Source organism: Hyperoodon ampullatus (genome assembly GCF_949752795.1).
Source record: "Hyperoodon ampullatus genome assembly, chromosome: 15".
Taxonomy (NCBI): Eukaryota; Metazoa; Chordata; class Mammalia; order Artiodactyla; family Ziphiidae; genus Hyperoodon; species Hyperoodon ampullatus.
The window spans coordinates 79,643,212-79,715,300 of NC_136928.1; the positions used below are offsets into that span (position 1 = coordinate 79,643,212).

Consider the following 72,089-nt stretch of genomic DNA (forward strand, 5'->3'; position numbering starts at 1 on the left):
GCTGTGTCCAGTTGCAGACACAGTAAGGAAGCTGGAAGTAAGTTTTCAGACTCAGACCTATTGGCATTTAAGGGAGCTGGTTTCTCAGGAGAGAGGGCCCTGCGGCGGCAAAACAAGTGTATATTAACAGGCAGACCTTGTTTCTTCGCTCTTTGCTTTCTTATGCTTCACAGATACTATGTCTTTTTATAAATTGAATTTTTGTGGCAGCCCTGGGTCAAGCAAGTCTATCAGAGCATTTGCTCACTTCATATCTCTGTGTCACATTTTGGTAATTCTCAAAATATTTCAATTTTTTAAAATTATTATTATATGTTCTATGGTGACTTGTGATCAGTGATCTTTGATATTACTACTACAACTCACTGAAGGCTCAGATGATCCTTAGCATATTTTAGGAATGAAGTCTTTTTTTTTTTTTTTTTTTCGGTACGCGGCCCTTTCACTGTTATGGCCTCTCCCGCTGCGGAGCACAGGCTCCAGACGCGCAGGCTCAGTGGCCATGGCTCACAGGCCCAGCTGCTCCGCGGCATGTGGGATCTTCCCGGACCGGGGCACGAACCCACGTCCCCCCCATCGGCAGGCAGACTCTCAACCACTGCACCACCAGGGAAGCTCCCAAATGAGTCTTCTGAAACTGGTTACCCACCTACCCCACACAAGTCTGGAAAGTAAATAACAAAAACATCACACCCTCAGGCAGATCGTGGTAATTAGTGCTACCCAAAAGAGTCTAAAGAATGAAGGAGTGATGCTTCCTCTCACATTTCCATTTAATATGGAAGTTTACTTCTTACAGAACCAGAGGGACACTGGAGAACGTCTATAGACCACCACAAGCTCAACCAATCATTAGCCTCAGTCAAAGATGCTTTACCAGATGTGGTATCACTGTGAGAGCAGATTCAAACGGCCTCAGGTACATACTATGTGGCCATTGCTTTGATAAATGCATTCTTTTTTTTTTTTTTTTGCGGTACGCGGGCCTCTCACTGTTGTGGCCTCTCCCATTGCGGAGCACAGGCTCCGGACACGCAGGCTCAGCGGCCATGGCTCACGGGCCCAGCCGCTCCGCGGCATATGGGATCTTCCCGGACCGGGGCAAGAACCTGTGTCCCCTGCATCGGCAGGCGGACTCTCAACCACTGCGCCACCAGGGAAGCCCAATGCATTCTTTTTTATCCAAATCATGGCACTGACATGAAATGGACAACAAAAAGTATTCACAGTTGGCCCAGAGCCATAGTAATGCTACTGCTCTCTTTCATAGCATAGTCTGAAGACAGCTGGGCCACCATGACACCCCCACAGAGCATCACATTCACCCATTACCTGGATAACATTATGCTGATCAGGAAGGCTAGCCTTATTAAGATGACTGTAATTGCAAAGAGCGGGAGATAAACCTTATGAAGATTCAGGGCCCTGCCACATCACCAAAGTTTTCAAAGGTCCAATGGTCAGGAACATCATCTTCAAAGTAAAATATCAATGGCTGCATCATTCATATCGTACTTAGGAGAAGAAAGCACAGTGTTTACTAGGTCTCTATGTAGAGGTAAACTGTTGACAATTCATCACAGGATGAATGAAGAAAGGCTATGATTATGTCTTGGAGGATCTTGGAGATATAGATAGATAGATAGATAGATAGATAGATAGATAGATAGATAGATATGTAGATATATATATATATTCTTTTTCAGATTCTTTTCCATTACAGGGTATTACAAGATATTGAATATAGTTCCCTGTGCTATGCAGTAGGTCCTTGTTGTTTATCTATTTTATGCATAGTAGTGTGTATCTGTTAATCCAACCTCTTACTTTATCCCTTCCCACCCCCCCCCAAAGTTTCTCTTTGAGGAAGGAAAGATATTCCTTCCCACAGCTTCTGTCCACATCCAGTTGAATTGTGATTAAGTTCAGGAAAAGGTGAAAACTTCATTTAGCCTCAGTGATACTCTCAACTCCTCTCTAGTCCCTTACCTCCGGGAGCTGCAAGAAAACATTCTCGAATGGGTGGGACAGGGGAGAGGGGGCATTGGTCACAGCTCCCAAATTTTAATATTCAGGTCTCTGAGCTGAAAGGCATCAGGGTTTCCTCTGACAGCACTGAGTGGCTTTGGAGATTGTGAAACCACGGTTCAAACAGAAGATTCGACATTAGCTGGATGGCATCCTTCAATTAATATCTTAGAGGCTCACTTTATTCATTTGTAAAACTTCTTGCCTAACTTGAAAGGCTTATCAATAGACTGAATAGGAGGTGTGGGTTCCTAGTTCCTCCTTCCCCTCATCTCTCATTTCAAAGTTTGGTTTCCTGTAGTATACACACACCCAGGGACTCAAATGCACAGAAATAACACAGACACAACAAGGATTGTCCATGGGCTCAGCAAGGGGCTCCATCTCCAAAGCTGAGTTACCTGGCCTTTATCTGTTGTTACAACACTGGACAATTATCTGACTTGTATAAATGGGATCACCTAAAGGCATAGATAATGAATAAGAAAACTTTGGCTTAGACATTTGATATGTTGATATATATATATATAATTCATAATTATTTCTGATGATCATCTGATACCCATTAAATATTGTTCACTGGGTTAATCACAGAGGAGAATGGACCGAGTCAGAGAAAAAGGCCACTGGGAAGGACCTAAGATCAAAGTGAGAGGAGATGGGTGAATAACAAATCCCCTGAGGTTTGTAAGGCACAATCCACCGACAGAGCTCGTGCACACCTTCGTCCTCCAGTTCAGGGTCCATTACTTAGTCTTGGGGTGGCCTCTGGTAATGCCCTTGACTTCTCTGGACCTTGGTTGCTTTATCAAAGCTGCTTTGTCAACTCTTAATCAGGAGTTAGACTTGATCAATCATTTTCAAGCATATCTAGTGGCTGAACCTTCATCTTCCTCCTTATAGGTCTACATTTGAACTACACACATGTAAAACTGTAAAAGTGGAGCTGCTTTGGCTGTGGCAGGGGAGAGGTCTCAGTGGCACTCTCCTTGATGGCACTTGATAAATTCTCAACTCCAGGGCCATTCCCCAGTTGTAAGAGCTCTGCCCTATTATGCCCTCAGCAGCTATTACCAACACTCACCATGTCAGCCTGGCTCAGGACTAAGCCCTTGACACGCCCTACCTCATCTCAGTTAATCCTCACAACACCCTTGGTCCTAATAAAAATGTGATGATTTGCCTGGTCACAGCTAATATGAGGGTGAGGATTCAGAGCACAAGTCCTCTACCTTCCCAGCCCCTGCCTTCACTCCCAGAGGCCCAGGCCCCTGGCCCTGCCCCAGGACCAGATTAAGTAGCAATGGGGTGAAGTACCTATCCCCAAAGGCATGATCAAATCAAAGATTTCTGCTGGCTAAGACTTGAGACATTAAGAGAAAGGGGGCTTGCTGATTCTGGGTCCCCATCAAGGTGCAAGCTTTCATATAGAAGCTGGAAGTGTGTGTGTGTGTCAGCAACCCCCTCCCCGCAGTAACCACACATGGGAAGGTTTGACAGAACACAATTCCAACAGGCACTCATTAGGCAGCAGGCCCACTTCTGCTTAATCACAGGCAGTGAAAGAGCAAAGAAACGGGATCAGCCTATCTGTGCCCTAGCAAAAGCCACTGCTGGTAGGCTTCCGTCCTCGCAAAGGCTGTTTTCTAATGATGCACCCCTTAGAAGGGTTGGAAGGAAATTTAGCAGTATATAGAGCCCCCAGCACAAATTAAACATCCATGAACAGTTGTTTACTGAATGCCCCCATGAGCCAGGCATGGGGTCAGATGCTGCTGGGGATACAGAGGTGATGTCACTGGATGATAAGCATTCTATGAATTTAGAAGATGGGTGCAGTTGATTAGAAATCCTCCGCTTCAGCCATGTCCTCCCAAACCCACTTCTTTGCAAGGACTTTGATGAGCACCATCCACAGCTTGGCACTGAGGAACGTTCACTTGGGCAAGTCTTAGATTCTTTTCTCTCACAGTTCCCTCAGCTTAGAGGACTGCTGTTTCTCTTCCTTCACTACCCAAAGCCATTTCTTTCTGGACTGATTCAGCAGCCACCCCTTCCAGGATACCACCTGACCGATTTAGACAGGTGGGGCACTCATCTATGGGCTGCCATGAACCTGTGTTTACCCACCACTGTCTTTGTCTGTTTCCATGTCCGTTTCCCCAGCCTGCATTGAGATGACAGAGGAGGCACGTACTGAACGTTTCAGGATTGAATTGACCCTCTCTGGGCTGGAGGTACGTCTCTTAAATGAGGTGTACGGTAGATGGGACTGCTGACAGAGCCCACCTAGCTCTGATACTCCCTGGATCTCTGACTGAGAGAAGGGATGCTGGGTGGACATTTGTTTCTGGGAGCTGGGTGGTCTCCACCTTGGAGATTGCCAGTCAGGTTTGCAGCAGATGCTTTCTCTGGGGAATCATGTGGAATCCTGCACTGAGTCCCAGGTAAGCCTGGCTACTCCAGAGCTATTATTACACTCGCTCTGAGAAACTCTGGGCTTTAAAATCTTAGAAAGAGTAACCAGCTTGGGATTCAATGGACCTGGGGTTCATTCTCCACTCACCTAAAGGTGGTTTCACATCGGGCAAGTTATACAACTTTCTGGGCTGATTTTCTAATCTGTAATAGGAACATAATTCACACCTCTGAAAGTGTGAATTCAGTGAGATATTACATCTAATTTGGCCAGCATATGCCCGAACACGACGGAAGGTAGTTTTGCTTTGTATAAATAATAATAGTGGTTCCCTCGTAAAAAAGTGGCAACCTAAGAGAACGGATGAGTTCCTGGCTGTTGTGAGGTGGCCTCAAACCCCAAAGAGCAGAAAATCATCATTTGCCAGACCCCAGGGGTTTAGTTAAATACGCACAAGTTTATTGATTGAAGAGATTAGGACAAAAACATGAAACCAAATACAGGACAAAGCACCAGAGGCCATAGATTCCCACCATGCATGTCACCAATCTTTCCTCCTACAGGGGACTTAAAAAATAAGGGAGAGGGAAGAAAAATAGGTCCTTCTTGACGCAGCCCCATCTTCAGAATGTAAAAAGCCCTCTCTCCTTTTTATCTTCCATTTACCAAATAGAATCAAGAGCAAATCCATGGCCTCCTTGTCTCCCAACAACGAACGGATAAGCCGCCCTCCTGGGAACGTGAGGCCGGGATCCTGCTAAGTAGGAATAAAGCATCCAAGGTCTGAACATACATGCCACATACTATAATGAAGCACAGATTCAAGTAACATTTACATACTAGAGTCCACGTGTCACCTACCCAAAAACATGACCATTTCACAAAACGTATACAGGCAGTAAAATCCAAATAACTGAGGTACTGGAAACACAAATATTGATGCCAAAAGAGTTCTGTATCATACAGCAATAGAAAAGCCATAAAAAAAAATTTTGCCACTCGAAATCAAATAAAGCTATCTAGAAAAGCCAAATAAAAGGTTATTTCAGGGACAGAAATACTCAGAGAAAAAAATATATATAAATGTTAACTACAGCATGTAACATGTTACCCAAGTTAACCCGTAATTGAAGTACTGGCTTAATACATCACAATGTGACATTTTCCTTAATAAATAGAAGAGTTCTTGAAAATACAAAGGTGCGTATGGGGATAGAGAGCTTGTTTTATTTATATCATCCTAGCTTTCAGCTTATTTTTTCCTTCCCGCGTGTCTCGACTGAGGTTTTTTGTCCTAACCAGAGGGCCTTCCAAGCCAAAACAGATCATACTCCGTAAAGAAAACTCAATAGCTGCCCTGTATTTTATACATGTGGGACAACCTGCTTCGTCTCACTAGTTGCCGATAAAACAAAGACAAAATGTTTAGTTGAGATCAGAGTATTACAAAAGCTTCAGACTCCGAGAGTATCCAGGATCTCACATTATCATCTCAGGAAAGAGGCATGCCTGCAACGCAGCCCTCATCATTCACCAAAAAAAAAAAAAAAAAAAAAAGGAGTTGAATTTCTCTTTTCCTTTCGTCTTCCTTTCTTTTTTCTTTCTTTAAACTATGATAGCCGTAATTCATCTGGAAGTTTGACTTCTAATAGCTTCCTGCCATAAACCAATTGACACAAAACAGAATAGTGGGTTAAAGGAGAGATTTTTTTTCCTCCTTCAGGGAGCAAAGTATTAACATGTCATTTCCTGATCAGGATATTCAATAGTTTATTTAGAAGAAATGAGTTGAAGAACGCAATTAAGAGACACAAAATGGATTTTTATTTTCTTTTAGTTTTAGCACCCAGGTTTCATGTCAGTCTGTGTGCACCGAATTTTTTAAAAATGAACCCCGTGAATTATCAGATAGGTGGTTGGCTTGTTTAAAAAGAAAAAAGAAAAAAAAAACCCTTGGCCAATGGTACCTTCCCTGAATCATGACAAGAAGTTAAATGCTAACAGTGCGATGCCAAGATGTATGTTTGAGGCAGAGAGTTTTGATTCTATCAGGATCTGCAACTATTTTGGAACAAAATGGAAAGTGGGGTAGGCAGAAGCAGCCTAACTGACAGGGGTAGTCTCCAGGGGGCTCCATTAGGCAAGAGAAGCTCCAGGGGGCTCCCGCCCATCCGACAGGACCCCGGAGCCCGCCCCCATCCCGCATCTCTGGTCCCCATGCTACATGTTCAGTCAGCTCCTTGACGGTTTTCCTTCTTTGAACCAAGAAGCCTGTGAGTGTCAGTGTCTTTCTTGCTACCAAACCAGGCGATACATGTTCCCTGGAAGAAGTCCTCTCCACTGCCCTCTCTTGCTCCTGGTACCTGCTGAGTCACTGTGGGGCATGAGCTCAGTTAAAGAAAGGGTCCAAGTTCTCTTCCATGTTGACATCCGGCACCAGCTGATCAGACACTTCCTTAGCACCATATCCTGAATTCGAGACGCTAAAATCTGTAGAAAACCAAGGATGGTCCAGAATTTCCTGCGAGGTCAGCCGCTCTGAGGGTTCCCGCCGCAGGATGCTTCGGATGAGGCACTTGGCCTTGGGCGACAGAGTCTCTGGAATGTTGAACTGGCCACGCCGGATCTTGCTGAAGAGGGAACTGGGCTCAATGTCATGGAAAGGGTACCGCCCAACCAACATGGTGTAGAGCATCACTCCCAGGCTCCACACATCAGCTGCTTTGCCCGAGTAGCTGCCATTGGTGTTCAAGATCTCTGGGCTGACGTACGCTGGGCAGCCGTGCTTGTCAGAGAGGGAGTCATCATCTCCCCGCAGAATGTAGGCATCTTCCAGGCTTTCCAGCTTGACCCGAGTCCTGCAAGAAAGGAAGGAAAATATGAGCTCATAAGGGTGCTCTGAGACCCACGAATCCCATCATTACATCTTATGTTTCCGATGACCATTCATTCATTGGCCCAGCCAAACGTTACCTACTGAGCACCTTCTAGGTGCCAGACCCTATTCCAGGGCTGGGGGCCCAGGAGGCAAAGACTTTGCATGAAACTTATGATCTACTGGGGGACTGTGACCTTCAGCAAGTAAACAAACCACAAACAGCACTATTATCGCCCCATCTTAGTGATGAGGAAGCAAAAGATGGAGTCATACTCTCAAAGTAACACCTGGGTCATGATGGGGAGACAGAAGATTTGAACTCAGATCCAACCAGCTGGGAAACTCATAGAAGCTCTGTCCACAGCCTCTGGCAAACTTGTGGCGAACATGATAAAACACAGGAGCAGGACTTTTCACTCAACGGCATTTTGGCTTCGCAACAGCCCTTTACTTAGACGTAAAGGATTTTATTACTCCATTTTACAGAAAAGAACATGGAAGCTCAGAGAGTTTGAGTAACCTGCCCAGAGCCTTCTAGCTGGAAAATAGAGAAAACCTGACCTCACATATTCCTAAGTCAACCTGGATGCTCCTTCCACTGCACCAAGCTGCCTCTCTTCGGACACAGGCAGGGCCAGGGAACATTCAATCAGGAGTGCATCCCATTACCTAGGCCTTCCAAAGCCAACCTCCTCATCTTCTTTCCAAGATTTCCTGTTGAAGTTGCCTCCTGTCCTGCCCATCACACTCCTAGGGTCTGGTCCTTGACCTGGTACATATGTGGCTCAGGTTACCTAGATAGTCCACTTGCGCCAGCACATATGTGATTCTGTCTCACATGGGTACATGGGTGTGTGTGTGAATCTTTCCCCCACCAGTTAAGGACCACTGAGCTTGCTGATGGATGCAGGACTCTCCTGGGTACGATGGGGAAGAACAGAGGTGGAGAAATCCTGCATTAAACTCTGAGTCCCTGAAACCGACCACTCACCTTTATGCAGAGGGACTTGATATCATCACCAAGTACAAAATAAGTATGTGTTCAGTGCCCCCAAGCTCCTAGCCTAGCATCCCTTCCTTAGCCCGGGTGCCTCCCAAGAATTCCTGTGTCCCTGCCCTGCTGTTCTCTGAGTGGAAAGTTAGGCATTATTAACCTTTCAGTGCTTAAAACGGACACCCTCCTCTCACTCTCCTGGCCAGAACACCTCCACTGCCAAGTCCCCATAGTTCTCAGGCCCTGTAAACTCAGTTAATCCCATCCCATCACACTGCTGATGGCCTGCCACGAAGGGGACATGGGACGGGGAAGAGGGGCTAGAGTTAGTGGTTGGGACCGCATGGGTAGTGCCAACGAGGTCCTACAAGGTCAGTATCATTTCTATCCGTTGGTTCCTTCATCTCAAAAGGGCCCATCAAAGCATCTACCCTGCTGCCCTGAGGTGTCAGGAGGCTCAGATGAGCAGAGAATAGCAAACTGCTCGGAGAAACCACAGTAAGGCTTTATTCCTAAATCAGAGCCCGTGACTCAGGTCCATCCACTGCTACTTCTCTGTCTTTCTCCAACTGCAGGTCTTAGCCTTTCCAGGCAGTCACCACAGCTCCCCTAAGGGCCACTGAAGGGAGGCGAGGCTCAAGTTATTCCAAGGAGAACTGCTCGGAGCTCTCTCGAGCAAAAGGTCGGATGAAACCCTGGGCTGATTCTAAGATCCTATATTTGGATTACAGGACTTTCCAAGATCAAAGGGTGACTACTTCCTGGTCCTAATTTCCATCCATGAGCAAGAAATAGTTGTGGTCACTGGAAAAGGTGCTGGGCTAGGAAGTAGGAGGCAGATTCCAGGCCAGACTACATCTCTTATCTGCTTGTGGCTGTGGGTGAGTCATTAAACCTCTCTGTTCTCAGCCTTAAAGCAGAGTACTGAACAAGACAGTCTTTTTTTTTTTTAACTTTATTTTTTTTTATTGTGGTACAATATACATAAGATACAATTTACCATTTTAACCATTTTTAAGTGTACAGTTCAGTAGCATTAAGTACATGCACACAGCTGTGCATCCATCTGGACAAGACAGTCTTAAAGTCTCTGCCAGTTTTAACATTCTGGGCTTCTGTCATATATAGCAACACATCTTCTTTATCTGCTCACCCATATTCTATTATAGTCTGTAGTGCACATGCCCTCCTCCTCCCCCTTCAGTAATCTGTAGAAATAGGAAGGGTCTAGATGTGCTAATCTGGAATTGAGCGGATTAGAAACAAATCTCTTCTTCCTTTTCCTTCTTCTAATCTAAGGTGGCAGGTGGAGCTGACTCACACCAGCCTCACCAGATGTTCAGAAACTGGAGTGAGTCGGTGAAACCCACAGGGCAGAGGGGAAGGGCCGCAAACCACAGGCCGCAGGGGGTTCTCTCTGCAGCTTCCCCGCCCCCCCACCCCCCCACCAGCAGCAGCTGCTGCCCGGCTTCGGGACCAGCCAGGCTCCCTCACCTCCAGGTTCACCGTGTTGGTAGCAGAGCAGCTATGGGAAGAATTATTGCAGGGCAAATAACAATAATAAGCCCTCGCCTCTGTGTGACGAGGGGCTATCGTCCGGTGGAATGAGACTTGGAACCAGGGGATTCGTGTTTGGAGCCGGGTGTCTCTGCCGAAACCCTCCGCCGCTGTCTCAGCTCGTCCGAGCGGGGGCGACCATCTTCACCCACACGGCCCCCTCCCTTCCAGACCCTGCACCGGTCCTCACATACGCCGACCAAGCCCAGTCCTTCCTGGGGCCTCTGCACACGATCCTCCCCACCCCACCCAGGCCCCTGCCCGGAATGTTCTTCTTCCAGATACATGCACCGCTCAGTGTTTTCAGGTCTCTGGTCAAATAAATGCACTTGATTAAAGAGACCTTGCCTGACCCTTCTATACAAAGTAGCGCCCCATCCCAGAATCCAGCATCCCCCTCATCACCGCCGGGAATACTACGCATTTACACATCCACGGTTCTGCACTGATACTCTGTATTATGCTGTCAGTGGTCGCTTCAGGGTCATCGCCTCATTCCCCACCTCCAGGGGCTCCTGGGCAGGTGGCTACGGTCACTTTGAACGTGGAGAAAACCACCTGTGTTCCCTGCGGTATCTCCGGCCCCTAGACTAGTAGCCGGCACACAGTAGACACTCAATCCCTCGATCCAAGAGTGAAAGGGACAGTCACGCTGCTGAGCCCCGGGAGCGCCCGTGAGCTCACCTGGAAAGGAACAACGGCCCCTGCTCCGGGTAAAGGAGTTACACCTTCCCAGGACTATGTGGAATTCAGGTGAAGGCTCTACGGGGGGCGGGCTTTGTAAATTACAACAGCTCAGGTGCCTGGCAGGGTGAGGGCAGGAGGGAGACGTGGCGTCCAAGACCTTTCAGGGGACGGGCTTCCCCACCTCAAGCTCTTCGCGCTAAGCCAATTCTACAGCCCTTTTTTCATTCTTATCTCCTTCCGGGTCACACCCCTAGATTCCCACTTTCTCCTTCGCCCCGTAACCCCACCCCCTCCCTCCCATGGGCAGCAGGGACCCCACTTTCATCCTCACCGCTCTACGGAACCCCCCCTCCAGATCATGGACAAGGGCCTTCGAAAACGGTTAAGGTCTCCCTCTTGTCAATCAAGCCCCTCCCCGAGTTCACCTCTCTCCTCCCCCAACTCAAGACTCAGGACTCAGGAGCTATGCAAATACCTAAGGAATCTGAGGGCGGTAAAAAAATAAATTCATCAAAAAGCACTCCATGCGCCGCTGGCCTCCGCTGCCCCTAAGCTGATCCTTCGGCCCCTGCCTCCTCCTCCCTTCAGAGGCCGAGCCTCCGGCTGGGAGCATCCGGATCTGTGGTCACACGGCGTTCGGTGCGGCTGGTAGCGACACAGCCACACAGAAGCCAGGCCAGTTCCGAGTCTCGAGGTCAGAGGCCGGGGTTCAAATGCTGCCTCTGACAATTAGTAAGTGCCAAATAGCAAACACCGTCTCTGCATTTAAGCATGAGTAGGTATCTACATCTATTTTCTTTTTTAAGATGTATAAAGTCAACTTCCAAGGCAAGAATTATTATTCCTTTACGGGGACACCGTGTCTAATACTCAGAGAGGATAAGTCAGCTCACTTGTGGGGAAGACTAGTTAGCGGCTGAGCGCTCGCCTTTCTCCGGGCGGGGAGCTGAGGCCAGACCCGCGCCACCGCAGCTCCGGGCGGAGGAACGCAACCCAGGCTGGCGGGGCTGCGAAGCCATCCTCTCACGAGGCGCAGCACGCATGCGCCCCAGGGTCAGGGAGCCGGCTTCTTCTGCGCAGGCGTGCAGGCATCCCCCCCGGGGTGGGCTGAGAGAAGCCTAGAAGAGCATGGGGAGGAAATGCGGCGCTCCAGGCATTCTTCTGACCTTGCCTCTCTGGGAACATCCTGAACTTGTTTACATCACTCCCAGGCAAGGGTCGAGGCAAGAAGTCTGGATTACGTCTTTAAACAAGGACCTTCCGGGACCTTCCGGGGTGCCCATAGGTCGCGGGCCCAAGCCCGGCTGGAGTTCCAGCTCTGGTCCCCACGGACGTGCCACACAACTGCAGGGCCCTTCAGAAGGTCTCTGGGGCTCAGCTTACCCCCGGGGATGGGGGGGCCTCGCCCTCTCCTCTCAGGAGTGTTGCAGGGAGTGCCCGGCGGAGCGCCTGCACCCGCCAGAGTGGGAGGAAATGAATGAACAGTCTTCCAGCTTCTGAGGGCTCCTGATCAGTCTGGGGATTAGGAATTTCCAGGCAGAGAAATGGATTTTCATAAAAATCAACGGGAGCATCAGATGGCCCTAGTCATTCAAATAAACTACTCACGGGAGACACAGACAGGACAAGTCACACCCATCGTCTCGGTTTTTGTGAAGATTAAATGAAACGATGCAAGTACAGCATCTATCAAGGAGCGTAGCACAGTAAATCGGCAAAAAGTGGTGGAAACTCTAACTAACCTTCTATTACGATAAGGAACCCACCTTCGGCCCCAAAGCCTAGAGGGGAAGACAGATGAACAAGCCTCAGGCAGACTGAAATGGACATGAATTCTGTGCCCCGGTACCTTCCTGGGCCCTTTGCACTTGTTTTTTTTTTTTTTCTTTCCCTTGCCTAGAATGTTCTTCCCCCAAATATGTGCCCAGTTCACTCCTGCTCACATTATTCAGTACTGACTAAGGTGATCAGGATGGGCTTCATGGAGGCGATGAGACCAGAGATGGTACATGAAGAATAGAGACTCCTGAAAGTGACAAGGAAGGATGGTGGGGATTTGTGCGGCCAAAGAGCTGTAAATGACAGTGGTTATCTCCTGCAGCTTCTTGGAGGAGAGAGCCCTGAGCCCTGAGCCCCAGGCAGGGTTGATTTGGCCTGCAAGCTGCATCCCTGTGTGCATTCTGCAACCTGTCCCTGGCACAGGCGGGGAACAGCCTGCTTTGCTTTCAACCTCTGAATGAACAAGGCTTACACGGGGGCAGCCTGTGTCTCAGGTGCAGGCCCAGCCCAGCGCCAGGCCTCCTGTCCTCGGATCCTGAGCCAGGTGAGGAAGCCAGAACCAGCAGGATGCAGTTCCACTCCCCACCCGCACAGAGCATCCGCACCCGCCTTGAAAGCCCTGACCTGATGTCCTACCCACTCTCAGCAGAGGCTTGAGTGGCTCCCTGTGGGTCACGAAATCGACCTCAGCCTCAGTTTCCCTTCTGTAAAATGAGAACCAATGGTACATGGCCTGAAAAGAGCTCTTCTAGCTTCAGATTTCCCGATTTTACCTTTCCTTTAACTCTTAAGCTATAGGGACTGCAACCCTTCCTATATAACATCCTGATATTGATATAATAATTGTAGTAACAACAATAGGAAACCACGAATTAAACATCTATAAAATGCTGGGATTTTTTTCAGTCTACATATCTTATTTCCCATAACAAAACTGAAAGGCAAATATTATATGTGCCACTTCCTAAAAAATAAGGAAAGCAAGGCACAGAGAATGAAATGTTTTAGGTCATACGTAGAGTAACTGAAAAAACTGAGCTCTAATCCACGTCAGGAGGATTCTAATGCCAGTGTCCTCTCCAAAAGACATGCTGGCACCAACATCACAGATTTACTTGGTGTCCAAGACAGAGAAACTTCTTAAGGGAGACCCTGGGTTTATGGAGACAAATATGGCCCCGGGTTTATTCAACACCAGAGCACCTACAAAACCATCACACACATGATCTAAGTGCTGTAGTTTATGAGGTGGATGGTGGTAGCTGGACCTGCCCGTTCACTAGATGAAGAAACTGAGCTACAGAAAGCAGATGTGACTTGTCCAAGGCCACCTGGAACGTGAGTGACAGAGCCTGGATTTCCATGTTCAATGCTCCATCCAAAATAGAAAAAAGGTATGCACAAGCAAATCATCCTTTGCTTTTAAACCTCAAAACCCACCCTGGGCTCCTATCAGGAAGAGATCAGGACAGGGTCGGCCAGGGAGGGGCCGGGCTGGGAGTTCAGCCAGACCAAGTGGGCTTGGCCTGGACAGGAAGTCCGGAAGTCACTGAAGGCCGTTCCGTGGGGTGGGTCCAAGCAGGCAAAGGGTCGAGGGAGAAAGGTCAGCCGCAGTCAGCCACAGCCGCTACTGCAAAGCCACCCTTGGCTGCCGGTCCAGTTGTCAAGCAAGGGTCCCAGCTGGGGCTACTGCTGGGGGGCTCAAGGAAGGCCTCTGAGCTCCATGGGCTGCATTTTGCTAGCCTGGCGGCCACCACTGGGACTCCCCAGGTCGCTAAACTGCCCGATAAATCATTACTCCTTTGAGCCTCTGTTTCTTGTGTGTATAGATTTTTCCAGCAGTCACCTCAGAGCCACCGACATGCCAGCTCCTGGAGATTCAGTGAACAGACCTAGCACTTAGATCAAGCTGCTCACAAATTAGCAAGAGAGCAGCAAGTAAGCCAGTAAGCGAACAACTTGGGGGTAGCGGGGGGAGAAGTCTAAGGGGAGGGGGACCTAGGGAGGGCTGGTAAGTTCTAGAAGGCAGTATATCTTCTGACTGCCCTACAACACCACCCCGCAATCTGGGACGTGGTGGTTCCTGCACCGCTTTGATTCAGAGAAATTTGCAGCTTGGAAAGATGAAGTCACTTGCTGGGAAACAGCACAGTTGGGAGGAGAAACCCAAGCGGACTCAAGCACCTAGGTGTTTCCACGGCACCGGCTGCCCAGCCAGGATGTAAAAGCCTGTGTAGCTGGCGTGCAGACGCACGTTCGTGTCTGACTCATCAGGGCCGTGGTGGGATTGGGGAAGCCATACCCCGCCTCCCCTCCCCATGCAGCCTGCCTGCCGTTGTCATAGGAACAGCCAGGAAATCCAAGGGAGGCGACGCAGCTCGGACTCCTCATGGATACTCCATCCACCTCTCGCTCCCCTGCATTGAGACCTGGGTCCCCGAGGTTCCCCCAACCCCAGATCAGTCGATTCAGCCTCTCAGGAAGGCTTCCCAGGCAATCATCCCTGCTCCATGCTGGACAGCGCTGCCCCAAGGGGCCACCAGCCCAGTTTCTTCCAGGAAGAGGCAGGCACATCCTGAGGTGCTGTTTCGGTTGATTTGGGGCCCAGAACATTCCTATCCATGCCCCATTGGTGGGGTGAGGGCAGGGCTCAGGCCAGTCCCTCCAGCCCCGCCACCCCCAGCAGCGCTGTGAGCGGCTGGTCCACACACTGGGCCGGACGGGGATGCTTCCCTTGGCAGGGTCCTAAACTGGGGCTTCCCCAGGTGGCCTGAGCAGAGACGGAACAAGTTCAGGGAGTCAGAAAACCGGGTTCTGCTCTTGGTCGTGTCACTAACACGTTATAGGACTTTGGGGAAGGACCTTCCCCTCCTGATTTCTTTATCTGCAAAGATAAAAGGGTTGGATTTAAAGCCCCCTCCCCACCCCACCCCCACTGCCCGAGTCCTGGTTCAGCATCCTGAAGTGGATGTCCATCCACAGTCCATCCCTCACACACACTTCTGGAATCTCAACGTGCCCCCGTCCCAGCCCTGACTAGAAAACAACTTCAATGGCTCCTCCTGAATTTCAGATCAAGTTCAAGGTCCCAGGCATGAGGCCAAGGCCCTAGACCTCTTCAGCCTCATCTCCGCCCCCACCCCGCCCCAGAGCCCCCTCCCCCAGCAGTCCCTCCCCACCTACTGCTGGCACTTTCGGGACCCCTCCCCGTCCCTCCTCCATCACCCGGAACAGCCCTGTGAAGGAGCCCATGTCCTCCCTGACATAACCCTTCTCTACACTCCGCTCCATTGTTGGAATATCCTCTTCCTGCTCGCAGACAGCTCGCTAACGCACACCCTTCCTCTCTGACGTGGTGGTAAAAATAACCATTGCGCTGTGTCTTCCATGAGGTGAGGACTCTGGTATTGAGTCTTGTATCCCCAATACCTAGCAGGGCAAGTAGTGCATAATAGGTGCTTAATAAACGTTTGCAAGAGAGTGTGATTCTCATGTCTGTGAGATGCCCCCAGCTCTAACCTGCTGTCTAGAGCTCAGGGCATCTTGGCGTGACTGCTCAAGAACTGCAATGTCTAGAATCCAAAGAAATTTCCAGTAGACTGGATTCTGTCCATGGTTTAGAGAAATTGCCAAGAGGGCTGGATAAAGGACGTTTAAAATTTGTTTCCATCCACTGTCTTCTTCCATCAGTATATTTAGGGGATTTTTCTTATAATATTTATGCCTCCAGGGTGTATGGGGCTATTCATACCCCCATTGAGTCAAATGTCATACATTCACTCAGCACTTATAATGCTAAGTCCTGTGCTAGGCATGAGGGTCCAAATGATAAATGGACCCCAGCTTATAGTTCTGCAGAGGAAACCAAACCCACTCCGTAAAGTGGAACAACAGGACATATTAGGATTGCCCGTGGGGTTAGTTAACTGGTGGCCGAGTCTATGTCTGCCAAGACTGCTCAGAGGAAACCGAGTCCTGAGCTTCACGTAGACTCCAGCCGGCCAGGTCCTTGTGGTGTTCATTTGTTGCCTAATTGCATACGAAAATTCCTTCTACGACTTGAGGTCAAGGGTGTATTTTACGTGGCATCTATCTCTGCAGCTAATGTGGCATTTGAGGACCTACCCTTGGGAGCCAGGTCTCCTGGGTACAACCCCCAGGTCTGTGCTGACTGGCTGTACGACCCTGAGCCTCGGTTTCCTCATCTGTAAAATGCTGATAACCATAGCAGGAACTCACTTATTGGGTTTAAATGGCTTAACTTAAATATAGTAATTAATTCAGATGAAATTCATTTAAGTGTTGTAGTTAGAACAGGGCCTGGTACATGGTGGACCCCAGATATTATTTCACTAAAATGTAAGTCCCGTGAGAGCGGGGCTTCTGTCTCACGCGGCATTGCGGTATCTCCAGCACCTAGAATAGTGCCAGGCACATACCACGTGCTCCATAAATATCTGTTGAACAAATAAATGAATCTACAGGTTGCTGGGGTATGAGGCTCACAGCCATAGCGGATGACGGACAGCAGTCATGACACGTATCTTTTTAAGTCCCTGCAGTGCACCAGGCTCTGTGCTGAATACTCTAAGTTTATTATCTCCAACCCATGTCAGAGAAGGCAGGCCAAGGTCAAACGGTCAAGTGCAGGAATCAAAAATCTCACCGCCGTGCCCTCTGCCCCATTTGCCTGAGGGGTCCCAGTCGAGCCCATGAGCTAATTTATTAAGCCCCAATAGTAAAGAGCCCAGCCAGAAATCCTGCTGGGACTTCCCACTATTTAGTCTGTCTCTAAGCACAGGACCTTGAGGAAGCCCTCCCCTCTAACTGTGACCTGAAGCCCTTCATAAATAAAATGACACCCACCACAGACCTGGATAATGGTATCTCACATAAATGTCACTTTTGCATAACTCATTAAATCAAGATGGGAATGATTTGTTACTTGATGTGGAACTCTGTAAACAGTTCTCTTGAAAAAACGTGTCTACGTGGGAGATCCTAAGTTTTGGTCATTCTGGGCTCCCATCTGGGCAATGACCGAAACGACCATTAGATCAGTACATTCCCTGCCCCTCTCACTCTGTCATTAGAATCCAATCTGAGCGGCTCCTACTCAGTAAAAGGCATTTCCAGTCATTCAGTGCCCACCATGTTCCAGAACAGTGCGCATGACACAGCCTCTGACCCCGAGGAGCTCCCAGGCCAGCAGGAGATGAGGACAGTCTGCAGATGCACACAGACAATAACGACAGAGCGGGAGACGCTATGACAGAGGCAAGTGTGGGCGCTACCAGAGGGCGTCACCGACACATCCTGAGAAGAAGGATCTGGGGAGAGGAGCTTTCCCTAAAGATGGGCCTGATGTACATCAACATGGTCAACATGAAGAAGAGAATTCCAGGAGTTCTGGCTCCTTCAAAGCAAAAAGGCAAGGTGTTTCCCTAAAACCCAGTGAGCCTACAACTTAACGTAAATCACTATTAATGAAAGAAAGCAGAGTCTGGTCTCCAGGGCTCCAGTGCCTGCCCTCTGTGCTTTGTTAGATACTGAGCCCCAAGAGAGGTGAGAAAAACCTGGAAGATCGAAAGGGAGGACTACTATAGATACTAACACCTGGGAAAGAGAGCACTGGCCTCGGCTGGTGTGGGAGGGAAGAGGCCTTCACCCCACAGGGAGGTGCAGGTCCTCTGGTGCCTGGGCAGAGGGCTTTTGTTCTACCGAAAACCCCAGGCCGCTGGGTTCCTACAAAGAGTCCCCTCTGGCAGAAGCAGGCAGGCACTGATCGGCTTCCACAAAGCAGAGGAAATGAGACCCGTGACGTCAAGAGATAACAATCTTCAAACCAAAGAAGAAACACGTACAGAAGCCGTCTTCTCCTTCACATGGGGTATTTCTGGGCAAAGAAATGTCAACACTGAACTGTGGTTGGGGGCAGGGAGCTGGGGTGAGGGGTGGAAGGGAGAGGAGAAATCCAGCTGGCAAACGGGGACTGCTGTAGGCACAAGCCCTGCCCCTGCCGCTTTCTTCAGGTGGCCCCGCTGCAGCCCCAGGATGCACCAGCTTAAAGGGCTCTTTACGTCCTGAGTCAGCAGACTGGCCCCGTGTCACCCAGAGGGCCACACAGCAAGTGCAGAAGAGGCTAAGGACAGCAGCGGGATCTCGTGCTGATGGCCAGCTGTGCACCCAGCATCAGGTTCACTGCCATTAATTCACTTAATTTCAGGAGCAAAGTCCTCTCGTTATGATGCGGCAATGGGGCAGAAGAGGTTAAGTAACTTGTCAAAGTTAAGGTTATGAATAAGTGCAAGAGGAGAGACTGGAATCCAGACAGCAACTCACTCTCCACGGGCATAACTGGCCTTGTCCCTTAGAGGCTGGGATTGAGCCATGGGCCTCGAGGAGCAGACTGACCGAGCAGACCCCTCTGATCCCAGAGCAGGGCCAGAGGGGCTGGAGGACGCAGGCACGGCCTCTGGGAATTTGAGCACTGCTCTTTCTCAGGTTCAGGGCCCCAACCAACAGGGGGCCCCACCTACTCACACAGACCATCTCAGATTTTACGACAGGAACCGGGGATGCAAAGGGTGTGTCCAGGGCGAATTCAATCAGGATAGGGGTTTAACTTCCTCAAAACACAAACAAAATGACTGAGGCTCAGCCCTGCAGAAACGTCTCGGCATGGAGGAGAGGCAGCGGCACAGGGGCAGACGCACAGTGGCCGGCCCAGGCCTGCTGGGGCAGGATCCCTCATTCCCTGCCTGTGCTTTTGTCCACTTTGCCTGTGGTACATCTCGTCAAACTTCTAGCCCTTCTGAGCATCAGGTTCCACACCACATGTACTTGACCTGTCAGGCGCCCTCCTAATACGGATCCAGTGATTATAGTTAAAGAAAAGAAAGAGGAGGATGTGGCTTAAATCCGAACCCTTCCATCACAAAGGCTCCACCTTCATGGAAATGGTTACTGCGTTCTCCACTCTCTGGGACCTGCTCCCCCAAAACGGTACCATTTTATCAATGACTCTAGGAGCAGCTGTTGATTAGTAAGTACCTGCCTGCCCTGTGAGTCACAGAATCATCTCATTGAACTCTCACAACCACCCTACAGAGATGCAATTATTATTTCTGCTTTGAGGAAAGAAAGTGCAGCTCAGAAGCATGAAATGACTTAATCAGGTAGCTAATAAGTGGTAGAGCCAGAATTTGAATCTAGCTCAAATAAAACAGAATAGATAAAAGTAAACAAATAAAACAGGAGCAGAAGAATCTGAGGTGCTGCTGATTCAACACAGAGGCAGAAGGCACCCTAGCATCAGGGTCAATAGAACATTGGGTGTCATTTGTATATGATGTCTGCAAAGCCACCTGTGGGAAACTGGACTTGCGGTGATGACAGTGCCATTAAGAATGTTCCCATGGATGGCCATGGACTCAAGAGTTACCGATGGTCCAGAATGGAAAATCTGTGCATAAGACTTCAGCAAAAAAAAAAAAAAAAAAAAAAAAAGACTTCAGCCCAGAGGCAGGTCTCTTTCTGAACCACGTGGGGCACAGCCAATTTCACTACGTAATGCTTTCACCTTCTATCACTTTCAAGATCATCAAGGAACAAGAAGCACATCCTTGAGAGAGAGAAGACTTATGCAAAAGAGGGGCTTCCCTGGTGGCGCAGTGGTTAAGAATCCACCTGCCAATGCAGGGGACATGGGTTCGAGCCCTGGTCCAGGAAGATCCCACATGCCGCGGAGCAACTCAAGCCTGTGCGCCACAACTACTGAGCCTGAGCTCTAGAGCCCACGAGCCACAACTACTGAGCCCTCGAGCCACAACTACTGAGCCCGCAAGCCACAACTACTGAGCCTGCGTGCCACACTACTGAAGCCTGTGCGCCTACAGCCTGTTCTCTGCAACAAGAGAAGCCACAGCAATGAGAAGCCTGCGCACTGCAACGAAGAGTAGCCCCCGCTCACCGCAACTAGAGAAAGCCCGCACGCAGCAATGAAGACCCAACACAGCCAAAAATAAATAAATTAGTTAATTAATTTAAAAAAAAATAGAGTGCAAAAGAGGTGTCTGGTGATTTGAAGCTTAATAAAGCAGTGCTTCCTAAGGTCTCTTCTATGCCCCGCCCCCCCATCATAGAACCAAGGCATTAAGGATCAGAAAACAGACACAGACGCCATCGCCTAACTTTTCAAGAGTCTTTCAAATTCAACCCATTGTTTCTAACTCTTCGATGCTGTCAAGAGAGGAAGAAGCTTTAGTCCTATTGAAATACCTATGGATTAGGTCCTATTGATTAGGACCAAAAGTGAAGGCTGCCAGCAGCATGGCCCCAAAGAGATCCCAGGGCCCCTGACTCCTATTCTTCTCAGGAAATACAGGCGAGGTTGCCACACAGCCACCGTGCAGACCAACAAAGAGACTCTACCATGAAACTCGGTGGCCCGTGGGAACTAGAATATGCTGAGTGACAAAACCTGTCTCACAGTCCCAAGTCGAGAGGTTAAAAACCAAACAAGATGGGGCTTCCCTGGTGGCGCGGTGGTTGAGAATCTGCCTGCTAATGCAGGGGACACGGGTTCGAGTCCTGGTCTGGGAGGATCCCACATGCCGCGGAGCAACTGGGCCCGTGAGCCACAAGTACTGAGCCTGAGCATCTGGAGCCTGTGCTCCCCAACAAGAGAGGCCGTGATAGTGAGAGGCCCGTGCACCGCGATGAAGAGTAGCCCCCGCTTGCCACAACTAGAGAAAGCCCTCACACAGAAACGAAGACCCAACACAGCAAAATAAATAAATTAATTTAAAAAAAAAAAAAAAAACAAGATGAAAGAAGGCCACTAAGCATTATTCATCTTTTACAAAAAGTTGATGGTTGGGTGAAAATTAAAAAGGTCCTGTCAGCTACTGATGAAAACATTTAGAATGTCCTTGAAAAGGAAAGCAGCAACCTTCTCAGAGCTGCCCAGACAGATACATGTCGTGTTCAGCACAGCAAGTTTGCTGGTACCTCAGCATGGTTCGGGAAGGAAGGAAGGAAATGGAAGGAAATGGAAGGAAATGATAGGATTTCTAGGCTAGCTCCATCATCGAACTGGTTGTGAGACCCTGAGCAAGGTCACCTAGCTCCTGTGTGGCCCAGTTGCCTCACCTGTGGCATGGGGAGTTCTCCTTCCCCCCAGTGCTCCTTCGGGAGGCTGGGCTGCTCGGGCTCAGGTGCTCAGACATGTTGGAAACAGATGAAGACCAGCTTCCTACCTGTCACTTAGGTTGTCTTTTTCAGAAGGAAAATGCTCTTTGCAGTTAAAAAGGACTGAGCTTTGACACGCCTGCTCCAGTGGTGTCCTGGTTTCACATTCACATGAGATGCCTCTTTCTAGTTCTTTCTAGAAAGGGTCTGCTCTTCTGCATAAGTCAAACATAACTCCAGACTGAGCATCAGAGCCCCACAGTTCTCGTGTTGGAAGCGTCTTACCCGTGGGTATTTCTTCCCCAGCCCCTGCGACATTGAAGACTCTGGCTTTGCCACAATGCACTGATCCGCCGTCTTACACATCTACTCGTAAAGGACAAGCAGGCCTGGGGGAGAATCCCTGCCCCAGCAAATGTGAGGTCGGACTCAGCCCTTATCTGCTTCCAGACAGCTGTGGGCTCTGTGGTGAGCACCCTCACCTCTGGGGCTCTGCTTCTTGGTGGCAAAACAAAAGGGCTGAAGCATGGAACCTCTAGCGTCTGCTTCTGCTCCCATATCCTGTGACCTGGGAACATCCAGCCTACTGTGACTCACCTCACCAATCTGTGTCTACCACGGCTATGCTAATAAGCCTGGATGGGTCACCCACCCCTCGTCCTTGCTGATGCCTGAAATTCCTCTCTAAAGAGACAGAATCAAAGATGATGTTTAAAAATGCAGATCCCCATGACAGGGAGCACTGATTGTCCTGACTTCTGGTGGCGGCCAAATGAATTTCTTGAGAGCTGACTTAACAGGATAACATGTCCTTATTTCTGCTCTTTCGTGTCTGTAACTTTGAGACTTCGCCATGCTACACTTCGGAGCCCTCATCTACCCGATGGACATGCTAATACTCACCTCTCCAATTTGCAGAGAGAATTAAGTGGTTAAATGATAACCTTACGGTAGGAGCTTATAGAGGTCACCAAATTTTACCTCTTATTTTTGTAGTTAGAGTTATTAGATCTTCAAGGATGGTGAAACATGGAAGGGCAAAGAGGATACCTCTGTCAGTATTCTGCTGGGGTCAGATGTATATTTATCTTCCCATATGAGAATATTCAAAGCAGCACATGCCTGAGTATGGGAACTCAGGAAGACCTTAGAGCCAGTAGAACTGAGCCAGGACAATAAAAGGATGAGGAACTTGAGGCCAAGGGGAAGGGACCAATATAAGGTCACAGAGTGGAGTAAAGGCAAAAACAGGATAAGAACCTGGGTCTCCAGGCTCCAAGGGCAGACACACCTGAGCTGAAAGAAAAGTAACCATCGCCCCACACTCTAGATCTTCGAATAGTGCCCCCCGACCTTCTTTAGTTTGTTAATAAAGGTAAATGCCATCCACTGTCAGAGACCGGGATATTGGCCACCACGGATTCCTATGATACTCCTTTATGGGTAAAAATATGAAACAAGAATCAACTTCTGTGGGTCCAGGAAATCCAGGGGCCCTCTGCACTTTGTATACTCAGCTGGATTATAAAAGTTCATGAAATTTTTCCATTTGGGTTAAGTAACCACAGGCCCTTTGACCTGTGCTTCCCAGACATTTACTGCCCGATTAGCTCAGACCATGAAGATGGAAAAACCAAAGCACACACCACGAGGTCTCTCTCATTTGGATGCCATGAGACTTCTATAAGCAATCGCCTAAATATACCACAGGCCACTGGGATAGATGGCCAACTAAATGGAAGATGGAAAGGTGTGATAGTAAATCTGTTCCCGACAGATAAAAGGTAGCCCCGAAATGTTCACTGAGTGAATGAATGAATGATGTGCACTAGCCTTGTATTCAGATGGTCCTTAATAGCTTTGTGACAGTGGAACCTTCACTTCACTAAACACTTTGCTAACGGGAGCTGAGGATGCCCAAGGCAGTCACGAGAATTCCATGACATCATGTATGCAGAGCCCCTGGAACAATCCTTGGAATAGTCAACAATGGACGTAAATCAGCTGCTTCCACTTCTCTAAAAAAGCACATTATTAAAAAGAAAAAAAGTAACTTGAAAGACTTTTTACAATCAAAGTCAGCTGGAGGAGAAAGCAGGGCCCCAGTGGGGCCTGCTAAATAGAATGTAATGAGTTAACGGAAGAACCATGAATGAAGCCCAGATGCCTAGCATCCTGTCTGGCCGTCTCCTAAAATAACCGAGACCTTCACATTGCCAGGCATGTGCACAGACAGCTTCCTCACCTGGAACATTGGTCCTTCCCACATTGTCTACAACATATTCGTCTTTCAAGTCTTGGCTCCACAATCACCTCTCCTATAAAAACTTTCTTGACTCCCCAATTCCTAGTTAGAACTGACATCCCAGCCCCCAGTTCCCATCTGACCCAGTACATAAGAGTAAGTAGGGTCTGTAACATTTCCTTTATAGGTCATTGACTAGCTAACGCAACTTGATAGTCACAGTACTGAGACTTGTAATTCATACTGAGGAACAAACTTAGGAAATATCTATCGAATGAGTGATGAATGAATCACAAACAACTGATGCCAGGCACGGAGCTTTCCGAAGGCAAAAAGCTTCTCAAAATCTTGCCTTATTCACACTGAAAATGCCACACAGGCTGGCAGCCACCTTCAGAGTTCAAGACACCAAGACAAAAATAACTACTGGGTCACAGAATAATCTGGCACTTGTGAGCATCTGATAACATCTCTTAGAGGAGCGGCAATTTGCTTTCCAAGGGCACTTCAAACACTGCGATATCCACCTCCCTTTGTCTTTCCACGCTCCCTCCTCCTCACCTGGATGGCAGGCAGCAAAACACAATGTCCACTCCAACCTCTCTGAGCAGCCTGCTGTAGTACACAGGCCTGGACAGGAACGAGACTCACCTTTCTTCGTCCTTAAAGATAAATTTCCGCAGCTTGAGGTCCCGCAGCACCAGCCCCCCGTCGTGGCAGTGGGCCACCGCTGAGGCGATCTGGTAGAACAGCCTGGCCGCCTCCTCCTCCTTCAGCTTCTTGCAGGTGCGAACAAAGGAATGCATGTCCCCATAGCTGCGCTCAAAGAACACATAAGCTTTCGTCTCCCCCAGGATAATTTCGGTGATTTGGTTGATGTTGCTGTGGGCAGACAGGCAAAAGCAGGGGGCCAGGGACTCCTGATAGCAGCTGATATCAAACACCTAGGGCAGGATGAACAACAAGACCAAGAGTCAAGAGTACAACCAAATCCTGTACAACCGAGTCACAGAATGTGGATGCCTCCCATAGACATGGGCCAAACTTGGACCCAGACCACACTGGCCTTGCCTCCTACCAGCTGTGTGGCATTGAATAACTGGCTTGACCTCTCTGAGCCTCCGAGTCCTCATGTGCAAAAGGGCAAGTGATTGACTCACCGTGTCGGGAGGATTATATGAGAAAACGAAGGTCAGAATGCTCAGCCAGATGTAATACAATACACAAGTTGTGTATCACAATTTGTGTATCGTATTACACAAACTGTATACACAAAACAAATCACGAATAAGTTTATGATTTTTTTTTCTCTATCCTCATCCCCTCTGTTTATAGAAAAATTAAGGCAAAATTTGAAAGGGACCCATCCCAAAGCTGCACAGATAACACCTCATTTACCTTCAAAAAAAAAGTACACCGACACTATACAGCTACAGCAACTGTATACAACATATTTTGTGCTGCATAATTGGGTTGTACAGCAGTATACAACAGAATAGCAATTAATAGATTAAATGCGTAGACTGAAGGTTACCTAATTCAATACCTTCATTTTGCAGATGTGGAAATTGAGGCTCAGATAACAAGTCAAATCAAGCCCCCAGTGGCAGAGCTAGGAAAGGACACAGTCCTTCTTATTAAGAAAGCAGACACGCTCCTTTCTCTCTTCCCTCCACAGATATCTAGCTCAATGAATCAGTTATGCAATGATTTTCTATGAATCAGAATAAGCCTGTGAAATGCCACCTCATTGTGGGGTTATTTAGAAAGAAAATCCATCCTTGGTACCTTTTGGAGACAGATCTAAGAGGAATTAACACTACAGGGATTTTCCTGAGGTTACAAGAAAACGCCTTCATTCATTTCAAGAGCTCCACTAAATCAGGGATACAAATCTCTGGGTTTGGAATATGGCTTTCCTACCCGCCTGGGAATGTGAGTATGATGAGTCTATCTGGTGCAGCAGAAGTGAGGGGCAAGCTCCAGGGTTCCTTGCTGGGAAGCATGGGAGGCCGGGATTGCTCTAACAATACACTGAATGTTATCGGTTCACCATCACTTAGCTTCTTAAATGTCTTTTTCATTAGCTAGACCATACTCTCCTTGATCATCATTTTGCAGTGTGTGTGGGAAACGCTGGCCTAGAAATCATCAAATTTGAGAATCTAATCCTGGCTTGGCCACCAATAACCTGCACGAGGTGGATAAAGCACTCAGAATCACTGGGCCTCCCTCCTCTTCAGAAACCGGAGACATTGATTTAGAACATGGTTGACCTTCTGGGGGTCCAGATCCCACATGAGAATCCGATAAAAGCTCCGTCCCCTTAGCTGACAATGACCACTCAAAAGCATGTATAATATTGGATTTGTCTTAAGGGGATTCACGGGCTTTCCAAAACCCAGCCAGGGACACAGGCTGCTACTTAAGAATCCATGAGTTAAGTCTCTCTTAGCTGCAAAAAACAAACCCCCAAAATCTGTGAGTCAAACCGGCCTCCTAAGAGCCTCGGGAGGGCTGGTGCGAACCCCGGCGAGGAAGCAAAGTAACGTTGTGAATGAACCATAATAAGGCATCTCAGGAAAGTGGCACAGCTGCTGCCACTATAACCTAGAATTTAAGAATGAATACTTCAGTGTCTCCAGAGACCACAAATCACACCCTGATACTGTCAAATGATGACCTGCGAGCGGTGACCTCAGAGGTCCGTTCAATTAGGAATCTGAAATGCTTGAGTCAACTTTAACACCCAGACTGCAGGCAGCAGAAACCCAGGAAAGCCTCAAAAATTTCCCAGAGAGTAATAAAGGCTTTGCAGTGGCTAATGTAAACACGGCGTTATATAAGGATGCTGGGATCTGAAGCACCAGGCTTCAGGCTGTGTCGCCAGTACTCATGGAGTTATGATTATTTATAACATACTTCCTGCTTCGAGCTGCATGTTAAAAAATAAAAGGTGATTTTTTTTTTTTTTTTTTTTGCTCAGTACCTTTAGTCTATTATCCTGTCCTGCTGCTGAAAAACTGGATGGACATTAAAATTAAAAAAAAAAAATCAAACAATTCATGGCAGCTTCAAAATGCAGCCATACCCTTTGTAGAAGAGACTAAATTAAATTCCAAGATGGTGGACAGAGTATGAAAAATAAAGCAAGTACTTACGTTTTCCCAAATGGGTAGGAACCAAACTTTTATTAGTAGCTATAACAGGCATTTATGGGCTTGGATTGGTATTTAAACCATCACCTGCAAGTGCAAAATCAAGCCATAAGCCTGGTCGCCAGCTTCTTTTAAATGTTTAATTTGGAGCCTTAGTTATATAATGTGACAGTTCAGATAAGGCAGAGATTAACCCATCATTCATAGCCTTTGCAAAAAAAAAAAAAAGTGCCCATTTTGTCAAGATAGTAATTATGTCAATCTGCACAGTAGCTACAAGCATTTCCATGAAAACAGTAAGCTAAGAACCCCCTAAAGTCCCCTTCCTTCGTCTGCCTAGCTTAAAGTAGGCACAGGGAGACAATAAACAGGCATGATTATTTTGGTTAAATGACCCTCCAGTCTCTCTCTTCCAAATTATGTCCTACAGAATTCTACAGAGTTCTCTGTAAGTGGCATTTTACATTGGATCTGTTTTTGCAAAGACTTTTTTCTTGGGTCAACACAGAGCTAGGAGATACGAACTCTATATTCTAAGATGTCAAAAGGAACTGGAATGCAGTGTGTAGATTTCACTGAGCCTTGCAGTAAGCCAAGAGTCCACAGTGCATACGTGAGGGTAGTTCATAGAAGCAGCCTTATAAAACCACTTGGAGCTTCCTAGGTTATATACAACTATGCTTGCATAAGAAGTCACCCACATCACCTCTGGTAAAAAGGCAGGCAAACAGAAGCTGCTGTGTCTTAAAGGGATGACCTCTGTCAAGCAGAACAATGATACTGCACTTAAATCCACTTGCAGCCGCACAGTAATTGGTGAGGGGCTGATTCAATCTTTGCAAGAACTGAACCAGCCGATTAAGTATAGTTTCAGGCCAGAGAGCAAGTCTACAAATGACACTATAAGGTCAGCCCAAAGTGAAATATGTCTTGAAAAATCTGAAGGGAGAAAGAAACAGCAGGGGCCAGAGTCACCTCTGCCTTTAAACAAAGAAATAGCGGGCAAGATGCTTCTGCAGAATTTGGCGGCAGAGTCCCTTGACTTAAACGCATCTCCAGCCTTTGAAAAATATTAAAATGCTCTACTGAAGTTTAGCAAAAGGAGTGAAAACACTCACTGCTGGGTGATTGTGCATATTTCATATGAGAGTGGCAGCTCTGTGGAATTCATTCATTTCAAAGGATGACTACCCCATTGTACAATGTTGTAGGTCTTCTGAGAATTCAATCCAGCTCTGAATAGCCTACTGAATTTTGGTTAACTGGGAATAGCTGCTCTGAGTCTCGGTAGCTTGGAGAAGGTGCAAAATATCCAAATGCTCAGTACAAGCAGAGAGCAATATTTAAAGAGTCTCTCAGTCCCCTTTGGTCTGAACTGAACAATTGCAAAACAGACTGGAGACCCTTCACAAAACCCATGTTTCACAATGAAATACTCCAGTCCCCTATGAAAGAAAGCAAGTTCACAAAGCAGCCTGTGGTTGATGGTAAAAGTGTGATGCATTATTTTTGTAGCACAGCTGTGCCGAATGCCCATTTCAAAGACATCAGGGGTCCCCACTCCTTACTACATCCTTACCTCCCTCCCCCCAAAAAACAACAGTGAGCAAATCTAAAATTAAGCAACAGTGAATTCTTGATCTATGTCCAATTCCTGGGTAGCCTGCTCTACCGTCTTCATTTTTTGTTTGTTTGTTTGTTTTGCAACTAGTCTCCTGCTCATCCCCTTGTCTGGAGCCCTGTGGGCGCACACAAAGACACACAGACACACTCAACACAGACACCAACCAGTTCAGGGTCAAAGACGAAAAGGAAAGGAAAGTGCCCATCTCTGCATTAGCACTGTGAATCCCCGAGGCTCCAAATGCTGGCCTCTAAACCATACAGGCAATGGTGTGTGCTGGGGGGTGGAGTAGCGGGGTCGAGGGGGGCTCCGGCTCGGAGAGCTGGAGACGAGAAGGAACGGAGACAAGAGGAAACGACCCAAAGGATTCACAATTTCCTGCACCCAAAGGTGCGCTGGCGGCTTTGATTTCCACCCCCAACCCTCCTTTCAAGGCTCCTGGCAGAAGCAAGCTCTTTGTGAACTCCTTCCCCGCGCTGGGCCCCTGGGCTCAGCCAGAGGGGACACCTTTGTGTGTCTCTTTGAAGGGGCACCTACGGAACAAAGGTTCAACACCTGCACGCTGCTGAGAACAATGGCTGCGAAAGGAACCAAGTCATCAGCGCCTTAAAATTAGCGGGGGATTCCCTCCTCGGTGCTGGAAAGGGGAGGGGGCTGGACCCAGGGAGCAACCCCCGGGCAGCGGGACCCGGCGTCGCGCGGAGGAGCTCCACGAGCCTTTGGGAGCACGCGTGGCCGTGGCCCCCGCACAGTCACACCGCGGGCTCTCCCCAAAACGCCCCCGCCGCAGCCCGCCGCATTGCCCGCAACGCTCTAAAAACTTCGCAACTAGTCGAACAGGAACAAATAAATACATAACCGCAGTTAACGAGACCACGGATAATTATCCCGCGAATCTCCCTCCCCCACCCCCCCGGACTGCACGGCTCGGCAACCTTCCGCCCGCTCCGGCCCCCTCCAAAAGGCCGGGGGCATCTTCTTAAAAGACCAAAAAAAAAGGCAAAAGCAAACCCCGGGCTCTTTACCTTGCACACCAGCTCCTCTCCGCTGTGCAGATGCACGGCACGAAAAACGTGGTCTCCCTCCAGAGGTTCCAACAATAAGTATTTCCCGATGCAAGAAACGCAATGCGACAAGTTCGGAGTCTCAGGCGGGCTCGGGGAGCCGAGGTTCGGGCTGAAACTCTGGCTGGGTTCGGCGGACCTTATAGACGACAACTCCTCGAAATCCTGGGTTTTGTTCCGCGATCTCCCATATCTTGCTATTGTGATGGGGGTAGACCTGTGTATGTTCATGAGTGTGGGGGTCGCACTCGACAAACAAAAAAACCCGCTGGAGAGACGAGTCGCTGGCGAGCGCGTCTGCAGGCGCCTCGGTGCCACGGATTTTAAAAGGGAACGAGAGGGGAGGGGACGGGAAGGGGGCTACGTGGAGAAAAGAGTTAGAAGCCCCCAAATGGGCGCCGCCGGGCACCTTGTCTTTTCCGAGCCCGGCTCCCGGGGGTCCTCGGTCGGCAGCAACTCGGGTCCTTTTGTTACCCCACAGCCGCCAGCGATTTGCAGAATCTTCGCACTTTTAGTTTCTCTCTCTCTCTCTCTCTCTTCTTCCAGCGTGGGTCTAGACGAGTAACCAGATCGCTAAGGTGGGGAGCTGCAGCGCCGGGTCTCCCGAAGCGATCCCCACGCAGGCTTCCGAACCGCAGACGGGGCGGAGGAGCCCGGCTGTAGTTTGTGCAATCTTCGGGGAGCGCACGGCCGCTGCTTGGTCTCAGCGCGTTAGAAACCAAACAAAAAGAAAAAGGAAATAAGCACGGGTACCGGCTCGCGCTGCACCGCAGCCAGAATCCGCGCTGCACCCCCTTTTTTGGTGGAAAGGGTGGGGGGCGTGGAAGGGGGGGGTGCCGGAGAGGGTAGTTACCTACGTTTTAACTGTAGATGGCGTCTGAGGCTTTTCCAAGACCGCAAGAGCTCTCCAAAATTTAAACAAACAGACAAAAAAAATAGCAAGGGAGCATTTAACTTAGAGCGGTCAGCGCTGCCAACAAAAGATTGCAAAAGCTGGGCACAGAGTTGTGGTCCGGGCACAGGTACCGCGGCAAAGCCCAGGGCTTGGCCCGCCGGGCGGAGGTCAGCACCGGCTCATGCTGTCGCCGCTCCCTCGCGCTCCAGATCGTCCTCCGAATAAAGCGAGAAGTGCGGGCAGGGACAAGGGTAGATCAGTGGTCTCCGATTTCCCCGGCACGAGCTTCCGGGGGTCCTCCCGGCCCTGGAAGGGGATGCACCCCCAGCCCGGTCAACCCGCGCTGTTCCTTTCTCGTTCGGTAACTGGATCTCGCCTTGGAATAATTTGCAACCACTCCGTCTCCCCCTACCCTCAACCCAAATTGCCTGGTGGGGTTTGTTTTGGAGAAAATTGACGGCTTTTCTTCTTCTTTTATTTTGTTCTTCCCCCAACCGGAGGTAAGAGGAATGTGTACTTAAAATTGAAGGGGACGGCCGACGGTGCCCGAGGCCAATCCCCGAGCTCAGCACGCCCGCATCTCTCGGCGAGGCGGTATTAATAGTTACTTACGTGGCCGGGGATCTCGGAGCGAGCGGGGCCGTGTGTGCGCGTGTGTGCGCGCGCGCGCCTCGCTCGCGCTCAGTCTCCCCATTCAATGTCACCGACACATTTCTACGGCGCCTCCGCCCCTCCACCCCCAGCGGCACCGGCGACTGGCTCAGCCCAGAGCGGGCCCCGCCCCGTCCCCGCCCGGGCCACCCTCATTGAGCCGGGTGCCCATCAATCAGCCTCGCAGCTGCCAGTCCCCGGGCGGCTTCCCGCGGCTGCCACTGCCATTGCAGCTCCCGGCCCCGGGCGCGGGCGCTTGCCTCCCAGTTGGATGACTCGGCCCGGGCGAGGTAAACAAAGTGCATTATCCAACCGCGGCCCGGGGCTGCGGAGGTAGAGCACCGGACCGGGGCGTGAGGGTCCCGGCGCCTCCACAGGCTGAGTGCGCGCGCGGCTGGGCAGGCGTCGCCCGGTCACAAGTACCCAAGCAGCTCCAGCAGTGGCTAGTGGACTTTCTAACCCGTTCGTCTTCCCGACGCTTCTCCCCAGAAAGCCGGGCATCCTCTGAGCATCAGGACACCGCTGCTCAGATGTAGCTTTTCTCCGTGGAGAATGTGCTTGCATCGGTGGTGCCGCACGGAGTTTCAAAAATTGGTTTCGTTACCTTTTTCCAACACTCTTCTCCCCATTTAAAAAGAAATCGATTGCTTACTTTTAGTTGGTGTCATCCTCCAAACCCCGCCCCCCACCAAGGCTTTGAGTATTTTCTGCATAAGACCAGCTTGAAGGCACCTTTTAACTCAGACCAAAGGTAATCACTAATTCTTCCTCTCCCAAGACAGTGCCCAGAGGGCCTTGGCCCAGTGAAACAATGCCCTACGCACACCTCCTGCGAGGCTCCAGGCCGCTAGCCAGAGTGGCGCCCCCTACCCCGACGCACACGTGGACCAAAAAGGCATTCAACACTGAGAATCAGGTGAGGGCTGCCTTTTCTCTCCAGTTATTCTCATCTTCTGCAGAAGGTGCCAGTCCTCTGGCTTAGGCAGACACACGTCAGGAAAGGGGCTTGAACTCAGGCAGAGGCTGGGACCTCCAGGCCTTAACCTAATGTATCCTGGTAAATCAAGCAATCCGGTCGGGGGAACTAACTTAAATAAATAAATAAATAAATAAAAGCCAAGGGACTGGGAAAGGGGCGTTTACAAGACTCTTGGAGCCCTCTGAGCTTTTACATGCATGTATGCATATTTTCTAGTGGGGGAGGAAAAGGGGACTATACCATGTATTGCCCACAGTAGGACACTTTTGAGCAAAAAAGAGAGCTCTGTATAATTATGCCCCCTGGAGCATATTTATAATTTATAATTATGCACAAACAAGTTACTCTGGTGAAAAGCAGTTCCTGGGAGCTTGGCCAGAGAGGACACAGACTGTACGACAGGCCACCACAGGGCCGCAGGGTTTGGAAAGGTCAAGGAGGGGTCCCATGGCTCCTGGCAGGTCTCCCCAACCTCCTCCTCACACACCAGGACCCAGTCCCTGACCCTAGGGGGACGCATCTGTTCCCCGCAGCCATCGCCATGAGTGGTGAGCAGTATCCTTTCACCCAGTCTGGTCCCATGAAGACACCTGTGCTGGTCCCTGTCTCAGGAACAGACCTCTGTTTCTCTGCTGAGGGGTCAGAAAGAAAGGCGCCAGCCTCCTCTGTTCAGTGGCCACCAGCAGCGCTTTATAACTAGGGGTTTAGGAGACCCTGTACCAGCCCTGTCTGGGCCTCTGATTTTTGAATGAAAATTGAGTCAAGACACTTTTTTTTTTCCTCCCTGGGTCCCCTTTTTTCAACTGTAAAATGAGAAGCCTAACACCCACCCTGCTCAGCTCATGTGATTGCTTTAGAATTATATTTTTCAATTCCAGGAAATCTATGAAGGTTTACCATAAGCTGGGCCTGCGCTGGGTGTTAAGGATCCAAGTATGAGTAAGATTTGGTCTCTGACGCCCAGGAGCTCCTAGTCTGGCTTCAGACAGACATATGGAAATACATCATTTCATTGTGTAACAGTGTGGCAATTAGATATCAAGGCATCCAGGAAGTGTAGCGGAAGGGACCACTTTTCCTGGGCTTCAGGGAACTTTCCAGAAAATGTGATTTTTTTTCACCTTGAATTAATCCAGAGCAAGTATTTATTGAAACCTACTGTGCACCAGACACTGAGAAGAGAGATACAATGATTTAAAAAATGTACTTCCTGTGCTCATGGATCTTGAAAAGGTTCTATGAGTCATGCAATAACATAAATAAGAGATTGTTATTGGCAGTTCGGGCAGAGAGAAAGAATGTGCAGGAGCAAAGGAGTGGGCTGTTCTGAACTTTCTAGAAACTCCCCATGGCTCCGGTATTGGCAGCTTGGTGGCAGTGGCCAGGCACGTGGCAGGCAAAGTGAGTTGGGATTAGAATGGGGAGGGGCTGATAGACCAGCCAGAATAGAAGAGATGTAGAGTCAAGGCTACCATTAAATGGGGCAAGTTGCATGGTTGGTTGGGGTTCTAGAAAGATCACACTGGAGGTCACATGGAGTAAATATCAGTGCCCGTCCAAGGAAAGAGAAAGCACTGTCACCTGGAGAGACTGAGAAAATAACTGATAGTGATGGGTAACCGATGCTGTAAACGATTGTTAGTATTGATACATTCGTTACTTCTGATGAAATTATACAGTGGCCACAGTCCTGCCCATTCTTTTTTTTTTTTTTTTTTTGGTGGTACCCGGGCTTCTCACTGCTGTGGCCTCTCCCGTTGCAGAGCACAGGCTCCGGACGCCCAGGCTCAGCAGCCATGGCTCACGGGCCCAGCCGCTCCGCGGCACGCGGGATCCTCCCGGACCGGGGCACGAACCCATGTCCCCTGCATCGGCAGGCGGACTCTCAACCACTGCACCACCAGGGAAGCCCCAGTCCTGCCCATTCTTGAAGGCCAAATTCATGACCTTTGGAAACGACTATAGTGCAGGATAAATTACATAATTTATACCAAGTGCCTTAAACCTTTTTACCTGGATTGATAGTAATTCTCAGATTGAAAAAAAACAAACAAACATGTAGTAGGAAGATCTGTGTGGGACTCTTCATTCATTCACTTTTTAGCTATATGACATTAGATGAATTTAGAATACCTTAATTATAAAATAGAACTATAATCTGAATTTTACCTAATGTGAAAATTATGGAAGATGTATATAAGGCAACTAGCACAAGGTCTTGCATGTAACATAAATAAATATTATTATTATTATTGAAATATGTCCACAGAAAGCAATCCAACTTTTAATAATAATAGACAAAATGCTTAAAATTATCAATAAAATATATAGGAGTTGTTAAATATACAGTTGTAGGTATGGTTAAATACAATTGTGTAGCTATGATAAAATGTGATGTGCCAATTAAAATAAGGATTATATAATTACAGGGAAATATTAACCAGTCCACTCTGTAGAACAGTCAGATCCAGTTGCCCTAGGTCACTAATCTGTTCTGCATGCTTTCCAGAACATTCTCTGTCTTGAAACGTACTTAACTGCTCCTTAATTCACTTCATCACTCATTAGTTCATTTATTTAGCAAACGTACAGTAGTTTCCTGCTAAGTATGAAGCCCTAAGCTAAGTACTGTGTTCGTTGATCAAATAAATGGTTTCTGAGAACAACTCCTAAGACTACTATGTCACTTGAAGGCTGACATATACCACGGGTGATGACATTCATGTTTCTTAAACAACTCTCACAGCAGACCATACCTAGGCTCAAAAATCTGTGACAAACTTCCATGACGAACTGTAGAGAATGCTACCATGTGCTGATGTGCAGGCTGTGGACTGAACATTCCATTCATTCCACTGGAAGTCCAGAACATTCCATTCCCCATTGAAGTCTTTGTGAATGGCACCCCTGAGGTTGTGCAAAACACAATCTTCTTGACCATACCTGGAAACTTGGGTATAGACATGGGGCTGGAGCTCAAGAACTTCCCAATAACTTCATCTCCCACTCCTCTTGGCTACATGCCCACTGGCCACTCACACCATTTTGCGGACTCCAGTTTCCCACCTCTATGCCTATGACTTGAGTCATACCCTACTTGATGGTTGGTGCCTCTATGTTTCCCTGGAATTAACTCCTTTCCAAGGTGTTCCCTCTACGTTGCTCTAATCATGTTCCCTAGTTCTCTTATTTGGCTTTATGGCTGCCTCAGGTTTTAAACGGTATATTCAAGATCAGGGAGGCATGGGTGTGCTTTGTCAATAACAAGGAGGTTGGTGGTGTTAATGCATGAGTTGCAATCTAGATATTCCTGAGGATAGAATCTACACATCTCTTAGTATCAGAATCAGTAAAAGTCGCCAAGAAGATAAGTGCCCCTAATTATTCCTCCATGTTAACTCTAGGAAGAGTTTCTGTCATTCCTTTGTGTAAGGAGGAAAGGAGAGATCCAGGGAAGAGGGTGCACAGCTTCCCTGCTGCAGCTGTCAGAGATGCATTTGGCCAAGTTCACTATGACCCTGGGGTTTGGATACAGTCATGATGGAGAGATACATTTCCAGTGGTGATGAGGCCTGTGGCTTGCTTCCAAGCTTCATGACATAAATTGCCCCATTACTGTGAGAGTCTTCTCTTTTACTAACTTTAATAATAAGTATACTTTAATTATGCCTTTTGAGTGCTAGACTAGCCACTTTCTCTCTGGTTCTTATACAACCCATCAAAATAGATATTATTACCCCCACTTTACAGATGAAGAAACCAGGACCCAGAGAAACTCTTTAACTTTTTCCATGGTTACCCATTACTCAGTGGCTATGCTGGTCACGTGTGTGTGTGTGTGTGTGTGTGTGTGTGTGTCTGTGTGTGTGTGTGTCTGTGTGTCTGTGTGCTGGGGAAGGAGGGGGCAGGGGAATGAATAAGGTTTACTACATCACGTTGCCTGTCATCATGCTTTTTTAGATGTCTAAACCTTTGGCTTAAATGGCCCACTTATAGTCCTTCCGTAATAGTGACTTCTTTTCTCAATTTTTTCCAAACAGCTTGTGTTTGAAAAATAGCTGCTTATGTCCAAGGTGAATCCTAGCAGTACCTATTGAAAGGTGACTTTGTGATGGTTTGTTTTACCATGGCTAGGTAAGGGGTCTGTTTTTCTCTTTGGATAAATGGTCCACTGGGAAAACTCCAGTGTATAAATACAGAAGAAATTGCCATTTTGGAACCATTTTTTCCCCCAGGCCCTAGGAGAATTTGTTGTTGTTGTTGCTTTTAAATTAGAGGATGCTGGGAAACCCAGCGTATGGGAATTTTCTGGATGTCGCAAATCGTCTACCATCCTGTTATGTATTGCTGAGCAGCTAATAAACAAAAGTGAAGACAGGTAAAATGATCCAGCTAGTCCAGGAAGTGCTGCAAATTTACATTTATCTAGAGTGTTAGGTTACTGCAAAAATAGATTCAGTCTGAAGGGTGTTCTGGAAAATCTAGTTATGTGTTTCCATACCTGGCACACAGACAGACCTCGAGGGAGATGAGTGCCCACCTCTGTTTCATGAGCTTTAGGGCTCTGAGTGGCACTTCAATCCCCTGCCCATCGGGGAGTGGTGGTAACGATAATTTCCTTACCAAGGGAATAGCTGAATCAAATGATCATTTACGTCCCTCTTCAGCTTTTTTTTTTTTGCGGTATGCGGGTCTCTCACTGTTGTGGCCTCTCCCCTTGCGGAGCACAGGCTCCGGATGCGCAGGCTCAGCGGCCATGGCTCACGGGCCCAGCCGCTCCGCGGCATATGGGATCCTCCCGGACCGGGGCACGAACCCGTATCCCCTGCATCGGCAGGCGGACTCTCAACCACTGCGCCACCAGGGAGGCCCCCTCTTCAGCTTTTAAAAGCCAACCTTCAGTTTGGGAGAAACAAGCTGGTCACCAGTAGACCAGTGTCTGAACAAGGACACATTGAGTTGATCTGGGCCCCAACTTGGCCAATTAGCAACATGGCCTTGGACGGCCCTGATTGCTCAGATTAAGGTCTATTAAGAATTAATATGTGCCACAGCCTTGACAGTTTACAAAGCACTCTTATGAATTTTGTGCCATTTAAGCTTCACGATAGCTCCGTAGAGGAGGTTCATTACTGGCCTTGGTAGAAGAAACTGCGTCTCAGGAATTTAAGTCACTAGCTCGTGAGCACAAACCCAGCACTTCTGAGAGCAAATCCTGCGTTCATTGTACAACACAGCTCTCCGTGCTGCCACTACCTTCCCCCTCTGCCTTGTCCTTGCATCCCTCTTTCTCCTCTCTTCTCTTTCCTTCTGTGTCAAAATTTTGTTTTAAATTTAAAACAATTTTGAGGTCCTACATTGGGGCTCCTTGCATAGAATTTCATTTGATGGTTTCATTGGATAGTTGCAAACCAGGAAAGTGTATCTAAACAAAAAGGCAATATCTATAGAATAGTGGTTTCCACCTTGTGAGCCCTGGATCCCCAGGTGGGCTTGGAGTAGAGTGTGTGCAGCATGGAGACTCAGCGCTATACAGGGCAATCTACTCAGTAGACCATAGAAGGAATGAATGGTATGTCTCACCCATATCTGTGCAATTCACATCCAAACATGCGTGAGTACTTTGGGGGTTAATAAAATATAAAACTGTAAGCAAGCAACTAATTTCATAGTATTGTACCCCATTTAGGCAATTAAAAAATATATCTAGGTATAATTGCTATCCCTTGGGACAACATGAAATTTTATATTATTCAAATTGTGTCCCAGAACTCAGAAAGGTTGAGGCTTGTTCTTCACTGGATGGATAGCTCCTAGCAATGAAGCCAACACTTTAGAAAATGTGTCCTGTATGTGTGGACCTGGGGGATGGTGTATGATCCTGGGAGTGTAAACTGGAGGAAGGTTGAAGAAATAATGTCCTTTGTTCTAAATATGGGGCATTCATCAAGCCTCAGGCTTCATTATCTTCATTTGCATAATAAGAGAGCTTGCTAACAACTATGACTTTTAGGGTATTTTGCTACAGGAAAGTAATCCTCTTTCTAAATCACACAGTTGCTCAGTGACCACAGCGCTTGACCCCTGACAGACTCTGCAACGCATCTAGAAAAGAGTTAGATACAAAAGTCAACCAATTGTCATTCAAGAGATCAGGAAGCTGTTACTGAGCACTTATTCTGAAGTTCAGTAGCTCTCTGACCTGATGTCAATTACAGAATATCCCTAAACCTTAGTTTCTGCTTCTTTAAAATGGCACCATCATAGCACAGACCTTGCAGGGTGTCATGAGGACTGTGGACAGGTGGGTGAAGCTCTGTTTAGGGCCTGGAAGTAGTGTGGGTTAGCCCTGACTACAGGGCTCCTGTACAAAGTATAGTCAGCCCTCCTTAACTGCGGGTTCCACATCCATGGATTCAATCAACTGCAGATCAAAAATATTTGAGAGGGCTTCCCTGGTGGCGCAGTGGTTGCGAGTCCGCCTGCCGATGCAGGGGACGCCGGTTCGTGCCCCGGTCTGGGAGGATCCCACATGCCGCGGAGCGGCTGGGCCCGTGAGCCATGGCCGCTGAGCCTGCGCGTCCGGAGCCTGTGCTCCGCAACGGGAGAGGCCACAGCAGTGAGAAGCCCGCGTACCGCAAAAAAAAAAAAAAAAAAAAAAAAAAAAATTTGAGAAAAATAATTCCAGAAAGTTGCAATAAGCAAAACTTGAATTTGCCTGCATCAGCAACTATTTCCATAGCATTTATGTTGTGTTAGGTATTATAAGTAATCAAGAGATGATTTAGAGTATACAGGAAGATGTGCATAAGTTATATGCAAATTTAAAAAATTTATATAAGGGACATGAGCATCTGTGGATTTTGGCTTCTGAGAGGGAGTGGGGGAGGGGTCCTGGAACCAATCCCCTATGGATACTGAGGACAACTGGGAGACAAGGTCACTGTCAGACCATGGGGGAATATGACTGCTGAGTTAAAATACTAGGACTTCATGCCACTGACCAGATGTTCCCTGTCCTCCGGATGAAAGATCCTTATTAGCCAGAAATCACATGGTGTAGTAGAAAGAGGCACTAGACCAAGAGCTGAGTTAGTTAAATTTTCTTCTTCTTTTATATGCTTGTATTAGTTATCTGTTGCTGCATAACGAATTGACCCCCAAAGCTTCAGCTTCTAATGTCACTCATTTAGGTATTGGCAGGTTTCAAGTCTTTGAACGTTGTTGGACTGAGGGTCTCATTTCCTCCCTGGCTGTTGACTGGAAACCACCCTCAGTTCTGAGTCACATGAGCCTCTCCAAATGGCAGCTGACAGCATGGCATCTTGCTTGATTAGAGCAAATACCCCAGAAGAGCCAGAGAGAAGTCAAAGTCTTTTATAGCCTAATCCCAGAAGTGACATCCTACATCATTTTGCCATAGTCTGCTTGTCAGAAGCAAGCCACCAAGGCCATTGCAAACACAACACGGGAGGATTACACAAGGTGTGAATACCAGGGGCCATGAGGAGCCTTTTCAGAAGTTGCCTGCCTTGGCATTCTCTCGGGTGGTATGTCAGAATCTTGGGGTGAAGATGATTATGTTTAACAGGAAGGGGTGGAAGCTAACAGCTGCTGGCCTACACTGAGGGAATTTGTACACTTCTGATATCCTTCAAGAATTCTTCCCTCTGGCATGGTGGCTCCATGGCTGGGCAATGGGCTATCTCAGCCTCTCTACCCCCTTCCATCTTTATCTACCTTGAGATGCCCAAGCATTTCCCTGGAATCTGGGAATGGGCAGAGAATGCCCCAATCTAGAGACTTGAAGGCCCTGGAGACCTAGCGCCATGTTTTAATTTCCCTCTATATCCACAGTGCTAGGACAGTGATGGATGCGTGGTGGTTGTCATCGCTGTTTTCTGGGTAAGTCAATTTCTTAGAAGCCTGGTGTTGTAGAATGAGCCTGGATGTGGGAGTGCAGCAGAGAGACCTGGGATTGACCCACATCTGCCTGGGCCTCTGCACTTCCGTGCCCACCCAGGACCCTCAGTCTGTGCTTGAATGAAAAGGGGCTGCATCTGGCATCCAGTCTTCAAATGCTTCTTGGATGTTTCTAAATGATTACTTTTTAAGTCCACATTTCACAACTAAAATGATTCCATTGTGTTCTGAAAATCTTCTTAATTGAATGTTCTCTTTGTCAACCCAATAAACTGCTAGTTTTGCAATAAGATTCCCCTGGCACATTTCCTGGGAGATTTAGTGTGAGAAATTCACTCACACAACTAGAAATATAGTAGTAAATGCCTGTCAGTTAGCTCAGTTCTGTTGATGGATCACTTTCTGTGTGTCAAGCAATATACTAGGTTCTGGGCAGAGCACAGTGGACCGTATAGGAACTCATAGTGTCATGAAAGACGTCTCTCATGCACCATCCTATTTCCTCATCTGAGATTTTTTTCTTTTTTTTTCCTTTTCCTATCACATTTTTGCTTGAGCCATAAATCAACAAGATTGTCTTACACACATGAAGTGTCCAAAGTCTAGGGATAAATGTGCCAGGTTAAAGATGGCCACAGAGTTTTGACACTCCTCCCATTAAGAGGCAGGGTCCCATGCCCTGACCTTGAATATAAACTCGTGTGAGATTGTTTGAACCAATAAAAAATGGTGGATATGATGCATGGCCAGTTCTAGGTCTTGCCTTTGAGAAGACTGGAAGCTTCTTCCTTAGTCTCTTGGAGGCCTGAGCCTCCAAATAAATCCAATCAACTACCCTCATGGAGAAACCTCACAGAAAGGCCCAAAAGATGACATGGAGAGGGAGAAGGGACCAGTGGAGCCAAGCCTTCTGGCCAAACATTGACAAAGCTCCAGGCAGGAGAATGAAAGCCATGTTGATCCTCCCAGACCAGACCAGCCCCCAACAGAATACCACCGAGTTGCCAGCTGCCCAAATACCTGCTGCACAAAATCACCGTATAATACCATGGTGGTTGTTTTCCACCATTAAGTATCAGGTCAGTTTTTCACTCAGTAATAGAAAACTGGAACAAGGTAGTATAGTCATCCTTCTGGGTCTGCTAGGCAGTTCCTCTATGAAGTCTTACCCAGAGGAATAAAAAGAATTCCTATTGTAAGATGATACTTAATAAACACAGGTTGAATGCCTCCCAAGCCCTCCTTCTTCTGATGCATCTGGTTTAGAGAATATCCTCTTTCCTGATGGGCATGGCATCCTTGGACAATGACTATATACCGAATTCTGATTAATCTGCTGTAATTATATGATGTGAACATGGCTGTCTCAATAGATCAGGAGCTCCCCAAGGGAAAGGGCCACATCTTCTCCCTTGTCCTCTGTTCTGTACTTGTCACAGTGCTGGGTACACCTGCCTGCTGACAAAATGCAATTCCACTCAGAAAACAATGGATCAGGCTGGTTCCTGTCTCCTAATTCTCAGAAGGTCAGCACTTTATAGCAAATGATTTCCCATGAAGATGGGCCCAAGAGTTGCCGTGGATATGGGGAGAGTATTATCATACCTTGAGGACTCCCCCAGAAATCCCTTTCTCGATTTTCAAAAACCACCAATGCTCTAATAATTATAAAAAATATTTCTTAATAACTATAAGTGTGGCCTTGTTCCCACCGCTCTGTGCAATGCATTATATTCTCCAGTAATTGAGATTCAGGCTCTTGACTGTCTGGAATACCTTTCTCACTTCCATAAATTTTGGCAAGATTCATGTTGAGCACCAGCTTTTTCAGGAATTCTCAGGTTGAGCTAAGAGTCTCCACTGTGCAAAGCTCTATCTTAGCCAAGCCATATTTCATTGAAATGATCCCTGCATATTCCTATTTTCAACTGGTTAGTTCATTGAAAGTATAGATTGCATCTTACCTGTGGTTGTACATATGAGACTTTTTTTTTTTTTTTTGCTGCTCTTTCTGATTACATTTTTTTTATTGGAGTATAGTTGATTTACAATGTTGTGTTAGTTTCTGGTGTACAGCAAAGTGATTCAGTTATATGCACACACACACACACACATATATACACATATATATATATTCTTTTTCTTATTCTTTTCCCTTATAGGTTATTACAAAATATTGAATATAGTTCTCTGTGCTATACAGTAGGTCCCTGTTGGTTATCTATTTTAGCACATAGAAGGCTTCAACAGTGCCTGCACCTTATAAACGACTGACGTAGGCCTTGCCTACTGTCTTCCAGTTTATCAAAGGTGTTCATTATTATCCTTGTATAATTGTGGCTAAGAAAGGAAAGTGACTTTCTTAAGATCACCTAACCACAGGGACCCGCCACAGAGGCTTGCTAAGATTCCTCCCCATATCCTGAGACTATAGGACTTCTCCCTGGTGGGAGGGCAAGAGCTCCAGCCCTATCCTCCCCCGGGATACACATCTTTTGTTTTCTGTGTCTGGGAAATGCCCCAGGATTCCCTGCTGTGTTACTCAGGGAGACTGTTGCTCAATCCAGCAGCTGTTCTGGAGGAAAAGAAAAAGCAGAGGTTCTGAATGTATCATACATACAATGCAATATTGAATAGAAGATCGCTAATAAGTGAGAATGCCCTGACGGTGCAGGCTCCTCCCAGTGAGGTCTAGCTCTTCATTTCCAGCGGGCGTCGCAGGAAGTACTAGTGTAAAAAATAAAACATATATATTACTAATACAGTGGCTATATAAAACAATATTTGGCCAAGATGGTTAAGATATGATTCAGTCTTTGTTCATCAAGTTGCTAAATATTATTCAGAGAATGGAGTCACCATATGGTGTAACAGTTTCCTTGGGAGGCTGGGTGAAATGTGTTGGATATAGAATGTGGAAATGTGCATGTCTCCGGTGGTTTGAGTCTGGATCGAGCTGCAGACAGCTAATTCCATTAAGTCCTCATGCAAAGACTCCAATGCACACGGCAAATGGAAAAAGCATAGCCCGGCACGGATCACTCTAGGAGGTCGATTTCTCTTCCCAAACTGATGAAGAGTGGGCAAGCCACGCAGCTAGACCCAGATGCAATCTTGAAAGAAAAATGTGTGTGGGCAAGTGCAGTACCAGCTGGGAAAGTCTAAGTGGCTGAAACCTATGACTCAGAAATCTTAAATTGCCTTGAAATTAATGAAGCTCTGTGGGGATGACTCAGTTCATTCATGTCCTTAGCTTGCAGGCTTCAACGCTGGCAGAAGCGGACATTGTCCAAAGCTTGGAAGATCAGACCCCACGAAGGAAACATGTCTCAGGCTGGGAGGTGGTCTGGGGTGCGTGTCACAGGAGCAGGGGCTGGAGAGGCAGGTGAGCTGGTATTTCTTCCTCCCGTGGACGAATCAACCTCATTCAAGTGCCGTGCTCCCTGGACCTGATTTCTTCCCTGTAAAATGAAAAGGAGAGATCTGATGATTTTTTCCAATGTTATCAACTTCGATATTCTGATTAGCTAGGGTCCCAGTTAAGAAGCAGCACTTGCCCCAGATGGTTCAGATGAGGAGATTTTAACACAGGGACTTTTTATAGACGTCGGTGCCAGGTTAAGAGAACAAATAAGAAAGACTAAGGCACCTGGAGACCAGTAAAGGCAGGAAGCCATTGTCACTCCCACGGCCAAAAGAATGAAAGGAAAACAGTGGTATTGGAGCCCAGTGAGAGTTGGAACTCTGGAGAAGCCCACCCAGGACTCTGGAGGAGGGCATCCAGTGGGAGCCATAGTCCCCTCCCACACACCCCGTGATGACACAAAGAGGGAACAGAAAAGAAATAACTTAAACAGCGTCTTATCCCCTCCCCGCTCCAGTTTCCCGCTGGTGCCTCTCATTGGCAAACCCAACTGGATGCCATGAGGCAAGGGAAGCCAGATCAAGCAGGCCACAGGGACTGGAACAGTGTGGAGAAGGCTAGAGAATGCATCTAGAGTGGGTGAGAACACAAAAGCCAGCACATAATCTATGACTTTATACATGTGATTATGCTCCTACATTAGGGAAAAGGGCAGAACACATCTTTTCCTTTTTTTTTTTTCTGGAGAGATTGAAGAATAATTCTCAAGGAACAGAGTTCCTGAGGGCAGGGACCAGGTTTTGCTGATTTCTTTAACCCATCAGAATCTATCACAATGCCTGGCACCTAGGAGATAATCAGGAAATATTTGATGAATTAAAGGCTGATCACAAATCCACATTTATAAACATCTACAGGTGTCCAAGGCATGATGCTCTGTTAATATCTGTTGAGTGAATAATGAATGTGTAGGTTCAAAACAAATTACATAATCTTTTGGATAATAGGTTCTGCAAAGCTCAGGCAAACCCTTGGTATTTTTGTTCTCATAGTTGTTTCTTTCTTTCTTTTTTTTTCCGGCCATGCCATGTGGCTTGTGCGATCTTAGTTCCCTGACCAGGGATTGAACTCTGGCCCTCAGAAGTGAAAGCAAAGAGTCCAACCCACTGGCATTCCCATAGTTGTTTCGAATGTGATTGATGGTTATCATTGCACAAGCTGTATAAATGTCCTGGACTAGGAAAATGGGCCCTACATTGTGAGACCCAATGATATATTAAATGAATAAGCAAGAGGGGCTTAAAAGAGACATCTCCTGCTTTCCTCAGTGCTGAGATTCCCAGCAGGAGTGCTTACAAAAGTAGAATGCTGGGCTTCCCTGGTGGCACAGTGGTTGAGGGTCCACCTGCCAATGCAGGGGACACTCTTAGGATCAGTGTAAGAACTGAATGAGAGGATGGGTGTCAAGTTCCTGGGAGAAAGCCAGGCATGGGATCGATGTTCCCTTGCTCTCAGCTCCATCTTTCTAGTGGAGGCATTGATTTCCTTAGAGTTGACATAAGGTGTAAGACCAGCAATGAGGAAAGATGTTTTCTGCACTGCTGTCTACATCATCTTGAACAGAAAGTCACTTCTTTTATTATGGGGACAATCCTATGCATAAGAGAAGCATAAGACATATTACAGGTTACAGAACACATCTAAATGACTATCCCTTACTGTTCATATTTAGGAACTGATGTTCACATGTGTCATCTTAGGATATAGAGGGTCATCACAGGTACGTGTTGGCAGTTCTTCTCTTTAGTATTCACCTAGCTCATGTGCTGATCCTGCTCTCCCGCACTTCTATGATGGTCAAATCCAATTCCTTCTAAAGAGGCTGAAATGGCAGATGCTTTTTTTCTTAAGCCTTCTTTGTATCTAAGCAGGGTCATGTGATAAAGTCATGACTAATGGGACGAAGGGCATTTTTTGCTAGAATATTTCTTTTTTTTAGAAAGTTTTAGAATTTTTAGAATATTTCAGGTCCTCAGTTCCTGAAACTGAGTAATAAATGTGAAATGGATGTCTTTTGTCTGGTGTAACCAGCCTCTTTCAATTACACCTGAGTTTATAACACTGAGGTGACTTTTGGAAAGTCCCTAAGGATGGGGGCTGGTTGCCAAGGGAACCAACCTTGATTAGAGGATTGGAAATTCCAGCCCCACCCCCTAACCTCCAGGGAGGGGAGGGGGGCTGGAGATTGATTTCAATCACCAATGGGCAATGATTGCATCAGTCATGTCTATGTAATGGAGCCACCATAAAAACCCAAAAGGACGGTTTCAGAGAGCTTCCAGGTTGAACCCCGAGGCACCCATGTACCTGGAAATTGAAGTACCCTGAACTTTATGAGGACAGAAGCTCCTGTGCTCAGGACCCTTTTGGACCCCACCCTACGTACCTCTTCACCTGGCTGTTTATTTGTTTATTAGTATCCTTTAATATCATTTGTAATAAAATGGTAATCTAGTAAGTAGACTGGTTTCCTGAGTTCTGTGAGTCACTAACAAATTAATCGAACCCTAAGAGGGGGTTGTGGGAGCCTCTAGTTTATAGACTATTGGTCAGAAGCACAGGTAACAACCTGGACTTGCAACTGGCATCTGAAGTGTGTGTGTGTGTGTGTGTGTGTGTGTGTGTGTGTGTGTGTGTGTGAGGGATGTAGTCTTGTGGGATGGAGCCCTTAACCTGTGGGGTCTGACACTATCTCCAGTATCTCCAGGTAGAAAGTGTCAGAATTAAGTTAAATAATATGACATCCAGGTGTCACAGAATTGTTTGATGTGTGGGTTTTCCAAACCACACATTGGACGTGAGTAGTATTGTAGTGGAGTAGTGTGAGAGTGAAGGAAACATACACCTGGAATATTGTTTTTATACAAGAGAACTGGAGAGACATTGCCCAGAGGCCTGTGAAATTGAGCTGTGAAATAACCAAATTTCTGTCTTAAGCATTTGCATCCTTAGAGATTCATTTACAAGCACTTGTACAAAACACTGTTTATGCCTTGTTTCGTCATGTATTCTGTTACATGCAGCCAAAAGCATTCTAACAGAGGAGCTCTCTTTAGACTTGTTCTGGGAGAATAACTGAGTCCCTGTGTTCCTATCTCTTTTCTCCAGTGGCTAATTAAAAGCCTAGAGGTCAGAATCACGTTACACATTTTTGATTCTTCCATCCCCTTACTTATTGATCCATTCAATCAATCATTCATTATTTATTCAATCAATTCAGTATGTACTTATTCAATCTGTACCTCTTTTTTATTCCAGTGGTTGACTTCTCTTGGCCTTTAGAACCTTGCTCCAGCATCATGACCTTGAGAAAATCTTCCTGGGATCCCTACATTCAGGTAAATGCTCTTCCTCTGTGCATTCTAGCAGTCAGTCATTATATCTTTTTTGGCATCTATCATAGTATATTGAAATAATTTGTTTGTGTATCTGTCCAACTAGAATATACGTTTTGTGATAAATGCAGGGACTAGTCAATAGTCTTCCTTCCTTCCTTCCTTCTTTCTGTCTCTCCTTCCTTCCTCTCTCTCTCTCTCCCTCCCTTCCTTCCTTCCTTCCTTTTTTTCTTTCTTTTTTCCTTTTCTCCTCCTGCATCTCTTCCATCTCCTCTTTCTCCCTTTCCTCTTTTGTCCCTCTTCTATATGCTCAAGGTATGGTACAGTAAAGTTCTTGGCCATCAATAAATATTTCAGAACTCTTTATAGACAAGAATTAAACTGGGTACCTTGGGAAATACAGAAGCATAACATACTTGGCAATTAAGGGCAGAGATTGTGCTAATTGACTGCAATCCTAGTGCATGACCCAGATAATGTGCTCAGTCAATGTTTGGTGAGTGAAAGAATTAGACTCAAAGAGGATCAATTTTATTGAAATGACAAAACTGACAAAAGAATCATTTTGGATATGAGTCGATGCTGCCTGGTGTAGCATTAGGTAATAGTGATGTTTCATAAATATGTATTAAATAAATAACGTATACTTTTAATGACTCCAGAATTTAAAATTTAAAATGTTGTGTGTCGTGAAATATGACACTGTCCTGATGGCTAATGTCTCTGCCTCATTTGGGGCATAGTTTATTCTTTCTCTGATGATTTGAATTATTAGCTTCATCATATGCTGAGTACTCATAGATAAAATAGGTAGTTTTCTGTAATCTTTATTTTATTACCTTGCACCTTACAGCAATGTCTCACTGTTTTATTCACTGTGTGTGAATGTGTGATGTGAGTATCCCACTTTTGTCTTCCTTTTATTCCCAATGTTCTTCAATAATTCTTAGATATTTAAGGATCCAGATAAACTTTGGCTTCAAATGTTAAGCTCCATAAACGTCTCAAAATGATTCCTTAAGGTTGAGATAGTATTAAATTTAGAGACTGTGAGATGCAATATGGCAGAGTGAATAAGAGCTCAGCTTTGGAATCAATTGCCCAGAACAAAAAGAATGGCTTAACAACTTTCTAACCTGCAGTCTTTGACAAGTCAGTGAATCAGTTTCTTCACTGGTAAAATAAGAATAATAATACCATCTATACTTAGGTTTGTCAACTGGACAAAATAAGAAAATGCATATTAACTATTTAGTCCAGTGTCTGGCACATAGAAGGTATTAACAGAGGTTAATTAGATATTTAATTTCCCAGCATTGTTCTAAACCTCCGCGTGCCCCTATCCACAGCTGATGAGGAAGCATAACACTCTATCCCAAGGGAACCAGATCATGGGAAGGGTTGAGTCATCCAGATTTTCTGTGTTTTTATGAGGCCCTGAAACTACTTACCCAATGGTGGTGGAGCTGTAGCTATGCAGTTGTGTCTGGGAAGCCAGGGGTTGCCTGCAGTGGCAGGTCCTGGAGGAAATCAATTGAGCCAAACAGGAGATGAAGAAAAGCAGAAATAAGAAATTCCAGGTGACCTTGGTGGGGAGAGAAGACAGCCTTAGTTTCCATCTCAGTTCCTATGAAGTCTGGCAGGATGATGTTACTTGTACCTCTAGGTTGGACAGGTGATCCTTACAGTAAATTTTCTTTTTAATTGACCAAGTTTGCACAATTTCATGTTCCTTTCAACTTCAACAGCCTTGGGAAGAGAAGGAATCTAATGGTTATGCTGTTTTTCCTATTAGATTGTATTTGGGATCAAATGAAGCCATGTAAAACTTGAAAAAGGAGAATGTGGTTCTTTTTCAGTTTTTCTATTTGATATATAAATCTAGGGAGAATTGTAACATTGGTCTATCCTCCTCACAGGTGAGTTTGTAAATCCAATGAAATGACATATAGAGAAGTGTCATCTAAAATGAAAAGGATCACAGCCATGTGAGAATGGTGATTGCACTGCTCACATGTGTCAAAGTTGTATCTGGAAAGTCATGTCCTAAGAGTTGCATGAATGATTGCTATTGGATATTTGATCTTCAAATTGCCTTCATTTTAGCTTCAAGTCCTTGGGAGTATCTATGACCTTTGGAACATGTGTGTTTTATACTAAGAAATAGATCCCAGGATGCAAAGACCCATATGTGGCAACTCATGCATTGTCACGTTAAATTGACCTCAGCATTCTCGTCTGAGTTATTTTCAAAAGGTATCAACCCTGAAGCATTAAGGGTTAAACCTCCAATAAAGATAGAAATGACTAATAGAAGGATGCAGCAGAGAAGCACACTCTTGCACCACACATGATTCATGGTTTATAGAAAACACTTTGTAACAGGTTTGTTTGCTGTGAGCCATCAGATTCAGTTTGAACGATGAAAAAACCTTGGTCTTTGTGCCAGAAGCTAATCATAACTTTCTCTAAAACTCTTGGTGACCACGTCACTCTGACTTTCTATGGCTGCATTCTGTAATGCAGCAAAGACCCTGGAACCACGTTTCCCCTAGACCAATGTAATGTAATTAAGAACAGGCATGACACATGAGTTGTCACTTGAGCTATGATTTTAACACTTTCCACTTAGCTGGTAGCTAGCACATAGGTAATGATATGGCCTTAAAGTAAGTTTTTTAAAAACATTTTTTGGCTTGTGACAACAAAGGAGTATCTTGTTTTTAACTCACATTGTTGACATTTCTCACTACTTAATAGAGATTCTTCTAAGTAAATGTGAATTGGGATGTTTAAAGACATTTAAAAGACTGCAAGTAGTACCTCATGAGAACATCAAAACCCCGCACCATCACAAACTGCCATTAACAATATTTACGCAGAACTTTCTTAACCCAAATCCTGGACTTTGAAGAGTTGCAGATTAAGGGCAAATTTCAGTATTGGGGAGCTGGGGTGAGACAAAAAGTCCAAAAAAAAGAGAGAGAAATTAGAAGCTGTTAGGATCAGAGCTCTGCTTCCTTGTCCAGGAGCATCTGTCACTTGGCATTACTGGGCCCAGGATGACTGGACACCCAAACTCTGTTCTGTTTATTTCTGTGCAATTCAAATGGGAATTTTGAAGCACTCATCAGTTGCTATTGCTTAGAATGAAAAACAATATTGCACTGGAAGGGATCTTAAAATAGGAGTTACTTTCGAGTTTACTGTTCAACCCAGGGTGTATTTTGAGGCCAAAATCATTGAAATTTGATATTCTTTAAAAATTTATTTATTGGCTGACAAATTAATTTTATAACATTGATGGTCTATAATGTAGTTCTATTCAAAACTATTTTCAAAAATAAAATTCTTTTTAAACTAAAAATAACACACCCCTGAAAACCAATATTTGTCTATGTACATTAAAACAAATGTCAAAACATCTTTATATGGCTTATCTGAAACAAAAAATAGTCTGAGCTGAATAAAAAGCTTTAGAGTATACTCCTACATTTAAACAGTTTTTAAGCTATATATATCTCCAAAATTATGTCAATACTTTCCTGAATTTTGTCAATAGTCTTAGTGCTTTAATTTTAATGAATTGTCTCCAATCCACCTCAAAGTTTCATTTTAAAATTCAAAAAATTTGAAATTTGACACTTTGAACTGACTCATTTATCTAGACCCTGTTTTTAATTGTGGAAACACGCTCTATGGATGCTGAAGTATTTGGTAGGACCAGACAAATTCTGTTTTTGAAGGATATCCTTAAACATTTCCTTCATACTCAAGAGTATAAGTATTTCACTCCACATATTGTCCCAGGCCCTATTCTTGCCTCATTCGAGTACCTTTCTTCCTCCAATGTATTGTTAGACAAGACTCTTCAAATAAGTTATTTCTCTTCACAATTATTTAGAATATTCTATCAAACGTCTTAAGGAATTTCAGAACTCCAGCCTGTACATCATTTACACCTTCATCCTTGTTCATTTCTACTCTTGCTTTTCTTGGAATAACGTTTAACGTCTTCTTATTTGTAAGCTTTGTTTTTTAATTTGTTTTTGTTTTTGACAACAGTCACTTAGATTTATTGAGCCTGGCAGTTTCCATCAATGACCTTGTTCAATCCTCAAAGCAGCTCTGTGAGGGCGGCGGTACTGATATCACCCCCATTTTACACATGTGTAAACCGAGGCCGTAACCTCTCCTGCCTTACTCCTGGATCCATGGGCACTTCTCGCCTCCGTACGTGTTTTCCTTTCATCAAGCAGGGACAATAAATGGCACCTACGTCCTCCGGGGCCTGTAGTGACATTAGCAGACATGACTGCTGTCACCATCACAGCTCTTTAAACTAACAGAGCCTAAGCTCTGTTTTATTAATTGGAATTTGTTAAAAGCTTCAAAAGCTGCAGGAGTTATTTTGTTGTTTATTTTGGGTGTGTGTGCGTCCCATTTGGTTTTGAACAGAATATAACCAAAATGTAGAGGCCTGTTTACAAAAAGTGTAATGGCATTGCAGAGTACTTAGGCTTACTTACAGAGTAGTTCTGCAAAAATCAAACACTTGTAAAATCTGATTAAAGAGAGGGAATAAAGACTGTTGACACACGTATGCTGATTTTTTTTTAATATTCAACATTTGTTAACAGTTTTGTAGTTTAGTTACTTGGGAAGTTTATTTGCATGTGTGTATGTATGTTTATATTTTGACTACTACAGCTTTTATTTTGATTGGTAGATTACTGCAGCTCGTCTGGATGGCTTTTGTTTTTAAATTATCGAGGTATAATTGCCATACAACGTTATATTCGTTTCAGGGGTAAATGGCATTGTTAATTATGCTTGCCTCACAGCCAATTCCAGTTCTGTTCCACAGGTGTTTAAATTTTATTTTTATATTACATTGTGAAAACAAATTTTTTTAATCTTTAATGTGGAACTTATTTTTTTTTTCTACAGCAGGTTCTTATTAGTTATCCATTTTATCCACATCGGTGTATATATGTCAATCCCAATCTCCCAATTCATCCCACCACCACCCCTACCCCGCCGCTGCTTTCCCCCTTGGTGTCCATACGTTTGTTCTCTGCATCTGTGTCTCTATTTCTGCCCTGCAAACCGCCTCATCTGTACCATTTAATGTGGAACTTTTAAACTGAATTTGCAGTAACATTTAAATAGCTCTACTTTGATTTCATGAATTTAAAGAAGATTCATTATTGAAATAATCTGACTTTCCATGTGAAGTATCTTTTCTAAGTAAAACAGGAATCATTTAACTCTTTGTGAACTTCTTTCAACAGAGCTAATGTGTTAAAAGTCATAGTTTCACATTTGGTGTGTGAGCGAGAAAACTCAGAATCCAACAAGAGCGAACTTAATGTGAACTGTGATTTGATCTAAATTCAAAGTCATGCTCCGTAGAACAATTACAAACACACCTTCTGCCACTTTGTGTGTTAAATCATGGTTGTCAGGCCACTGTCTTCTTAAAATAATTTTGAAATGGATACTGATGCTTCTTCAGTACAATTGGTCTTTTCGTTTTTGTGTGGTTTGGTTAGTGATATCACAACAGCCTCCATGGTGGAAGATAAATGTTTACTAGCATTTTGTGACATGTCATAATTAACTTTCTTCAGAAACAGAGATTTCTACTTTATATTTCATTAACCATGCACGTGCACTCTTTTGAGTTCTCTGATGCCAATATTGCTATCAAATAAAATCATTAAACATAGTTGTACATTTAAATTAAATAATAAATGATACCCTCTTCTCTTTAACCTGTAAAGCAGAATTCTCAGACTATTTCCTGCACATACTTCATATATATGTAACCTCTATTTTACTAGTTTCCTCTATAGCCCTCTGAGTTGGCCTAGGAGCGCTATGAACCTTGCAAGCTTCACCGTGGCCCTGGCGCAGCTGTGTGGTCCACCAGGCGATGGGTGGCAGCTTCAGGTCTTTCACTGCCACTCAAGGATGGAAGGACTTAGCTGTCCTCAGCTCCTAGCGTCTGAGCGCACTTTGTCTTATTTGCAGGTCCCCTTCATGTTGTCATTGAAAGAGAGGTTAGTTACATTCTGTCTGGAAAGGGTCAAGAGAAGAGAGGCGTGGTGTTTTTTCTGCCATCCCTCAGATTTAATCATATGTTACCGTGGGTCTCTTTTGAGTACATTCAATGCCAGTAGATAGATCATGGCTGAGGCTTCAAGTGCAAAGTGAAGGTCTACCAAACCCATCTGAGCTCACTTCAGTTCAATGAATAAATATAATACTGTGTTTAAAGGAGAAAAGAGTGAAGAAAGAGAGAAGGAAGGAAAGAAGGAAGGAAAAGAAAGGGAGAAAGGAAGGAAGGAAGAAAAAGAAAAATCTAGAAAATGTTAAACAGATGAGACACTGAAAAACAGGTGTACACCAAGCCACTTCTGGGTAGACTAAGATATAAGATCCTCCTATGACGAGAGACAATAAGTTAGTTGATGTCACAAAATAACTAACAAACCAACCTCAAACTCAGTAGCCTACGACAACAACCTTTGTTCTCATGGCTCTGTGGGTCCACTGAGGGTGTGATTTCTTCTGGGCATCCACACACTTTTAAGCGTCAGCTGGGATCAGCTCACTGTGGCTTCTCTGATCTTTGTTTCTCCTGACCTCACCCGGGACAGGCCAGCCAGCCTGAGTGAGTTTTGCTCAAGTCAGAGGGAAGCAAGACCCACTGCTTCTCAAGCCTTTAGTCACGTCAGTTAATATCTCATTGGCCAAAGCAAGCCACATGGCCAATGTCAGGTCAAGGGATGGAGAGGTGGTGTGCTCTTGAAAGAAGGGAGAAAAAAGTTAATATGTTTGAATAGTAACCTAATCTCCCACCTAGAGACTCTCCAGGGAACCTCAGTTAAGTGTTTGCATTTTGTGAGTATTTCTTATGCACCATCTTTCTTGTGATATACTTTACAATATACGTGATATATTTCTCATTCAATCCTCAAAATTTTATAAGGTGGATATATTATTATTTCTCATTGAAAAATAAGAAAATTGAAACTTCAGGGACTTAACCTTTAGCTCATGGATGACAGGGACAAAATTCCTCAGGTCTGAGTGACCTCACAGCCTTCTTTCTTAACTTCTTTGCTAAAATGCTCTACCTAATTATTTGGCACAAAGAAATTCTTTTCCTGATGGTTGCTGGAGGTCCCACCAGCAGCTTGGAACACATTCTCTTGGAATCATTCTCATCTGAGCAGAACATTATTATTGATATAATTTTGAGCTGCTGTCATTTCATCCTGCTAAAAAATCACAGCATGAATCTGAAACATTAGGAAGACTTTGGGGCTAAAGAAAATAAGATGTCTGGAAAAAAGGTGCCATATGTACAGGATTCAAGTGGCATCTGTGTGAGCTCATTACAGCCTGTCACTCTCTATCGGCTCAATTTGTTCACCAGGTAACTCAGACAACTCATGGGGTTGGAACTGTGTCATGCCGATGGCCCTCTGTTTGCGTCCAGCTTAGGCTTAACAAAGTGGTTTATTCTTTGATTTTGTATCATTCAAGGAGACAGTATTTCTCCTCTCAGCCAACTGAATAAATACCTTCCCAAGATAAATTTTCTTTCCATTGAGAGTAGCTTGTTTATTATAATCTGCATCAAGCCTCCCCACCTGATGCCTCTGAGATCAATGGGGTTAGCTAAGAAGTGGGCTCAGGGAAGGGAATTTGGACAGGAGCGATAGTGAAATCGATGGCTGATGGACAGAGGTGGCCCTGAAGGAAGAGGAGGACAATTCAGGACAACCTAGAATCTGCATAGCATAAACTACAGATTTTGGAGCTTGCTGGAATACTTTGGAGTCACTCCAAACTTTTCTTTTTTATGGTTGAGGAAATGAAAGGCAGTGTGAATTAGCAATGAGTCCAAGTAAGTTAACAGCAAAGGCAAAACTTAACCACAACTCCTAGCCCTATGTAATCATTAATTTCATGTGACTACTTGATTAGATCTTGGTGCCAGTTGTTTGATCAAGAACTAGTCTAGATGTTGCTATGAAGGTATTTTGAAGATGTGATTGACATCTGCAATAGGTGGACTTTAAGTAAGAAGGTCCCCCTTGATAATGTGGGTGGGCCTCGTCTAATCAGGTGAAGAACTTAGGAGCAAACACTGAGGTTTCTTGGAGGAGTAGAAATTCTGCCTCAAGACCGCAGCATAGAAGCCCTTCCTGAGTTTGCAGCCTGCTGGCCTGTGCTACAAACTTCAGACTTGCTAACCCCACAACTGCATGAACCAATTCCTTAAAATAAATCCTGTTCTATCTATATATCTGTTTATCTATCTATCTATAGACACAAACACACATACATCCTATCTGTTCTCTTTCTCTCAAGAATCCTGACTGATACAGAGTTTGGTATCAAGAGTGGGGTGCTCTGTAGCAAATACCTAAAAATGGGGAAGTAGCTTTGGGATAGATAATGGGTTGAAGCTAGAAGACTTTTGAGATTCATGCTAGAAAAGTCCTGGGTTGCCTTAGAAACTATTTGTAGAAATAAGGCTGTTAAAGGTGATTCTGGTGAGGACTCAGAGGTACGTACACAGAGAATGCCATATGGTAACAGAGGCAGAGACGGCAGTGATGCTGCTATATGCCAAGGAATTCCTAGGACTACTAGAAGCTGGAAGAAGCAAAGAAAGGTCCTCCTTGAGAGGCTTTGGAAAGAGCATGGCCTGCCTTACTTGAACTTCTAGACCCTAGAACTGTGAAAGAATAAACTTCTGTTGCTTTCAGCCCTTCAGTTTGGAATTCTGCCATGATTCTGGAACAGTGCTAGACTCTAGGGCTACAAAGAATAAGACATGGTCCTGCCTCTCAAAAAAGTGTATTTTAGGGCTTCCCTGGTGGCGCAGTGGTTGAGAGTCTGCCTGCCGATGCAGGGGACATGGGTTCGTGCCCCGGTCCGGGAAGATCCCACATGCCGCGGAGCGGCTGGGCCTGTGAGCCATGGCCGCTGAGCCTGCGCGTCCAGAGCCTGTGCTCCGCAACGGGAGAGGCCACAACAGTGAGAGGCCCGCGTACCACAAAAAAAAAAAAAAAGTATTTTATACTAATCATTGTATTTATAAGTAGTATAAGTAATATGACTGTGGGCTGGCTTAGCACCACTGTAGAATAATGGGAGATGGGGAGAGCACATTAAATATCAGCCTGCTGCCTTTGGATATCAGATACTACCCTCTGTCTCTAATCTTATAAATGGGGGGTTCTAATAACACGTGCAATGAATTAGAAGTGCCAGGTCTGTGTGGACTGAGAAGGGTAGGGAAGTTTCCTGGAGTTTTTGCCTTAATCTGGTCTTGAAAGATAGATGGGATTTAGATAGACAGAGAATAGACATGAACACATTCTAGAAGAGCTAGCCGTACAGGCAAAGACACAGAGGCTGGGATGACAATAAGCCACTATTAAGCTTCTACTGTGTATTGGAAACTGTAGGTTTTGTCTCACTTACCTCACAAGCATCCCAGCAATGTGGCTATTATTTTCCCCATGTCAACATGAGGACACTGACATTTAAAGACTCGCCTAAACTGGCATGGCGGGGAAGAAGTGGAGCTTCTCTGGCTCAGAGCTTGTGAAATCCCCATGGCATGGTGATGAAGACAGGCTGGCAGAACCCAAAGTTCTTGTTGACAGTGATTGAAAAAACTGTCTCTTTTCCTTACATTTGCACCATTTACTTCTTTGGTAGGTTAAGTTAACATGGGGGATTATCTGAAGATAGCGAGAAAAAATTGAATCAAATTCTAGGCTACCTGTACCACATTTTAATAGTCTGGTGACTCTGTCTGGAATATATGTAGCTATCACTGTGGCAAACAGGACATTTAGCCATCTATGTTGATCCATTACGCTGGCACCAGTGGGATCCTACTGGGCCCAATCTGCTGTGTGGCTTTTCTCTGTAATGGAATCATTGATTCTCTAGCACGGAGTTGAGTTGTGTGTCCCAGCTTTCTGTTGTTTTTTTGAAATTAATTTGTACTTGTTAATCACTATTATATGGAACGGAAAGAGGATACATTTAAGTGTCTGGTTATCTGATTCATTTCAAGGTCCCCCAACTAATTCTCATCTCAGAGACCTCCTAGAGAACATAGAGAATGATCATGTTATGGCTAATCTCTATTTTATTGAGTTTAATCATTTTGTTTAATTGATTTGCCCATTTTTAACCCTCCTTCTTAAGGATTTGAGAATTTCGAAATTAGAGAGAAGCAAAAAAGAACAGAGTAAGGCAAACCAAGTAAAATGAGACCAGGGTAAAGTCAGTAAGTGATCCAGACACACGAAGGCTTAACTCCTTTGCGAAGGGTGGATTCCATCTCTGGCTGTGAGCTTCTTAGTGATCAGTTTTTCTAAGAGACAAAAGAGGGACTCAGTGGGAGCCACCCAATTTCATAGACAAGGTTGCAACTCAGCTTTGACTGGAGCTAGGCAGTGGGCCTGGACTTGATGCCACCTCTTGGGCTGACGACAACTTCAGAGACAGACCCATCTCCCTGCTGGACTGAGGCCTCATTGGGCTGTGATAAACTAGAAAAGACAAGGCCAGGGTTCAGTGGAGCTTGGGTGGCCCCTTACCGTGGTTTCAGCACATGAAGCCACAAGGCAGAGCCTGGTGGACATGGGTGCCCTTGGGTCTGTTGGAGGAACAGGAGGGAGGCAAGGCTGCAGGGGGCAGAGGGTGGGATGGTGGCTGCTGAAGCTGAGAAGGCTAATCTGGAATCGAGTTGTTGATCCATGCAAGGTGATGAAGAACTGGAGCCGAAAGCGAGTTGTGAGACCTGGAAAGAAAGCAGAATACGAGCAAGAGTGAAGCAGACTGGGGATGTCCTGGAACAATTCCAGGGGAAGAATGTGGGTGACAGTAGTCTCTTTTAATGCCGTCACCACATGGGCTTGAAGGGAGGGGGCCATACGGGGTATATTTCAGGAGCTGGAGAGGGTGGGCAATGGACAGGTCTGGGGCTGGGCCCACTGTCTATCAGTCCAAGAGTATCTCTGGGGCCCCGGGCAGGAGGTCCTGCCCAGGAGCTGCCTCAAAGCCCGTTCTCCTTCTGTGTGACCCTAATTCCCTGTCCCTCACCTCTTCCATACGGCTTCACTAGAGGTCTTGGCGAGGGGCTTGACACTCAAGGTGGACACTGAAACTCCCTGAGTGCTCGGGTTGAACAAACTGGAAAGAAACAGCCTTTTGTGCTCAGGATGTGACTGATCTGGGAGTGGAGCCTGTGCTCACAGATGGAAACACCCGTCCCTCTGCATGGCCAGAGGCATATCTGCTAATCACGCTGATCTTTCTCTGTAAATGGCAGAAGTCAGGATTTTTGCTTGGAGTAGGGAATAGCAGGGGGCGGGGTCATGGTGTCAGTCACACTGCAGTGGGCTGAAGCCTGGCCCTCTCTGCCCCAGCATGTGTGAACTTACCCTCCGTCGCCCAAGTTCAAAACCAACACCCTCCACTAACAGCCGTATTTCCATTGCAGACTTTGGAGAAGGGTAACTCATGTAACACTGAGTCAGGGCTGGCAGGAACCCTCACTGGAAGGGCCACTAGATCCGCATGCACTTTCTCACGCTTTTATTCATACCATTTGCCATCTGAAACATTTTGTAAACTGTAAAGCACTCGTAAGTATCAATGAATGCAATTTACTCATTCATTCAACAAATATTTGTGGGGCATCTAATGTGTACCAGATGCTGGGCTAAGTGCTGGCCATGCAGACATGAATAAGACAGTCAGTGTCCTCAGGGCCGCAGAGAGCTGTGGAGGGTGGGTGAGAGAATGTAAGACATGGTCACAAGCAGGGTCTGGCAAAGCAAACCAGGAGTGCTAACGGGAGCCCTGAGGCCCCAGGCCCCTGCGGGTGTCATGTGGGGATGGAGAGTTTTAAGGTGGGGAGGAGGGTTCAGGGAAGGAGATTCCTGAACTAAGTGTTGAAAAAGTGGTCCAAGTTGGACCGCGGGGCAGGACACAGTCCAGGCAGAAGGAACAAACAGGAGCAAAAGCCCTGAGGCAGGAGACAGCCCGCTGCAGGAGAAAGAGCCCTCCCCATATGTCAGCACATGCCTAGCAGGAAGACGGAAAAGGGTTAGCTTGTTTGCTAGTGAAGATGGCAAAGGCCATGATGGGTCACAGAACGAGTCTGAGCTTTTAAAAATAGGTGATGGGGCTTCCCTGGTGGCGCAGTGCTTGAGAGTCCGCCTGCCGATGCGGGGGACACGGGTTCGTGCCCCGATCCGGGAGGATCCCACATGCCGCGGAGCAGCTGGGCCCGTGAGCCATGGCCGCTGAGGCTGCGCGTCCGGAGCCTGTGCTCCGCAACGGGAGAGGCCACAGCAGTGAGAGACCCGCGTACCGCAAAAAAAAAAAAAAAATGTAATTTTGTGAGCCCCACCCTAGATCATTTAAATGAGAATCTCTCCTGGGAAGGATATAGTCCTAACTGAAGCGCAAGGTAGGAGATGAGAACGTGCCAAAGGTTACTAGGAAACGGAGGTGACGTGTCCTGAGCGTGCAGAGGAAAGGGCTCGGGAGGGTGGGCTGGAGGAGGTGCATGTGAGGGGTGTGGCTAGAGACTGTGGCAGCCAACACCTTTCCCGGGGACAGGAACGAGCCCTTTCATTGCAGAAAGACACTGCACAGGACTGCAGCGTCGTCCTGGCTCTGCTTCCCCTGCCGTGCTGGCGTTCCAGGCAGTGGTCTAACCTCTCTGCTCTCAGCTTCGGCACCGGTAAACTACCACAGACTGGGTGCTTGAACAATGGAAATTCATCACCTCATGGTTCTAGAGGCGGGAAGTCCAAGATCAAGGGGTCAGCAGGGTTGGTTCCTTCTGAGGCCTTGAGGGAGAATCTGTTCCATGCTCCCTCCTGGCTTCTGGTGGTTTGCTCTGGCCTCTTGGCATCATTGGCTTAAGAAGCATCACCCCAGTCTCTGCCTTCATCTTTACATGGAGTTCTCCTTGTGTCCATGACTGTGTCCAAATTTCCCCTCTTTATAAGGACTCTACTTATACTGGATTAGGGCCCACTTTAGTGACCTCATTTAATTTGATTACCTCTGTAAAGGCCCCCCAAATAAGGTCACATTCTGGGTTTAGGCCTTCAACATATGACTGGGGCGGGGGTGGGGTGGGTAGATATAATTTGACCTATAACAACTTGGAATAGAAATTTTATTTTTATTATTATTATTATTTCTACCCCTTTTTGAACATTAGGTGCCAGACTCTATGTAACATTATCTTATTAATCCTCCCCAAGCACTGTGCAATAGATGGTACTGACCTTATTTTAGAAACGAAGTGGCTGAGCTGCAATGAAGTTTAATAGCTGGCCTGGGGTCGCAGGAAGCAAATGGCCTGTGTCACCAACAGGGAGCGAATGGTGGAGCCTTTTCTAGCCCAGACCTGGCTGCATGTTATCCATTACGTTTCCGTTAAGCACGGGGCAAGCCTGACCGACCTCATAAAGCCCTTTCAGGTCTCTGAGACCTGTCTTTTTCAGTTGGGAAGAGGAAAGGCCTGTTTGGCTTTGCCATTCTCGAGAAAATGCAAGTCTGCAGGGCTCACGGGAAAGGTATGCGTGTATTGAATTTGTAACAGGATACTGGAGTCCTGGCTGTCTTTCTTTATTCATAGGGTTTCAGAGCTGGAGGTACAGTACAGGGAGGAGAACAGGCGGTTGTGTAATTCTCTCAGGAAGAAAGCCAAAATGAAAAAGAAGAATGCAAGCAGCATCGGCACACAGGCAATTTTACAGAAAAGAGATGAATGTTCCACTGTGCCCTGAAATAGTCATGGAGCACCGTACTGGAGGAACTGCTGCCTTTTGCAGTTTTGCCAGAGGCATGATCTAGACTTCATAAACGATCAGCCGCTCTGCTCAGCTCAGTTCAGCTGTGTTCGAGGAATAGGAACTGAGCAGCTGTTGAGGCTGCATGCTCACATCCAGAGACAGTTCATGCTCTGCAGCAGTTTGGAGTCTGCAGGTAGCTGCAGACCCATAAAGAGATCACCTTGGAATTATGTGCAGAAGAAGCTGGGGGGTGGCCTGAGCCAGCCTGAGGCAGGGTGTGTGTGTGTGTGTGTGTGTGTGTGTGTGTGTGTGTGTGTGTGTGTGTGTAAAATCAAGGAGGGCTTCCTGGAGGAGGCAATGGATGCATCTTAGAAAAGAGCATGTACGGAGTAATGGGGTAAAGTGAGGAAGGCAACAGCACAAACAAAAGCACAGAGGCACAGGACAGCACACATGGGGACCAGCAGGCAGGGGTGTTTTAATTCAGGCTAAATGTGCCTCTTTTTGGGAGATGACTGCTGCCAAGCTTCTCTTCAAGGGTTAAGACAGCACATCTGAGCCTCTTCCACTGGAATCTCACGGGGCCTGGAATCGAGTACAGCCTCCAACGTTACAATTCTGTTTTGGCACAACTGGCTTAGAGATGCCAAATATATACTCAGGGGAATCTGAATCTGAAAAATCAAAGCCCTTTAAGGAAAGGATTAATTATTAAGAGCATATCTATTCAAGCTTAGCACTTAGGAACCAGACACAGATTGGTTCTGAATAGAGCAGTGAAGAGATTCTGGATGTAATATTTAGATTCTTGTGCCGTGACATCTTGCAAAGTGTTAGCTGACCCAGGTAATAAAAAGAGAAGTTCATATACCCCCTGCTAACTATTAAAATTCTTCCACTACCTTCTCCTGAGATCACCCAAAGATTAGCCAAATATTAGGGAACATATCCTGCGGCTGCAAAGTTTTATGTACTGTGTCTTTCTGCTGGTAAAATGACGCTTAGTTTGTAAAAGTAGCAAGGGGCAGAAATGCAGAAAAAGAATCTGTTGTTAGTGTAAATATACTCCCCTCTACTGTACTATGCTAAGGAGGTATCAGATAAAACCACCACATCACAGAGATACGTTTTTCCTTGGAACAGAAGACTGTTTTCTTTGTAATGTTAATCCTAATGTGGTTTTGAGAAGACTATTAAATATTGATGAATCTTTTAGAAAAGTTGTGGATGATAATGCGTCTTAATTCATTATAAAAACTTTTTAAAGACACTGATGATTATTCTTTCAAAATTACCTTTCTGACTGTAAACACTTTGACTTGTATTCAAAGGGAATTTTTACTATTACGTTATCAATATGCAGTGGAATTCATCCTTAAGGCAGGTACTTCAAAATCTGAATCCGGTCCTGCACTGTTTTTAAGGTGGCACACTTGGGATTGCATGGCTGTCTGTCGTTTGAAAGTATGCCTGGGTGTCATTCAAGAGAAACAGAAGTTACTTTCAGTGCTTAAAACAGGAGGAATTTAATCCAGGGAATTAGCTACAATGGAGAAGGAAGATTGGAGAAGCCGAATCAATAACAAATAGAGCAAAACAACCCAGAGATTAGCACAAGAAGGGAAGCCAGTACCATCCCAAACTGGATGGCAGGGAGATGAGGCGATGCTGCCCAAGGCCAGAGGCCAGGTCTCCAGCAGGGCTGGAAAGGCTGCAGTGAAGAAAGAAAGGGTAAACACCCCAGCTCTTCCCTTCCTCGAGCATTCCCATTTCTCATCCAAGACACTCTTTGGCCAACTGGAGTCCAAAGCCAGCTGAGACAGGAGCCTGGAACTGCGGCTTCGGCCCTAGCACAATGCAGGCTCTAGCAGAGGCAAGGCCAGGGATCTGCACAGCTTGTCAGCTTTTCACCACCTTTACTTATTGGAAAGAGAGAAGGCACAACGACGTATGAGCCCCTCTTTGATTAAGACAGGTGAAAGGAAAAGGGAGGAGAGAGGAAACTGTTTCAAGTAGAGAAACAAGCTAGAATCAGAACCCTGATCTTCCTTTCCATCTTTTCCTCTACCCTCTGGAGTCTGCCTGGTGTGTTTTCCCATTTCTATTTTTTATTTTCTTCTGACTTTTCATATCTTACTCCTTACCTTTAGAAAATTACCCCCAAGACCTAATGGGTTCCTCCCCGAGAAGCATATTTGTTGGGGGCGTCCAGGGAAATTTCTGCAGGGAGAGCACGTGCTTCCGGCACAGAAGGATGGATGCCCCTCTCCCCTCTTGTCATTTGTCGTTTTGCACACGTGGCCCCTCCCTTCTCATCTGCTGCCAGCCTGTATCTCCTGAGAGCAAGGACTCCTCCATGTCTTCTAGTCTGCCGTATACAGTAGGTGCCCAATAATTAGAGTTAGGATTTGAAACGTGGCTCTGCCATGAATTAAATATGTGACATTGGGGAAGGTCTAAATTTCTCTGAATTCTATTTTCTCATCTGAAAAGTAGAATGAGGGGTTCTTAATATCTACACTTCACAGTTTTATATGGATGACTTACAACCTACGAGCATTTTCCTGGAACGTTGTAGCTTTGGTTATTAATCGTTTTTAGTGCATCATTCTTGCCTGGGTCACTGCAATAACCTCCTAATGGTCTCCCCGCATCTACTCTTATCTCCCATGATTTATTCTCAACATAGCAGCCAGGGTGATCCTTTTGAAATGTATTCTGCACATCACACCTCATTTTCAAGCCCTCCCATTGGCTCCAGTACCCTCTTCCCTTGATGTTTACACGACTCAACCTCTTACCCCCTTCAAGCTGTGCTCAATGGCACCTTGTTACTGAGGCCTCTTCTGACTCTCCTATTTCAAATTGCACCTCACCTTGTATACTTTGTCAGCATCCTGGCATTTCTGGTCCTCCTTCATCTTTTCAACTTTCCCTTTTGCCCGTAGCACTCAGCATCTTCCCACATACTCGCTCATTCTCTCGTGGTTAGGTCTGATTCCCTTACATACATTTCAGCTGGGAGAGACCAGGGTTCTGGTTCTACTCTTACCACACGGGTGGCAGGGCCAATCCCCCCGCCCCACTGCCAGGATTTCAGTGACCTCATTACTTCCATAAGCAGGGGTCCAGAGGAGCTCTAACGTGCTCTCAGAATTTAAATTCCATCCTGTTAGCCCGGGCACATGTTTTCAGAAGCCATTCTCTGCGAGTGGAGCGCGCCCGTATTTCCCTTCACTTATCTGTCCCCATGTCAGGCTGGAGGCAGCAGATTAATGACATGAGAGGCTAACTCACAAATGAGTGAAAGCAAAGTGAAGAGGCTTCCAAAGAGCGTCTCTGGAGGGACAGGGTCTCAGAGGGCATCTGGCCTCTCACCCCTTCGCTTAGGGCTCTTGCCTTTCGGCAGTTCCTATGGTGGATGCTTCATGATGGTGTGCGGGGAGGGGTACAGGATGCTGAGAGGACCAGGGTCCAGGTTAACTTTGCATCTCTCTACAGAATAATGTCTGAGCTCCTCAGCCTTAGGCGCAAGTCCGCCCATCCATTTATCTGTCCACTCGATGACCCGTCTATTCCTTTCTCCAGCCTATTGTCCTTGAGTCAGTAGATACCTTTATAAGGTATCTCTACATTTATTGCAGTTCCTCTCAAATCATTAGGGTTTTTTAAATTATTATTTCATTTTTTCCCTCCTTGAGCCCTTGCTCATGCTATTTGCTTAGCCCTCGATGTCTTTGCCTATCAGAATCCTCATCACCCTTTTAAGTGCCTCTGGCAGAGACTGGCAGCACCCACTAATAACAAGGGGGCCCCCCTCCATTCCCCAGCTGCCCTTGCACTTGGTGAGTTGTGCGACTAATTCTGGCCAAAGGACAGTGGATGAGAATGACATGCGACCCTTGCAGACAGAGGTGTCTTCTCGACATGCTGCCAGTCAGCTGAGGCCAGAAGATGGCAGAGTCTCAAGATGGACACAGCCCAGCCCCCAGAGAGGGCCCCTGGAGGACAGCCACTCCGAGAAAGGCTGCTGAAAAGGGTTGCATGACTCCATGGTGAGTGAGAAATAACTTTGACCGTGGAAGCCACTGTCAATTTTGTGATTATTTGTAAGCAGGTCAGTCATTCAACAAATACGATCAATATGATGATGAACTACATATAATAATGAGCAGAACATACCTAGAACTTGCTCACAGGGAGCTTGTAGCTACGTGTGGGGAACAGACTTTACTCGCATATCACTGGATGTATCCAAAGCATAGGAAGCTCTGGGAGGAGTTGGGCAGAGGAAGATGAGAGCCTGGCGTGTATACGTTGGGCATGGGGACACCAGTGAGATGGAATCCAGATTGAAGATCTGGAAAGAGTCCCCAAGTCAGTAAAATCTTAGTTAAGATCTGAAGGGCAGGGGCACTGGAGGGAGGGCTTTCAGGAGAAGGGTGTTCAAGGTGTCCAGGCTGAGCTGGAGGAAGGCCAGTGGGTTATCTGAACACACAGTTAGTTTAACCCATGATAGGGATTAATACATGTTTGTTAAATGAATGACCCATCATTAACTGATACTAGGAAAAGATTGAAGGAAGTAGAAGCAAGAAGAGGAAGGGAAATCGGGGCATGAAAGGCACCTCTCCAGAAAGAAAAACACCTGCATCTATAAAGAGGTATATGAGGTGTTGCCCTATTAAGAAATCTCCCTCAACCTCAGACCTGTTGCAGTTAGAGGGAGGAATGTGAAGGGCTTTCTCAATCTGTTCTTTATAATGTGAAGCTCTGTGAGGGGTTTATTCTGTATTGTGTTTAGAAGATTCCTCTAGGCCTGGCTTTCTCGCCACAGGCACCGGGAAGCCATACAGGATCCATTAGACAGAGGAGAGGAGATCCGCTTTTCATTCTACAGAATGGAAAACAAAAACTGATTAGTGGATCTTTATGGCAAATGTGGACGGAGTGTTTGGGAGAAGATGCAGAACTCTATTTCTAGCCTCCTGCACGAACACAATAGAGCAACCCTGTGCGCTCTTCACCGGCTGATGAACAGAAAATTTATATCTTATAATCTAAACCGTCAGAGTTTCCTTTATGTAATGACAATAGACTCTACACAGCTACCTTTGTGGAACCTAAAAACATCATTGCTCAGGGCCAGATGCAATGTGCAATAAATAATTTAGCATCAAAACTCCCCTCATTCTATTTACGGTAAGTTAGAATTCATCTCCACGGCCCATGTGAAACAGCACTTAGTGGATGGCAAAATCCAAATATATCTCCAGTGTAACCTGATTCGCACTGAAAGGGCTCCAAGAATTCCAAAGATACTGAAGAGCTTGGAATTCCTTCTGCCCTCCAAATCAACATATGTCCTTTTTTCCCTCCTGGTTGCTTTCGCTCCAAATAACTCAATGCCTGATGTGTAGGTCTATTTGTTTGAACCTTGGAATGCATTTTTCACCTCCTAAAATGCTTTCCATAGAAACTGTGGCACCTCAGTCCCTGGGTGCATGTTCATATTTTTGTGTCAAAGTTTTTCGCTGCAATATGCACAGCAATCATGTGATGGCTAGGGAGATTCTTTTTTTTTTTTTTTTTTCGATACGCGGGCCTCTCACTGTTGTGGCCTCTCCCGCTGCAGAGCACAGGCTCCGGACGAGCAGGCTCAGCGGCCATGACCCACGGGCCCAGCTGCTCCGCGGCGCGAATCCGCTCCGCGGATCCTCCCAGACCGGGGCACGAACCCGTGTCCCCTACATCGACAGGCGGACTCTCAACCACTGCACCACCAGGGAAGCCCCCAGGGAGATTCTTTGATGGACGTGGAAACCAAGGCTCAGAGAGCCTGGGGCTTCCCCAAAGTGGTCAAGGAGTGCTTTCTTTCATTCAAAATATTTTAACGAGCACCTTTTACTGGCAAGGTGTTATAGTTACAACGGACACTGGGTTCCAGTATTGAAAAAGACAGAGGTGGTCCCTAACCTCATCCAAATTATAGTCTAGTGGAGAAGACAGACATTTACTATTTATGCAAATGACGACTGCTTAAGGGCTGTGGCAGTGCCACTGGAGATGCTTGGGATGACAGCGAACATGGGTACCTGCTCTGTCCTGGAGGCCTGGGAACGCTTCTCTGGGGAAGCAGCAATGAGCAGTTAGATTTAACTGTTTCATAGAGAGAAGGAGAGAACATTCCCAATAGAGGGACAGACAGGCGGAAAGGCACCGAGGCAGAACTTGCTTTAACACAGGAAGAAGATCTTCAACAGGTGGCAGAAGTCTTTAAATTCCCACCTTTGAAGCCAACTAACCAGGCTCCCTTGCTGTTAAAATGAAGAGACCTTGTAGCATTTGTCCTGGCTGCCATCTGAGAAGACCACCTCTACCTCCCAGAAGAAGATTTTAACCTCAGCTTAGCCTGGAGGCTGCTTTGGGACACGAGGAACAAGTGAAAACAACGCATGGCCAGAATGTATGAATTAATGGTCAATGAGATCAACGTTTGTTTCCTGGAATGAGATGGAGGCAATCATGTAAGAATTATAATATAATAGTGTCCTAACCTTGAGTGGGATAAAAGCATTACTGTTGTAATGCTACCCAGTGAGTAACAGTAGCTCATGTTTTGATAGCACTTTCATATATAATGATTGTCAGCCTCTCAACAACTGTGTGAATGTGTACGATCCGATCCTCCTCATCTTACAGTCGAGGTTACTGGAGTTTAGAAGATGAAGTTCCTTGCTTATGTGACTCAGTTACTAAGAGGCTGAACTTGAACCCAAGCCCCTTGCCCTGCCTGTTGCATTTCCTCTGCTCTGCCATGACCCCTGGATTCTCCCCACTGAAGCTCTGTAACCTCGAGTGAATTCCTTAACCTCTCTACACCTCAGTGTTCTGATTTGTTAAAGGGGGGAAATAATAATACTGACTCACAGGGTTAATGCGATGATTAAGTGAGTTAATATATGTCATATGCTTGAGACAGAGCCTAGCGCGTAGTAAAAGCTGCACAAGAGTTAGCTATGTAATTGATTCTCTTTGTTATTATTACTAGTTTAATATTTTAATTTTATATTAACAGCATTTGACCATTCCATCAGTTTATTCTGAAACTAATAATGAGTAGATAAGATCATCAAAAAGGATATTCTTTATTCTTTTTTGATAAATGGAATCCATTAAAATCAGTTTAAGGGACCTTGACCTTCAAAGGAGTCATCAGACTTAGGCTAAAGTGATCACTCCCTTTTCTAACAAACCTGTCAGTCGCAGCACAAGTAGTGAATGCCTTACATTTGTTCATTCATTTTCAATATAACAGGCACTGAGCACCTACGGTGTGTCAGACACTGTCCTAAAGCAAAGTAAGCAAAATCCCTGCCTCTGTAAGGCTTACAGCCTAGTAAAAAGAGAGAAAGAAAGCAAAGACTCAATACGTACTATGTTCCAAGATGATAGGGCTTTAGAGAAAAGCACAGCAGGAAAGGGAATGCGGGGGGGCAGGGTGAGGGGGATTGAAACTCAGCGATCAGTGGCCACCTCACTAAGAAGAAGACACTTGTGCCAGGACCTGTAGGGGGTAAGGGAGCCACGCCCGGGGCTCCCTAGGTCGATAGCATCCTAGGCAGACTGTTTCCTATATGTCCTCTAGTTGCTTCGTGTTGATTTTTTTGTGAGGAAAGAACCTTACCTTTACACTTGATTAATTCAGTAATGATTTTCATTCATTTATTAGGCATTTTATGATTATTTGCTTTGCCCGAAGCCCTGTCCTGGGTGCTATGGATCCAGATGAACAAAGCCTCATCCTGGCAATTACTGTGTAATTCACAGTGTAACCGGGGAGACTGAAAGTCCATCCACAGTCACCATGCTGTGTGATAAGTGCTGCAGCTCAGGGAGCTATGGGAGCACAGGGAGGTATTCCTCAACACCAAAGGTGAGAGAGAGGCGGTCAGGGTCTCAGGGCAGGTGACAGTCCAACGAGCTTTCATAAAGGAAGGGGACTTTATTAGGAAGACCAAAGAGGATGGGCGTTCCAGTCAGTGACAAGCACCGGTGTCCTCTGGTGGCTGGAACAAAGGCTGGGAGGAGGGTGTGGTAGGAGAAAGTCTGGCGGGTTTGTGAGCACAGGAGGCTCACACACTGGGATACGGGACGTGACCTTTTCTCCTGGACCTGGTAGAGGTCAAGGAAGGATTTGGAGCAAGAGTGGGGCATTATCGTATTGGTTGGTTAGAATGACTCTTTCCAGGGCTGTGTGTGGGAAGGATTGGCTTTCTAACGGTACCCGATCATAGTTCTAGAGATGGACTAGCCAAAAACATGATGGATTATGAAGCCTTCCAGGCAGAGGGACTTCAGAGCTGGTGCTGGGTTCTAGACGTTGTAAGAAGGGCAATTCGACAGAACTTGATGATGACGTGGCTCAGAGTGTGAGGGAGGAGGCCAGGAAGGGTCCCCGACTTCTGACATGGGTGACCCACTGGATGATGATGTCACTGACCAAGATAGGGACTCTGAAAGATTGTGGGTTCCAGTGCAGACATGCTAACTTTGAAGATCTCCAAGGACATCACTGCAACAAGCAGCATCTACCACGTGCCCTGCCTGTGCCCTGCCTTTGCCCACCAGAAGCAAGCAGCCTGGCAGGTCCTGATCCAGGGTTCCATGACTGACAAAGGCCCATCGTCTTCCCACCACATGGGGACTGAGGTGGCTTGTCTTCTATGTTCAGGAGATGCGCTCACAGTAACAGTTTGGAGAGCATTAGCCACCCACCATACACTGTTTGGAGAGCTTGATAGTAACTTTCACGCCGTGATCCTTAACTGCCCTCCAGATGGTTGGTACCATTTTATATTATTTATATTATTTCCTTCTTTTGTTATTTCCATTTTATAGAGGAGGAAACCAAAGCTCAGAGAAGTGAATCAACCTGCCCAAAGTCACCCAACTACTTACTAGTTGAGTCAGGACTTGAATCCAGAACAAGTAAGAGAACCTACATTCTTAGTTAACACCCTTCCCACTTAGGGTTTTGTCATTGCTTTGTGTTTTGTTTGTTTTTTCAATAACTTCACTTAAAAGAAGGGGTAGGGTGGAAACTTCAACTAAGTAAAAATAAACTCTTCTTGAGAAAATATTGACTATAGAAAGAGAGCCTTATATGTATAACTGAATCACCTTGCTATGCACCTGAAACTAACAAGACATTGTAAATCAACTATACTTTAATTTAAAAAAAAAAGAAAGAAAGCTTGAAGAAACATGGGTCTTACATAAAGTGGATTCAATAACAAGCTTATTGGTACAAGAAGTCACACTTTCACTTTCTTTGAGGTTCCCCCAAAAATACATATATTAATCAACCATCATTTATTGAGTGTCAGTCTGCACTGGGGGTGTGCTGGGAATGGAACAGTAAATAAGATAAACGCTACCTACGCCCTCAAAGAGCTTACCAAAAAGGAAACCAAAAATGAGGCTACTGTATTGGCCCCAAGGTGAGTCTCTTTCTACCCAATTTTAGAAACTGAAACCTCAAAAACAACTTGTCTTGACTGTGCTCGGTAACCTAAAGTCCCAATGCCCTCCTCTGATTGAAGGTCACCCTCAGAATCACATGAGCCTCTGGCAAGAGGGCAGAGTTGGGAGAAAAGGAGACTGGAGTGGAAAAGACAATATTCAAATTGGTGGCCAGCACTTTTATTAGCTTTTTAATAGTCGGAAGCAAGGGCATTATCTCAGAGCAAGGCTGTAAGATTATTGTCACTTCCATTCCATAGATGAAGACAGCGAGGCTCACAGATATAAAGCAGCTTGTTGCTTGGTAGCAAAACTGGGATTCAAGTGCAGGTATATCCACCTGTAAGTTCCTTACCCTGTGTGGGTACCTGGCGCCCTTCTGTTTCAAAAATCTTACTGAGATTGCCTTTTTCTGAAATGCTTCTAGCAACCTTTGTGGTAGAGGGACACTGGTGAAAAACTTTTGAAAAGTTTGATAGGAAAACTTATCTTTATGTGTCACCGTCCACGGCACCAGCTCCAGCAGCCAGTACAGAAAAGAAAGGCTGCTGTGGACCAGCTGTCTTCTCCACTGTTTCAGAGAATATCATCTCCTTGGGCTTTATAGTTTCTCTTACTTTCTGGAGAAGACCTGTTGCCTTGCTTTCTGGCAGATATTCTCCTGAAGAGGGGTGTCCCATTCCAGGAAGCTCATGGTTCAGTGTAGAAGCAGAGTGCACGGTGAGGTATGGGATGATCCCTCCTGGATTGTCCCAGCACAAGCCTGGCTTCCCCTGGAGACGCCACTACCAAGACTGTGAAACTGTGGCCAAAGCCAGTCCTGTGATGTGCCACCTACAGCTGGGTCTAGGGATCCTCCTGGCCTGGCACCTCTCCCCCCGCAGCCAAGGGGGTCAAGAAGATGGCTTTGTCCCTGCGTCTCCCTCGGCAGAGGGCCACCGCATGGGACAACCCACCAGGCACCGATTTCCCTGCTTCCAGACTGACAGCAAATTCACTTCACCCAGACTTGTGTTCCTCAGGACAAAGGGAAATACGAGCTGACATTTTTCCTTTAAAAATTGTAGGATTCCTTTTTGTCTTCTTCTCACTGGTGTTCATGGATATATATGTATGTATATATATGCCGACATACATATATATGAGTATATACTGAGATGGAAAAGCTGGGAAAGCTGCAAAATTATGTTACACTCCAACACATAAGCCAGGAAAATCCCTAGGGAAGCAGCTAGAGGGTTGTGAGGGATGATGCTTCATTCAGGGAGAGCCTGGCTAGAGCAGATGAAATTCATCATTCTATTCTTTGGTTAACAATTTCATACCCAAATACATACCAAAAAAAAAAGAAAAAAAGTCCTTTGGGTGGTTATGTTCCAGACAACAGGGTGATCTCCCTTTTCCTCCTTCCCGCATGGCCACTGAATTAACCTAGCAGCGGAGCATTATTCCCAATTGGCCAGAATTCTCCGTGCACCCTCCACGTGCCTGGCAAAGTGGGAATTGCTGTGAGCTAGTTCAGAAATGTACAGTCTCCAGAAACAGGATTACAGCTGGTTAGAACTGTGCAATGTGCTCTTACAAAGTCATTGAACCAACTCTAAGACCCTGGAGGTCAAGACTCACATTGCATTTGCGTTTATACTCTTGACACTTAGGGAGGAGACAAGACCTTAATAAACACTCAAGGATTATTCTTGGAATAAATATAGAGTGAATGAAAACTTAGCATGTTAATATTATGTTTAATACCAATTTTCTTCTAGAAATATTATGTTTAATACCATTTTCTTCTAGAACATTAAAATGCTAAAATGTGTGGTCTGATTAGAGTATAGGGCACTTTAATATAAGACACATAATAGTC

The 72,089-nt window shown here is 46.1% G+C and overlaps 1 protein-coding gene across 1 annotated transcript; it reads right to left on the reverse strand.

Annotated features, from left to right (window-relative positions):
* Nucleotides 1-6,836: 6,836 nt before the first annotated feature.
* On the reverse strand, nt 6,837-29,856 carry TRIB2 (tribbles pseudokinase 2; the record flags this gene model as incomplete). Its single annotated transcript, XM_079721242.1, has 3 exons — nt 6,837-7,305; nt 24,431-24,723; nt 29,587-29,856. The coding sequence occupies 3 exons, from the start codon at nt 29,854-29,856 to the stop codon at nt 6,837-6,839; spliced, it is 1,032 nt and encodes a 343-aa protein (XP_079577368.1).
* Nucleotides 29,857-72,089: the final 42,233 nt, after the last annotated feature.